Source organism: Henckelia pumila, chromosome 4, assembly GCF_033568475.1.
Source record: "Henckelia pumila isolate YLH828 chromosome 4, ASM3356847v2, whole genome shotgun sequence".
In the NCBI taxonomy this organism is placed as follows: domain Eukaryota; kingdom Viridiplantae; phylum Streptophyta; class Magnoliopsida; order Lamiales; family Gesneriaceae; genus Henckelia; species Henckelia pumila.
Window position 1 is genome coordinate 80013525 of NC_133123.1, and position 72089 is coordinate 80085613.

The 72089-nt window shown below is 35.7% G+C and overlaps 4 protein-coding genes, 1 long non-coding RNA gene and 1 other non-coding gene across 6 annotated transcripts; 3 read left to right on the forward strand and 3 right to left on the reverse strand.

Moving 5' to 3' along the window:
- Window positions 1–19808: 19808 nt before the first annotated feature.
- Window positions 19809–21935, forward strand: LOC140894702 (uncharacterized). The gene is made up of 3 exons (XR_012153909.1): window positions 19809–19947; window positions 20975–21023; window positions 21708–21935. It is a non-coding gene; the product is annotated as an uncharacterized lncRNA (long non-coding RNA).
- A 2376-nt stretch (window positions 21936–24311) lies between these two features.
- Window positions 24312–27092, forward strand: LOC140865265 (mitochondrial carrier protein CoAc1). Its single transcript, XM_073269849.1, has 7 exons — window positions 24312–24733; window positions 24806–24891; window positions 24980–25187; window positions 25588–25720; window positions 25927–26111; window positions 26282–26410; window positions 26711–27092. The coding sequence occupies exons 1-7, from the start codon at window positions 24596–24598 to the stop codon at window positions 26819–26821; spliced, it is 990 nt and encodes a 329-aa protein (XP_073125950.1). The 5' UTR covers window positions 24312–24595; the 3' UTR covers window positions 26822–27092.
- Window positions 27093–28337: 1245 nt separating this feature from the next.
- LOC140866672 (probable ADP,ATP carrier protein At5g56450) lies at window positions 28338–31077 on the reverse strand. The gene is made up of 2 exons (XM_073271710.1): window positions 30620–31077; window positions 28338–29112 (listed from the first exon to the last, which is right to left on the reverse strand). Exons 1-2 carry the CDS (start codon window positions 30920–30922, stop codon window positions 28483–28485), a joined length of 933 nt encoding a protein of 310 aa, XP_073127811.1. The 5' UTR covers window positions 30923–31077; the 3' UTR covers window positions 28338–28482.
- Window positions 31078–32954: 1877 nt separating this feature from the next.
- LOC140861323 (ATP-dependent zinc metalloprotease FTSH 4, mitochondrial-like) lies at window positions 32955–35868 on the forward strand. The gene is made up of 6 exons (XM_073264332.1): window positions 32955–32981; window positions 33173–33254; window positions 33852–34106; window positions 34186–34310; window positions 34430–34906; window positions 35028–35868. The coding sequence occupies exons 1-6, from the start codon at window positions 32955–32957 to the stop codon at window positions 35847–35849; spliced, it is 1788 nt and encodes a 595-aa protein (XP_073120433.1). The 3' UTR covers window positions 35850–35868.
- A 273-nt stretch (window positions 35869–36141) lies between these two features.
- LOC140865067 (UDP-sulfoquinovose synthase, chloroplastic) lies at window positions 36142–38293 on the reverse strand. The gene is made up of 3 exons (XM_073269575.1): window positions 38159–38293; window positions 36911–37927; window positions 36142–36832 (listed from the first exon to the last, which is right to left on the reverse strand). The coding sequence occupies exons 2-3, from the start codon at window positions 37913–37915 to the stop codon at window positions 36431–36433; spliced, it is 1407 nt and encodes a 468-aa protein (XP_073125676.1). The 5' UTR covers window positions 37916–37927; window positions 38159–38293; the 3' UTR covers window positions 36142–36430.
- Window positions 38294–68152: 29859 nt separating this feature from the next.
- On the reverse strand, window positions 68153–68263 carry LOC140870026 (small nucleolar RNA R71). The gene has a single exon (XR_012147011.1). It is a non-coding gene; the product is annotated as a small nucleolar RNA R71 (small nucleolar RNA).
- Window positions 68264–72089: the final 3826 nt, after the last annotated feature.

Here is a 72089-nt window from a genome sequence, read left to right on the forward strand (position 1 = left end):
GGGAACGCAACAAACTTGAATTTCTGCAATCTTTTGATTCTGCACCAAGTTTTCATGATTTTCTGGAAAACCTCTTATTCATAAATTTTCTGGCTATTCTCCACTCAAATTTCTTCAAACTCAGAAGCAGGATCAGAATATGAACTTGAACCGGACATTTGTTCACAGTATATGTGTTTTTAATTTAAGAGTTGTGTGATTCTGATTATATTCCAGCAGCATGCTTTTATATTTGATCTTTCGAGTAGTGGAACCGTCTGGGCATAATTACTTCTAATTGTCTGTAGTGACCCAACTCAGATCATCTACTAATCAGATTGATAAGCATGAATAAAATCAAAATCAGAAATTAATAGCGGAAATCAAATCCCAAATAAAACACAGTTGGTGGAACACAATCGACACTAAAATGGATAAAACTATTTAATACAACCAAATCTAAGGGGTATCAAATCCCTAACAAATAAGGAAAACTCACTGCAACCCTGACCCCTGATCTCCACCATGATGCGATCCTCCGACATAGCCCAGTCTGAGACATGCCTCGTCGAATAGGGTGTCCAAAAAATACAGAAATACCGAACGTGAGCGACAACGCTCCATATGAAAGCATATATATATATATATATATATATATATATATATATATATATATATATATATATATATATACATATATATATACATATACTAGTTTAAAACAGTCTGCTCAGGGTCGCCAATCGAATATGCATTACCGGCTGGAAGCCACTCTGCAGGGTACATCCACATACTTGCCTTGTAGTGACCCTTACCCGAGTCGGTCCACCATAACCCAGATAGCATCACAGTTCCTCGGGGATACCGGCAAATGGGTCACAAAGTCCATTGTGATAAACTCCCATTTCCATTCAGGAATAGGCAGACTGTGAAGTAATCCTCCAGGTCGTCGGTGCTCTGCCTTGACCTGTTGACACACCAAGTCAGCGCATTTCATTGCCTATAGCCGAGAGTACTCTATGGATCGCATGGCACAGATGTACATTCTGGAGATCGTCCGACTTCATGGAGTGCCTGTGAGCATTGTCAGTGATCGGGACCCCAGGTTTACTTCTAGATTCTGGGGGAGTGTTCAGCGTGCGATGGGTACTACTCTCAGTTTGAGTACAGCCTATCACCCGGAGACTGATGGTCAGTCAGAGCGCACTATCCGTACGTTAGAGGATATGCTTAGAGCGTGCGTCATGGATTTTGGTTCAGCCTGGCAGGATCATTTGCCGTTGATCGAGTTTGCTTACAACAACAACTATCACACTAGTATTGGGATGGCACCTTTTGAGGCGTTTTATGGGCGATGTTGTCGTACTCCACTCTTCTGGGAAGAAATGGGGGAGAGACAGGCTGAGGGACCGGAGTTTATCCAGCAGGCGATAGACATTGTTGATCAAATCAAGAAACGGATTAAGACTGCACAGGATCGTCAGGCCAGCTATGCTAATATCAAGCGTAGGCCCTTGCAGTTCGAGGTCGGGGAAAAAGTGTTTCTGAGAGTGTCACCTTTCCGCAAGATTCTCAGATTTGGCCTTAAGGGCAAGTTGTCTCCCAGATTTATCGGTCCGTTTGAGATCTTGGAGAGCATTGGCGATTTGGCTTATCGACTAGCTTTGCCACCGCATCTATCCAGCATTCACGACGTGTTCCACGTATCTCTGTTGCGACGATATGTGGCGGATGAATCTCATATTCTGCAGCGGTCTGAGGTTCAGGTAAACAAGGATTTGACTTATGTTGATAAACCTCTTCGTATCCTGGATTATAAGGATAAGGTTTTACGGAACAAAGTCATTCTTTTGGTTTTAGTTCAGTGGCAGCGCCGAGGCACTGAGGAAGCTACTTGGGAGCTTGAGGACAGGATGCGTAAAGACCATCCTGAGTTGTTTTGATTTCATTCTTTAAAGTTGTATTCAGTTGCAAACTTTGTAACGTTCGATTTGAATAAAGAATGTTTCTGATTTCTGTATTTGCTTTCGGTACTTAAGATTTGATTTCGAGGACGAAATATCTTAAGTGGGGGAGAATGTAGTAGCCCGTACCCTAATTAAGTTAATTGCATGCCTAAGTTCTGTTTAGTAGGTGATCCGGGTAAGGGTCACTACATGCCTTATCACCGTAGCGTCAGTCCCTGCCATCGCGGTGTCTTTCGATGTTAGATGAAACACAATAAATATAGGGTCGATCCTCCCTACCGATATGACTCATCTCTAAGGAGATACAAGTCCAATATGATCATGCATGTACAAAAGACAGTAAAACATGTCACATAAAATAAAACATATAATTGTATATATCATGTCGGCTATCTCAGTCAGTACTTATATATCTCTATTCCAGAATATTTAGTACCGCAAGTCTAGATCCAAGCCTACAAGCCAATATTATCCAAGTCACTAATAGTGCTCTACAAGCCTTAACTAGACTATTAAATACTCCCTAGGTCTACGAGGGATCCAAAGTTATACATGCGTCCGTCATCAGGCATCTGCTGTCGAAAGTCCCAACCCTTGGGCACAGCTGACTTCCAGATCGCTTTTCCAACTCTCGGACTACGCCTATGTGGTTATAAATACCTAAAACTTCTAGAGAAGTGGAGAAGTGGAAATTGGAATGAGCAAGGAATGAGGTGCCTTCGACCTCCTATATCTAGATTGAGATCAGATGGTCTGATCCCCCTCCAATCGCCACGTAGCACACAACTTTGCCATTTGTACAAATAGCACTTTGGACGGTCCGATCTTTCTTTTCGGATCGTCCGATCCCACCTTGACATCATCAATCTGACATCACTTTACTGACGTCTTTTGGACACTTGGCTGGAATGGGTTCGGATCGTCCGAACACCCTGACCTTCCGAATCACTTCAGGGCTTCCGCTCAAACAGATCGGATCCTCCGATCCTAGTTTGGATCGTCCGAACTAGCCCAAGAAATCGAACTTCAGAATTATTATCTTAATCTTAATTAAGCTCTCGATTTGACTAATTAATATTCCTTGATCATCTTTAGCCACTCAATCACGTTAATTAGGATATGGGTTACTACATTCTCCCTTATATAAGAATTTTTTTCCTCGAAATTAAGCCTGAGGAATGAACAACAATACAACAACATAGTTGGTTCAATGCTGGATGTCGATAATGTGTTGGCTTTAAGGCCTAAGTCATTATCCGGTACTGTTAAGAAAGAACCAGGTGTTCCTCCATCTCCTTCTCAGAAAAAACCGAGACTCAATCGCAAAGTTATCATAATTTATGATTTGGAACCAACTCGGTCTAAGGAATCTACTGCTCCACCCCAGCATGCACCACCACTAGCTAAGAAGAAATCCAAAACCACTTTGAAGATTAAACCGGTTCAAAAGACAGTCTCCTTGACTGATTTGGATCACGTTGATTACATTCCTCTGACTCAAATCTTTGGAGACCCTGCCCCATTCTCTGCACCAATAACAGTTGTTGTCACCGCACCCATCTTTACTATGGTCTCAGCTCTATCCTCTACAATATTCAAACCATTACCAGGTATCTCCATTCGGGAACCAAATGTTGTCTCCCACCAGCAGCCCCAATCAATTCTTGATCCACGAGCTAAAGGAAATTCTATCTTGACTACTGTCTCTGATGACAAAGAAGAAGCTGATGACATTGATTTATCCCCTGTTCAGACAACTATAAATATTCAAATGGAACATGTTGATTATTTTGCAGCCCAAGAGTGTGCTTACTTATATAAATGGGCACACATTCTTACTGTTCAACACCTATCTGCATTTCTAAAGCACCAGTCTAAATTGACTCAAGCGGTACATCTTGAAAAACAAGTCTTTGACGCCACCAAGACCACTTCTGTTTTCGAAGCATTGAACAAAAGACACTTTATTGTTCAAAAGCTGCGAATGGCAAAGCTATCAAAGATTCTCACTGTGCTCAGAAGAAATCTCGATCCCAAGAGCCCTACTGCGTTTATGGATGAGTCAGTTGTTCAACACTTGAACAATACTCTTCAAAAATTGGATCTTGAGCTACTTCAATTAGAATCTGGATATGCTAAGGTTCCTGCTACTTAGGGATGGCAACGGGGCGGGTTTGGCTAAACCCGGGACCTGCCCCGCCTCCCTTTGGACCCGCCCCGCTCCGCCCCCTGAATCCGGCGGGTCCGATCCGGGTTAGACCCGTTGGACCCGCCATAAATTAAATAATTTTAAAATTATTAAAATAAAAAAATAAAAAGTTTAAAAATTTACAAAAATCATTAAATTTAATTTCAAATATAAATTTATAATATTTAAGACAAAAAAAAAATTATTCTCACAAGTTTAAATTTATTAACTTGCAATTAATTAATATTTATTAGCTAAAAATATTATAATGATTTATTTTTATACTAAACATATCATAATAAAATAAATTCATTTCAATCCAATAATATTACACATTCAAATTATGGATAAAATATTAATTATTTAGTATAATAATATAATTATATATTATTAATATTACATATATATTTTATATTTATATATATACATGAATATTTTTAAAAAATATATATATAATACTTTGGCGGGGCGGGTCCGGGATGGGTTTGGCCAAACCCGAGATCTGCCCCGAACCCGCTTGTAGACCCGGTTAGGCGGGTTTAGACCCGCCCCATAGCCATCCCAACTGCTACTGCTGCTATATCCAATATCCAATAATTTATACCTAAATAACATTAAGAACCAATATTATGAACAATTAAAAATAAATTATCTATCTCTTCCATATAAATGTACCAAATAAATTAACAAGATCGTTGATAATTTAATTTAATTTTATATGTCAAACTTCTTTGATAGACACCTTTTATTAGTTAGTTATGAACATTATAGTTTGATACATATTAATCTGATCATTAGTTGTCATTATATCTATATCTAAATTGTTGATTTTCTATTTTGTTACTTTATTTTATTGTATGGTTTGTGGATTGATAAATAATTTTTAAAAAAAATATGTTTAAATCCATATTGTTCAATATGTGTTATGCTTATTATATTATCATTTGCTAATAACACAAGTTTTAGAGATTGAATTTTTAACTATATATATATATATATATATATATATATATATATATATATATGTGTGTGTGTGTGTGTGTGTGTGTTTTTTTTTTTAAATTCATATTATATTTAATTGGTGTCAACGTGCATCACACGTACTTTTTGCTAGTTTACTTAAAATTCTTTATAATATTTTTAACATATTCTTCTGTTTTTGAAATACTTATTTGTTCAAAAAATATGTTTTGAAAAATATGGAAAAAATTATATTTTTAGTCCTGTAACTTGCACTTTTTTTCAATTTCAGTCCTGCTATGAACCAATTAACGTTTTTGGTCCTATGACTAACAATATTTTCCAATTTCAGTATTTTTCCCCCAAAATTGAATTTTCCTACCACAAAATTGCCAGCTCACGGCTGAAAAGCTTAGCTGTAAATAATATTGATGATTTGGATTTTTGGTGGCCCATTTGGCTTCCTAAATCTCCAAATAATAAAATAACATAATATAAGGATAATAATTAAATCCAGATCATCATATTTTCCAATATATTTTAAATTAAACAAACGTAAACTATTGGAAAAAGCTATTTGTTTCCGACATCAAATATCAAACCCTAGCCAAAGATTTCTCTCCAAATCGCGATGCATTTTTTAACATCACCAAAATTCTCCCAAGTCTCTGAATCTATTTTTCTCACATAAATTTTGGAATATAGTTGAATCATATCAAAGCCTAGCCATAGATCGAAAAGTCTTTGCATTGAAATGAAGATCCGCCTCTCAGATGGAATGGAACCTCCTCCACCAGGATATGGTACATGTGAGTTCGTGGCCCGTTTCTGTGAAAAATGCATTATTTGTGTTTGAGTTTTGATTTCTTGTGTTGTTTTTAGTGTGCATAATTCCAATTTTGTGGTCAACGTGTATCTTTTTTTAATAATAAAAATCTTTGTGGGTCTGTGCATTTGAAATATTACGTTTTTTTCCAAAGACAATGAAACAAATTTATTGATTTATGTGTTTTATTATATAATTCATGTCTGTGTAGATTCACTTATTGTTTTTAATAATTAATGGTGCAGTACTAACTTTTTGTCTTTATTCACCTAATGCAGCTCGAAGGCATGAAGACTCGGGTGAAGAAAGTGATGATACATTAGAGGATAATATTAGTTTAGGGAATGAAGATGGAAGTGATGAGAGCACAAATGATGATAACGATGAGTACAGTGAATCTTTTATGAGGTTGATGACGAATGTGACGATAATTTGTTCACTTCCAATGTGAATTTTGATAGTGAGCTGTGTGGGGAAAATAATGGCTTAGAAGGTGCCCTAAAAATATATATGGCTGAATAATCTTCTGAGGAGAATTTAATTGACAGGATGAATTTAAAAAAGTGAACATGGGTCAGATATAGAAAATGATGAAAGAAGGTTTCCTTCTTTTAATTGTCTACAACAATATGATCCACATTTTGAGTTGGGAATGATGTGTAGCAACAAGAAGGAATTGAGAGAGGCAATACACTCGTATTCCATAAAAAATAAAAGAATCATTAACATTACCAAAAATGACAAGATCAGAGTTTATGCTAAGTGTGCAGCTGAAGAATATGAATGGAAGCTTCATGCATTTAAGGTTAGTGGGAAGTGCACTTTTAAAATCAGGACGTACGTGCCTGAACACACATGTGTGATGAATTTGTATGTGAAAAATCTGAAATCAACTTGGTTGGCTTCAAAGTATATGAGTAAAATTAGATCTGATCCGAGAAGAAATGTGAAAGGCTTTAGAACTGATTTTATAGAAGACATTGGATGTGTGGTTACAAAGTCTAAAATTTATAGGGCAAAATCAAAAGCAACTCAACTAGTTGATGGACAAGCTTGTGAGCAGTATGCACTTATATGGGATTTTGCAAATGATGTGAAGAGATCGAACCCTGGAAGTACTGTTGTGATTGGAAATAATGATGTGACTGGCGAAAATAGGTTTGACAGGCTTTATATGTGTTTGTATGCATTGAAAGTAGGATTTTTGTCCGGATGAAGGCATTTTATTGGGGTCGATGGGTGTCACTTGAAGGGACCACATGGTGGGGTACTACTATCAACTGTAGGAATTGATCCAAATAATAGTAACTTCTCAATTGTTATTTCCATTATGAATAGTGAGTCATGTGAGACGTGGGGTTGGTTTTTGAGTTTGTTGAAATTAGACTTGAATATTGAAAGGGATTATGAATGGACATTCATGTCTGAAAAGCAAAAAAGATTGATCCAAGCATTCAATGAAGTATTTTCAGGGAGTAATCATAGGTTTTGTCTTAGACACTTGCATGGAATTTTTAAAACGGATGGTTTTAGAGGTGAAACATTTAAAAATGCATTATGAAAATGTGCCACAGCTACAACAGTGAATGATTTTAGCAAAAAGATGGCAGAAATGAGTAATATTGATGCAAACGCTGCAAATTGGTTCAATGACAAGCCATCAATGCATTGGAGTAGATCACACTTCACAACCAACTCTATACGTGATTTTTTATTGAATAATTGTTGTGAATCTTTTAACAGCAATATATTGGATGCGAGGGAGAAGGTCATATTGTCGATGCTTGAATGGCTTGTTGTGTACTTTATGACAAAAAAGCAAGTTAACAGGGATAGGGCTGAAGAAATGTGGGATGGAATGATTTGCCCTCGAATAAAAGAAAATAATCGAGAAGAATTTGACAAAGGCTTGGTATTGCATGCCAATTAAAGCAGATAACTTTCATTACCAAGTTTCATGCTTTGATGGAAGTAAGTATAGTGTAGACCTAAAAGAATGGACATGTGGTTGTAGGAAATGGGATCTGAGTGGAATTCCATGCAACCATGCTTTATCTGCCATTTTAGCTCAACGATTGGATTATTTTGATAATGTGCATAAATGCTACAGTTTAGTCACATACAAACAAGTCTACAGTGATGCCAATAAACGGTAGAAGCGAATGGCAACCAACAGGAGTTATCCATGCTCTTCCACCAAACTTTGGGAGATCTATTGGAAGGCCCAAACAAGCAAGAAGAATGGAAAGAGATGAAACTACTGAAACAATGAAGAAAAAAAGAAAAAGGAAAGCAAATACAGTAAGAAATATTCATGAAATGAGGAGGCAGCAACGAACAGTGACATTTAGCATCTGTGGTATTAAGAGTCACAATAAAAAAGCTTGTACTCAAACTGAACCAGTAAGCTCATTGGAGTCTGAAGAAATCGAACATTCACAAGAACATCATGTAAGTCAGGTGATTGAAGAATACATAAGTCAACCGCCATCCAAGTTACATGTATGTTTTTCAATTATTATTTTTCAATCATAATGTTTCTCACTAATGTTGTTTCAGGTGAGGAGGAATGTGAAGTTTCCTGTCCATATCGACAGAGAAAGTGTGGAAAAAAATCAAATATATATCATGGCAATAGCAGTGTAAGCTCATGTTTTATTTCGTATTTAGTAGTTTAAATATTATATTTCAGATTATAATTTATATTTTATCTAAAAAATCATTTGTCACAGAGCAAAGACAACAAAATGTCTCAACAAACTACAAAAATGCCAACATCGAGGTATGTGGCACTTCCATCCATGTATGAGCAGTTTAAACAATATCAAATTCCCTCAAATATGGCCAATATAAGGGCACCTGCACCATTTATTGGAGGAACCAACATACAAAGTGTCGAACCATGCATCAATCTTTCCCACGTGCTTTCAATGTCAACCGTACATGAAGGAGGACAAAAATTCATGAAACTATCCAGCCTAAATACTTTGGTATCTAAAAATGAATGTGGATTGACAACAAAAAAGAAGAAAGGAAAGGCTTCTCATAAGTGAAGGCGATTGGAGTGTGAACTTTTGGTGACTTGTTACAGCCCCGTGAAGAATTTTAGATGGTTTTTAGAAATTTGCACGTATATTTTGTGTCATATAATTGGGGTATGTTTTTGGTGAGTGAAGTAGTTATTTTTTGGCAAATTTTTTGTTTAATTCATGGATTATGAAATGAGATATTGGCATTGAATGAACAAGTTTCAGATATGGTTACTTTATATGAAAGTTTTCGTTATGGCTCTGATTTTTCTCATTGTACTTTTTATTGTTAATTTAGCCACTTGATATTCCTGCTTCAGCTTTTTACAAAAATTGTTTCTGTAACTGTTTATTATTTGACCACCAATTAGTTTTTGAAAAATATTTTTCATTTATCTCACATTGTAGTTTAGTTTTGTTACTGATTCCCAATTAATGAATTAGTGAGTTCTTAGCAAATCAGTCTGGTGCTTGTTCTGGAAAAACAAGAAATACTAATAATTCCTTGTATTACAGCCACTTTAGGATTATTTCAGTAGGTATATCATCCTTATGTGGCTTGTTCTGTTGTTGTCTATGGAGTAATGAGAAATAGAGAAGCAGATGCAAAATAGTAGCTTTAAATTTCTTTCAGGGTGTTCCCCACGTGAGCAAATAGAAAATATGGGTGCCCTTAGAACATTGGTCCCAACCATTAAATAAGTTTTTAACTAAAATGCATCATATAGATAATCATTTGTTTTCTACACGAAATAAATTCTGATATTTAAGTTAAACAGAGGCACGTTAAGCTTTCCATCAAAGTTTAATTTGTAGTTATAGATAATCCTTATATTAGTAATGCATTGATTTTGTTAGTTGGAATGTTCTCCACATGAGAAAACATAGAAAATATGGGTGCCCTTAGAACATACTTTCTATAGAGGTCCAGATCACTGCCATTAAATAAGTTTTTTGAAACCATCTGTGAATGCTTCCTCTTGCAATTGAGAACCTATGTACTGCCATCAATCTTATTTGTGTTTGTTTTTTAATTGTTAGAACCGATGTCATGACTTTATTTAGGACTCCAGAGTAATGATTATTACAAGATTGAGGAACTTGACATTTCTCTGTTTTTGCTGGTAGTTGGTATACATTAACATGGTGAATTAATGAAGTGTCTATCAGCAGACCTGCATAATCCATTCTTTGCTTACAAAGAGGCAATATTTGTAGAAAATAAATATTATAAGGGCATATAAAAAGTTGATGCAATTTGAAAATATATCTTATTACCCACATATTTTTAAAGTAATGAATATATATGAAAAAATAATCACTTCCCCTGTTCTTCATAAGGGGATACACAAATATTTCATCTTGTTTCTTTCTATTATACAAGTTTGAATTAATTTGACATATAATCAACACCAACAATCACATTATTTCCTTTATAGACAAAACAAAGCTAAGTGTATGAAATATTGTCTAAAAATCTTACTTGAAGCTGTCAAAACACAAAATAAAAGTAAAGAATAACCTGCAGAAACAATATTAAATCACAGCTGATGATCTCTATAAGAATGAGCGTAAAACAATCACAATATTTTCTTTATAGACAAAGCAAAGCCAAGTGTAGGAAATATTTTGTCTAAAACTCTTTCTTGAAGCTGTAAAAACTCAACATAAAAGTAAAGAATCACTGCACAAAAATCTCAAGTCACAATGAGATGATCTCTACAAGAAAAATTCTAAAACAATCACAATATTTTCTTTATAGACAAAGCAAAGCCAAATGCATAATGATAATACGAAAGCCAAAAGCTCCACTCAATATCCATATCCACATTTCCAATTTGAAAAAACAGAACAAGCAAAAGTTGAATGAACTAAATATGTTAACCATAACACCAAGTTCGAAAAGTTCGAGCAAGAAAAAAACTACATCTGAAATACATAGAACGATAATACATTGATTAATACTTCAATACACCAATCACATGTTCACCTTGACAAAAACAAAATATATTATAACACTGCCCTAAAATCCAAAAAATTTGATATTTTGGGGACGGAAGTTAGCAAGTGACAATAGACGACTCGCATAGTCCATAAATATTGTAGAAGCTTCACATCTTCGAAAAAACCGAATCTTCATCTTCATCTTCTTAGTAACCAAAATCACCAATTAAAGTATGAGCAACTTGTAGATAACTCCCTAAATCAAACATAACTTTCAATTTACTCCCTATATTTGTCTTTTCGAAAATGCCCTTGTTGTTATTTTAATCATTATTATTTCTTGAATTATCAAATGTGGAATCGCATTCAAAATCTGATTCACTTGATTCATCAAGATAATAAATATTTTCATCGTCGAATGAAAATTCAATTGTTTCTACGGGATAGAATCCAATAGTATATATTTCTTCAAGAAGTTTAATTTTATTTTTTTTTCGTTTCGTTTTGGACATTCATTCGCATAATGTCCTTCTTCGTTGCACAACCAACATGTGCAATTCTTTCCTTTACCCTTTGGGCAAGGTGATTTTTTGTTATCAAACTTTTTATAAAATTTTCTTTTATAAGGTTTTCTGAAGAAATTCTTTTTAAATTTCTTTTTCTTATAGGGAATAAATTTCTTATTAAAAAATTTATAAGGTTTATTAAATTTATTCTGTTTCTGTCGTTTTAAATATTTGTGTGACATGTTTGTTTTACAACTGTATTCTTTTACTGTGAATTCCATTTTGTCACAACAAAGTTTATTGTTTTGTTTGTAGGATTTAGAGATTCTTTTATTTAGTGTTACTTCATGAAATTTCTTTGTTATTATGTCTTTGATGAATTTAATAGCTCATCCTAAAGTTTTAGCATAAGGACTAGTTAAAAATTCATCTTTACTGTGTATAGGTATATTAGGTATCTTATTAAAGATACTTAGTTTATAATGTTCTTTTTTATCAGCATCTATTAATTGATAATAGTTTGTTTCATAATCACAAATAAATTCTTCTAAGTAACATAAATTGCATAATTTAATAGTATCTAATATAAAGATTGCTCTATTTTGTTCTATATTCTTAGCTACCAAATTAGCATCATTATTAGAAACTCCTAAAAATTCTTGGTACAAGGCATCAACAAATAGTTCGAAATATCGATGTCCTGTCATTCCTTGTGGTAGATTAGTAATTACTAGGTTTTCAGCCCAAGTTCTTACTGCTCCTACCAGTGTCATTTTTATCATCCCATGAGTTAAAACTTGAATATTCTCACTTTTGTCTAATAATGGTGTTAATTGAATTTGTACTGATATTTCATTTTCCCAATGATCTATCTTTGATTTTCTTTCTTTGGCTGTTGAACAACCTAAATCTAAGATATTTTGTTTCACAAATCCTGATGTTTTTGATTCTCTAAGAATATCTCTAACATCTTTATAAGATCCAGAGTATTGGTCTCTGTTATATTTAAATTCTTCATCATCTCTTCCACCACTACCTTCTACTTCATAGATTTAATCGTGGTCTAGAATCATCTTCAGATTCTGATTCTGAAATATCCATATCTCTGTATTGTTCTGAGTCCTGATGTGAATGATATAATTCTTCTGTATTTACTCCTATTTGTTCAAAATCAGATGAGTCGGTTTCACTAAACATCTTCATACTTATGTTTGTCATAACTAAGGGGATTTCTATACCATGATTCAATTTTGAATGGTGGTTCTTTTTCCATTTTTTTTTTCCTTTATCTATTGAAAGAACTTCCTTAAGATAATTTAATATTTCATTACTATGTTTTTCTTGTTTAATTATTAATCTAGTCGTTGCTAAATCAATATATTCTTTGAAATTCTTCTCTAATTCTTGTATTGATAGATTGATCTTATTAATATTATTTTCTAAATCTCCTAGATCTTTTTCTAATTTTATTAAGGAAGTCATTGCGATGAGGTTGACTCATTAACAATAGCTTGTTTAATTTTAAGAATATTTTGATTCATGGTTCCAATCTTATCAAGAATATCTTCATCATTTCTAGCAAATGATAATGATCTTCTTGGTACAGACTGTTTTGTGATTTGGAGGTTATCTGAACTCCATCTTTTATAGGGATTTATTTCTTCAATAAATGCTTTTTGAGGGTGTTCAATTCTTGTAATATTTTCAAACATTCTTTCAACAGAAATAGTTGGTTTTGTTAAAATTATTCCTGTTTGAGAATTATTACTTATTGCTAAACCGACAACATAGTTTATATTGATCGGATGGTTTTCTGTTAACATAAGATTATTTTTATAAAAGTAATAATCTAATGTTAAAACATCATTTATGTTTTTATCAAAAAGAGATGTATTGTATTGTGGATAAATACAAAATTTCATCTTTTTGTAACATAAATTTCCTTCAATTTTTCCAAGGATAGAATCCTCGAAATTACGTATTCTTTTGTCACGAACTGTTATTTCAATTGGTGTATCTATTCCTTCTCGGTAGTGAGCTGATATTATTATTTCAATTCCTCCGATATGAACATATTTCAGTTCAGATCGTTCTTTTTCACTGGCTTTTGCCATGATAGTATTAATATCTTGAGTTGTTAATAACTTCAGAGTATTAGACCTTGATTCGTTATTTATTTTACAAGATCGTTCTTTTGTACGAATCGAATAATAAATTAAATTTTTTCTGGGATTAATAAAATTTGAATCTTACTTAGTATTCCTGGTTGGTCTATTAGATTTGTTTTTGAATTAGAAAACCTTGTTTTCTGTATTTCAGCAAACTTACTTTGATTGAATATAATATTCAAATTATACTCTTGGTTTTCTTCAGATTCTTCAGATTCATCGACCAGGCTGTTTTGATTTGGAATTGTTACTTCTGTCATTTTAACAGATGATAGAACTTCTTAATTTTCTTAAGGCTATTAAAGCCTTTTTGTTGAATCTATCTGTTCTAATAAATTCTGAAAATCTTCGAAACTATCAATTGAAGATTGACAATTTTTAAGATGTTTCAAATTGTTTTCACAATTTTCTATATCAAAATTTATATTTTGAGAATATAAATTAAAGATATTCATTTTTGTATTTTTATACATTTTCCATTTAGTAAAAATTTACTTTTATTATTTTGTTTTTGTTGATTGGATTTCGATAACAAAGTTTGTTCTTATTCATAACATATTGTTATGTCTTCAATTTCATCGTTTTCAAAAATTTGAATTATCATTTTCCAATTGCTTGAAAAATGTTCTTTTTTATGATTTTTGAAATAAAAGGTTTGGAGATCTTTTATTTTATTCCATAATTGATCTATTTGACGTAAATTTTTTAGTAAGATTATTTTATCAAATAAATTTTTAATCTCAATATCTAAAGTTAATCCAGGCATTAATAATCTGCTTTATTTAGGCTCTGATACCAGGTTGCGGAATTCTTCAAATTCTTATGAATTTTCTTATTCATGAATTTACAGATCTGATTCATGGATTTACAGATCTGATTCATTTATAACAGATAAATGTTTTCATATTAGTTTGGTTCAATTCATGGGTTATTAATACAAATTTTAGTTGATAAATTGATTCAAATATGGTTAAATCAGAAGTATTTAAACGATATTCACGAAATGTATCATATTCATGATCATCTTCTATTTCGAACCAGTTTTTTATTATTAATCTTCCATTTCTTATAAAGGATGATGACATGATTAATGTATTTTGACTATTTCTTTGAATTAAGGGCTGCAGGAGGTTTAGGAAGGTTACCTTGTTTGAATGAATCTTGGTTTTGAGCAAAGGTCAAATTCTTGCTTTCCCTTAACGATCACTTGATCAACTGGTACTTGCTCTATGGATCTCCAGGTTTACTCTTAACCATGAATATTCAATGATTGGTTTCCAACCTTATCCTCCTTACGCCCTGCTTGTTTAGTTATTAGCCATAAGGCTTATTTTTTTTCTGATTTTATGTTCCTTAGTTTCTGATAGTTTTCATACGTCTTGTATGAACCAGATTGTAAGAAACTTTAAGAAGAGAGAGATACTCAAACTTCACTTCCTCTTTTACAGCACAAAACATCTCCTTTTATAGGCGTGGAGAAATTCATACATAATTAAAAATAAAAGAAAAGAGGGGGACCACCCGACACTACATAATGGAAACAGCTCATTTTACATCTGAGTGGATGCCTTTAACATGTGGTATGGTCCACGATTTCATTTGTTTTTACATTGTGTCACTCTTTGAATCACTGGTGCATTCGGACCATTTTTTTATTGGTTTGCCTTCTTTGACAGCTGTTTTGTCCTCTTTGACATCTACTTCTTATGTCTGAATGGGTTGGCAATGTCCACATTTGTGAGTGGAAATCATTGTTCTTAGTCTTTGACATAACATTTGTTGGGTTTCTCGGGTCATGTCAACTCTTGCTTCATAGATTGGAGCTTCGAATTGAGCTAACATGGCTTGTTCTTTCTTTTGGATTGTCTCCTTGTGTCCAGTGGTTAATAAAATTTTACTGGTTGCAAAATTTATTTTAACCTTTGAGTTTCCATCAATCTTTCCTGTCTTTGAGATTATATCAATCAATGTCTTTATTTTTATCTCAGGAAGTGTTGAGATATCCATTACTGGTTTCTCTTCATTTGATCCTTCGAATAAAAACTTGTCTTTTTGTTTTCGACATTGAATATATACCATTGGTTGATAGAATTTGTTATCATCCCAATCTGGAAGGGTTGAGTGAATACTCAATGTTAATACTGGACCGTCCTTAAAGACTGCTTTCTTGAACTGGATGATACTATTTCTCAACTGATATGAAAATAGTTCTATTTCTTGATTGTTGGGACTAACTTCCAATCCACTTAATAATCCATTTGAAAATAATCTTGCGACTTCATGCGCTGGAGCACCTTGCAGTGTTCTTGCTTTTGATATGCTCTGTGTGTCATAAGTTTGTAGCCAAGATTCTGCAGATGGTTTGGCTATTCTCAAATAGTTTAGTGTTTCAAAGAATTCAGTCTTGAGTTTTTCTGAAAAATTTGTTTTTTCAAAAATTGGTTTTTGTGGTCGCAGATTGACCATCTTTCTTTCTTTCTTTTCAAGGGCACTTTTAAACGTCTTTTCTTTTTTTTTTTCTCGATGTTGGTTGTGTCCACCGGTTCTTTTTTCTTTTCTTTTTCTTTGTCAGTGTTGGCTGTGACCACTGACTGTTTCTCTTTTATCTCCATTATTTTGTCAAATGGAGTTGCCATTTTGATTGGTGTTCTTGGTGAGGATGATGATGATGAAGTTATCATCTTTTCTTCTGTCCTTTGAATTTTTCTACTCAAATTCCTTTCTTTTAGTTGAAGAATTTGAATTTCTTCCTGCAATTCAATCAATTGTTCATTTAATTGACTTAGTTGCTCCATCTTGATTATACTCTGCACAAGAAAACATATTTATATATATAATGGTTAGTAAAATAACTCTTTTCGTGAGTAATTCGGATAGTTTTATTATGCATATCATTGCATTTATAAATTCTTTTGCAAGAATTGAATCAATCTTAAATTGATTATTTTACTCAAAGAGTAATTTATGTTTCTGAATATAAATCTCATTTCATTAATTTATATTTCCCATGCTTTCTGAGGCATGTTCGGATGACTGAAAGTCATAAAATAATTCATGTTTCTGAATATAAATCTCATTTCATCAATTTATATTCCCCATGCTTTCTGAGGCATGTTCGGATGACTCACAGTCATTTTCTGGATCACTTAGGATCTCTTTTGTTATTCCGTTACTACGGATAGTATAGTTTGGATGAAGTTCTCTGGTTAATGCGTCGGATAATGAATTATCCGTTCCTTTGACATGTTGGATCTCGAACTAATAATGGTTCAATTCCAATTGCCATCTAATTAGCCTTGCTGCATTTCTCCCTGCATTTCTTGATATTTTCCTTGTTTTGAAATATGTTAAATTTATATTATTTGTTCTTACTAAAAACGTTTTAGAAATAAGATAAATTTCATAAGTTCTAATTGTGAATATTAAAGCTAATAATTCTTTTTCATTCGAATGATAATTTAATTGTGCACCTTGAAAAGTTCCTGATGTATAGTTGCATAATTTTTCATTATTTCTAGTAGCTGTTTTAGTAAGTTCTTCTAAATTTCTTTCTCCAGTATAAGCTTTTAAACATGCTCCCCAGTATTCATCTGAAGCGTCTGTTTCAATTATTATTATATCTTTATTTGAAGGAAAATATAATTCAGGAAGATTACTTATTATTTTCTTTTTAATAGTGTCTGTGTAATTAGTATCTTCTTTCGACCATTTCCACTTATAGTCCTGTTTAAGTTTTACCTGAAGAGGTTTTCTGATTTCTGCAAGTTTCTTAATGTAATTTTCAAAATAAGTTAATAATCCTAAAAATCTTCTTAATTGATCTTTATCCTTGATTTCACTAGGAAAATCATGAATTTTCTTAAGTATATGCGGTTGTAAACAATGTTTTCCATCTTCTATTTATAATCCTAAATAATTTATTTTTGTTTTGAATAATTGTGCTTTCTTTTCAGAAAGTATAATTTCATCTTTATGACAAATATCTAAAACTGTCATGAGATCTTTATAATGTTGATCTAGTGTTTTTGAATAAATTAATATGTCATCTATATAAACACAACAAAAATCTATATATGATTTAAAAGATTCATCCATATATCTTTGAAAGATACCTGGTGCTTGTTTAAATCCGAAAGGTAATACAGTCCATTGATACTGTCCTTTTGGACAACTGAATGCTGTAAGTAATTGTGTTTGTGGTTCTAATTGAATTTTCCAGAATCCTGATTTACAATCTAAACTGGAAAAATATTTCATTTCTCCTATATAAGATAATAAATCATTCTTATTTGGGATATAATATCCATCCATAATTGTTGCTTTATTCATCTTTCGATAATCAATTACCATTCTTTTCTTATCAGTATCTTTCTTACTGACATAAAAGGCTGGTGAAGAGTGTGAACTTTTACTAGGGATTATTATCTTAAGTTTTAATAATTCTTGAACTTCTTTTTCAAATATTTTTACATCATCCATGTTACATCTTCTTGGTGCTTCACGGATTGTGATATTAGGGTATTTGAGTTTTATTGAAGCAATGAATTATTTTCTTTTCTTAATTTTGTCCTGAGGATTTTCAGAACATATATCATGAAATTTTCTCATGATTTCTTTTTCAGGATTAATCGTTAAAATATTTTCTATTTTTAGTTCTATTAGATTTGTATTTCGTTTATGAAAATTCTTTGTAAATCCTTCATTTCCTACGAAATGCTGTTCGTATTTTGGGAATGTAAATCATTGATGATCCTTTGTTTAAAGTTATGTGATCTTCAAATTTTTTAAAGCGAAGATATTCTCTTAAAAATTTATTCCTATTATAATGTCCATTCCTGATTCTATTTGATATATAATGGGTATTACAAATTTTGTTTCTTCTATTTCTATTTTTAATTTTTCTGCTACTGTATTAAGCATGATTATTGATCCATCTCCTATTCGAAATTTTAATCCTTTATCATATTTCTTCCAATAATGATTTGGAAGTATATGCTTGCTTCCTAAACACATACTTGCTTCTGTATCAACATAAGCATGTATATGATATGGTTTATGTTCTTTGATTTTAATTTGAATTTTTATATATATACTATTTGGATTAGTTTTGTTTTTATTATCCATTCTCTCATTTTTTTTAATTTTTTTTAAGAGATAAGGGTAAAATTGGTATTTAGAAACAAAAATTTCTCTCTCCAGGGAGTTGAAAGTAAGTTTTATTTATGTAGGGATTTATAAATAAGTTATAAAGTGGTTTAGGGAGTGATTGACAATTAACCCTTAAAGTATCCGCAATACAAACCAAATCAACCACGTCAACACAAGAATCAACTTCAAAGTAGTGTTCTCTCTCGCCATTTTTCGATTTTGTTCTTCGAGCACATTTGTCCAAGAAGTTCGTAAAATTGCCCGTTTCGCACATCTACATTCTGCTAACCAGTTTCAGAGGCTGAAGAAGCCTTTCAATCTTCCTTTTAATTCGGGACTCGACGATCTTCCAAAATTTCTGTGAGAAAAATAGATTCAGAGGCTTGGGAGAATTTTGGTGATGTTCAAAAATGCATCGCGATTTGGAGAAAAATCTTTGCCTAGGGTTTGATATTTGATGTCGGGAAACAAATAGCTTTTTCCCATAGTTTTACGTTTGTTTAAAATATATTGGGAAAGATGATGATGTGGATTTAATTTTTATTTTTATATTATGTTATTTTCTTATTTGGAGGTTTAGAAAGTCAAATGGGCCACCAAAAATCCAAATCACCAATATTATTTACAGCTAAGCTTTCCGGCCGTGAGCTGGCAATTTTATGGAAGGAAAATTCAATTTTGGGAGGAAAAAGATTGAAATTGGAAAATATTGTTAGTTACAGGACCAAAAACGTTAATTGGCTCATAGCAAGACTGAAATTGAAAAAAGTTCAAGTTATAAGACCAAAAATGTAATTTTCTCGAAAAATATGTGTTGTCAAATTTTCGTTGTTTAAATTAAGTTAATGGTTGAAAAACAAGTGAGAATAAGGGGACATATATATATATATATATATATATATATATATATATATATATATATATATATACTATTTTATAAAGAATTAGAGGGTCATAGAAACCGGCTTCGTACGTATTGTATGGGTGGGGAGTTTGGTAGAACCAAAATACACTGAAAAAAAATCATAACCATCACGTCTCTAGAGATCGTGGGTATCATGGAGAAACCCAACCATTACCACCAATTGGTTTTTTCCTCCATTCAACACAACCAGTATTTTCCTTATTGTTTTAATTGGAAGTTCAAAGACCTCTGATTCGAGGGATTTATCTTTGCTCGAGAATTGCAGAGCAGATATCGACATGTAGATAACACAGTCATCAATTCTAAGGTACCCAAAGCATTTATTTGATTGATTTTAGTTACATTTCTCCTGTTCTGTTCGGGTTATACTGCTTTGAGAGAAATCAATATACTTTATTTCATGCTAATTTGCTATTACCATGAAAACAACAACTAACTGTTCGATAAAATGTGTGAAAATAAAGAAAAAAATCAGGCACGGAGCCACCTCAAAGGCTGGGATGGGCTCCAACCCTGGTCATTTTTTTAAAAAATTATTAGAAAATGTGTTTTTTTATTAGGTTTGATGTGTTTTTTATTTTTTATTGGGTTTCAGCCCTAGTTAAAATTTTTTTTGGGTCTTTAGCCCATTGAATTTATGTATCCCATTAAATTTAATTAGCACATTGAATTTTTTTTTATCTCATTAAATTTAATTATCTCATTAAAAATAACATTAATGTTTAATCAATTTCTCAATTTCTCCCTCACTTCAAAATCAGTTAATAGCTATGATAGTCAAATTTAAATATCTCCTTAATGACCAATTTGTTGAAAACAACAACTAACTGTTCGATAAAATGTGTGAAGGAGATGCTTTAAGGAGACCAATTTCTATTAAAAATGGTAAACTCACAATGTCATATTTCACATACTATTTGTTGCATGGTGATCTTTATTTCTGAATTTAGTAGGTCATGTCATAATTATTTTTCATTGCAAACTCAGTAAACATATTTGTTCAATTTCAAATTTTCACTCCCTTGTTTTGTACACATTATTATTTTTTATTTCACAATTATAAAATTTATTATGCTTCACTACTGTTTAAAAGCTCCTTGCTGTACAATATTACATGAGTTTGTTTTTTTTTTTTTTTTATATAGAAAATTCAATCAAACTATACATGAGTTCTTTTTTCTCCCCAGATTTCATTCGATGTGCTTTCAAATGCAACTTAATACAATTTTTTGCAAGAACTTTTATACCAAAATATTAGGAATCAAATTTCAAATGAATGGATGAAACCACTTTGCTGAAAAAATATCCTTCTAAAGCTTCGTCTTGGTTGTTAGACCTTCAAAACGTGGAGAACTCATGAAGTCAGGGATCATCCTTTATAAGGTACACAAACTCATACCATATTCAAGCTTTCTAAAGCAATGCAGGGAATGGCGTGGTGAATATAACAATCAACTTCACTTCGATTATGCATGGATTGTGGTTCAATCAAAGATAAATTCCATCATGCTAAAATTTCTTTGTCAATGTGGTCCGATATAACGACATGTTAAATAAGAGGCAATCTTGAATTCTCATCACTTGAAGAGCACACAATCCATGTTTGAACAATTCACAACCTGAAGCAATATATCAAGTATATATGAAATTATTTTAATTCTTTTACTGTGTCAATTTTGTTATCTTTAGTCTACATTAGTAAACTCATCCACTCAACTTCCTCCACTATTTTCTCAGCTTATCCCACATTTTCTTCAATTCAGATTCATGTTAATTTCTTTTTTTTTTGTTTTGTTTTATTTACGTATTTATTTTAACTAAATGTATTTGAACCAAAAAAAATTTGATGCTCACGATGCAATAATAAAAATTGAAGAAGAAAATGGACGGCTAAAGAAGGGTAAAGACGGAAAAAATAAATTGTGAATAGTAAATTTTTTAAAAGTTCTAATTTTTTTTTTGAATCACAATGTGTTGCAGTGTCTGGAGATTTTGAAGGAGATTAAATGTATTTTCATATTTTAATCTTTAGTTAATTGGTTTTTTCCCCTTTTTTCTTACTGAAAGGGGATACAAAATGGAGTTGCACGAGACAATGAGACCAAGAAGAGGGCACTCAATCACATTAATCCAAAATTTATCTTTGGTGTTTTTTTTTAAAATTTTTTTGGTGTTCAGTTTTTTTTACGTTAATTTGTATCTATTAGTTGGTTTTGATTATCTTTATTAGTAATTCTTTATAGATTCAAAATAAAAGTTGCATGATTATTGTAATTTAAGGCATAAAAGATTGGAGACACCGGGTATATGTACCTTTAATGGAGAGATTATTACTCTTTCTTACATGAATATTTTGTATTGTAGAATTTGTATACAGATTTGGGTAATTTCATGTCAATTATGTTGCTTGACTGGATTTGTTCAGTGTATAATTTGCATAAAATGTGAATATATAATTTTCTATTCATATGTATGTTTTAATGGTCTTCTTTATATGCAAACTAAAATCATATATGTTGTATGAGACAATGTGTAGCATCAGTGTTACGAGTGTATGTGAAATTCAACTTCCAATTCAATTAATGTCAATGTACTTTTTTTAATACTCAACATATTCTTTTGCAAATCATTTAAATTTAGTATTTATTATAATTTTAATTAAATGAACTAAATACTATTTAAGGCATAGAGAATTGTAGTCCACAATTTATTATATCTCAACATAATAAGTAAATGCTTATCCATTGCGTGTTAAGTGTAGTCATAAGTGTAGAATCAATTCTATTTTCTTGCACTCATTTTATTTAAGGCTGTTTTTGTTTGGACAGATAGCATGTCAATAAATCAGTATCACAAGCAATAAGCATCATGAGACATTGTGAAAGACTTACAGTTTCAATGTTTTGAAGAGTATAGATATTAAAATATTTATTAAAAAGAGTTGTAACTTACATTTACAATAAAAATTTTCAGTCTTAGCTCAAATATGTTGCTTCAATAACTTATATGCTTTGATTTTTTTCCCTTAGATGTTGGTTGTGTTTCAAAAAATAATTTCAATTTTATGTACATGTTTATGATATCAAAAACTATGTCATTTCAATTGTGACTCAATATACAATTATTCTTTCAAACCTTAGCACACTTATTATTACACATGTTATGTTTAATATTCATGTACAAACGTCGCACACGCATCGCGTGTTTCTCGACTCTCGATCGCCAGTATATATATATGTATATATATTTTTGAACAAATAACGGGAGAAATTTAAATTTTTATCTTCGTATCATCGTGATCGATTCACACGAGCACCGCACACGTGCACGTCTTGTAGTGTGTATATATATGGGAAAATTAGCATTTTGGTCCTGTATGTTGGCTTTTTTTTGGTTTTGGTTCTGTATGTTGGCTTGTTTTGGAAAAGATCCTGTAACTCGATTTTTTTTGGATATAGTCCTATATGTTGGCTTATTTTGGTTTTGGTCCTGTAAGTTGGTTTGTTTTTTGGTTTTCGTCCTGTATGTTATCATGTTTTGGAATTTAGAAGTTGATCTCTAATTATTTTTGTAATAAATATTTTTTATTCTTTCATGTTTTATCTGCTTATTGGTTTGAGATAATTACAACTAACTAATAAAAAAATATTTTTTTTACGCTTAAACTTTTTTTAATCTAAATAATTTAATTAAATCTAAAATATGTTAATTTAATGTATTAAATATAACATACTTTTGTTTTTTTAAAAATTAACAAACAAACATTCATTTATATCGTTCTCAACTGTAATTTCGATTTTTTTTATTTATTTGGCACTAAGTGTTCACCCACTTAGCACCTATTAATGATCATATAAATAAGTTCCAACCTAAATTAACAAAATAGCTAAAAACTAAAAATATATTTAAAACATACTTTCGTTCTTTTAAAAAGTAACACTCTAATATATTTTTTTTATCGTTCTCAACTATGATTGACTTTTTTTGTTCCGCTTTTCTCGAAAGCAGAGCTTTTTAGGTATATTTTACTTTTATCACGTTTAATCGCCGCTTAAGCGTACTTTTTAGAACACTGCAAATAAGCAAAATTTTGCTGCTCCCTCCAGTTTCGGCGACGGAGGAAAAATACAAAAAAAAATCAAGTTATTGTACCTTTTAGAACATAATTATTATTTTTAAAAATAATTAGAAGGTCAACATCTAAATTTTAAACCTAATTTATTTAATTATAAAATCATAAAAAAATATTTATTATAAAAGCTTAAGCGGTGAATTTGAAAAGTCAACTTCTAAATTCTAAATTTAATTTATTATTTTAAAATAAAAAATATAGGCGCTTATTCTAACTTAACCGAGCTTAATTTGGTCAAAACCGTATCTTTTCTATGACCAAAATAAAAAAAACAAGTCAACTAATAGGACCAAATCCAAAAAAAATCCAAATTCCTGTAATTTTTTTCAAAACATAACTTTGTATAGGACCAAAATCAAAAAAATAAGTCAACTTATTGGACCAAAACCAAAACAACATGTAGGACTAAATTCAAAATAAAAATAAAGTTACAGGATTTTTTCCAAAACAAGCCAATATATTGGACCAAAACCAAAATGAAGCCAATATATATATATATATATATGTATATGTATATATATGCTGTGGCGCCGCGAGATCGAAAAATTGGTGCAAGGCAAGGAGCAGACAAGTGGCTAGCTAGGTTTAAGTTTCAATTCATAAGCTCTCCTTTTTTCCATCTCAAGGCGAAGGAGAGATTATATATTATTCATTCAATTGCAAAGATTTCATTGTTTAATTTGAAAGATTTGATTTGGGTTTCTGATGTCTCCCTCGATATAGTATTTGATGTGTCCTCATTCTATCGAGGAGGATTGTTGGCTTGGGCGTGTTCTCAGGCCATTGCCTTTCCCAAGAGATACATGGGATAAGGAGTTTTACCATGGTTTCCGGATTTGCTGATGCTACATATATCGATGCCGTTCCCGTTTATGTCAAAGAGTTAATTGCAGGAGCTTCTGCAGGTGCTTTTGCAAAGACTGTGGTTGCCCCATTGGAGCGTAGCAAAATACTTTTTCAGGTGAATCAATCAATCAATGTCTTTGCCTTTTAACTCATTTATTGATTTTCTGTTCCTTTTTTTTTTTTCCAGACTAGGACCCAAGGTTTTCATTATCTTGGGGTCTATCAATCTCTTCAAAAGCTACTAAAAAATGAAGGGATTGCTGGGTTTTATAAGTAAGTTCCCAAGCAATAATATATATATATATATATATATATATTGCTCATCTACGGAATATGTATTATAGTACCTTCACTGATACAGGGGGAATGGAGCTAGTGTTTTTCGAATTGTTCCATATGCTGCACTACATTTCATGACTTATGAGCAGTATCGATCTTGGATTTTGGATAACTACTCTGCCTTGGGAACAGGCTCTATTGTGGATCTTTTAGCTGGTTCAGCTGCTGGAGGAACTGCGGTTCTATGTACTTATCCCTTGGATTTGGCTCGTACCAAACTAGCTTACCAGGTTTGAATTTTGTTCTATTTCTCATATCTACACAATATGTTTATTCTCTTATTTGCATATTCTTAAGGCATCTAGTGGTCAAGTCAATTTTTATCACCTTTTTTCCTTAATTGCCACATTTGAATAAAGTATAACTGGTTGAAACACATATCTCGAACAATTTTCATATCTTTAATATTGTTGTAAAATAGAAATCCATCTAGTACCGCGACCCATTTTGGGCATTGTGTGTGATATAAAGAGTTACTTCATTCGCATGTTGGTGAGACTGTGAATATTATATGAGATCTTCACCTACTTTTTCTTATTATTATTATTATCAGCTGGTCAGCATTCAATTATACAGTCATTTGTTGCTGACTCATGTTGGATGTTTATTGCAACTTCTATATGTTTTTAGGTTGTAGACGCAAGAGGAGCTACTCATAGTGGTACAAGACAATTTCATACTCACCCTGCTTATAGTGGAATAAGGAATGTGATGCAGAGGGTGTACAAAGAAGCGGGAGTACGGGGACTATATCGAGGCATAGGTACATTTGTGTGGTGCATACTTTATATGATACGTGTTTTAACATCCTCATGTTGACTCGTATACTCTTTATCATATTTCCCTCCATTTTAAGCTTTATTATATTATGATATGAAGCTTACAGTTAACCTTTGCTGATATGTCGAGAGTTAAACTCTCGTGCAAATATCATGTACTGATCAATCCTCAAAATCACCTTTCGAGTAGGTCCTACGCTCATTGGAATTCTTCCGTATGCTGGCTTGAAGTTTTATGTGTACGAGGAACTAAAGAGGCGTGTTCCCGAGGAGTACCACTCTTCCATTTTATTGCGCTTATCATGTGGAGCTCTAGCCGGTTTATTTGGACAAACTTTCACATATCCATTAGATGTTGTCCGAAGGCAGATGCAGGTACTGCTGCGTGAACGTCGTGTTCTGACTTTTATTGATGAACATCTATATTTAGAAAGTGTGCGGAAACACAATTCATTCTATTTATCCTAGCAATAATAGTTTTAGGTCAAGTCCTTAGATGTTTTCCTTTGGGATGGTATTTATCAAGAATTTAAGAATTGTAACAGGTTGAGCACCTGCAAATTTCAACACAAGGTGGCACCAGATACAAAAGCACCTGGGATGGGCTTGCTACCATTGCTCGTAATCAAGGTTGGAGGCAATTGTTTGCTGGCCTTAGCATTAATTATATCAAGGTACCCACTGTTTGGCCGTAGTCAAACTACGATCTCATTTTCATCAATTAAACTCTTAAAACAGCTTGGTCCCTCCACCTTCCAAAGATATGAGAAGCCATGTCAAAAAACATAAACATGGATGGATACATTTCTTGTTTCTGAACACTAAAGAGTTTTTTTTTTTTTTTTGAGTTGGGGGAGGGGGTGGTTTTCACTATTGGGTATCGAAATCGAGACCTCGTCCCACACTTGGGACTTTGGTGCCAGATGAACTACACGTCATCGACCACTAACAGAGTTGTTGGATGATGCTTGCAGATTGTTCCCTCGGTCGCCATTGGTTTCACGGCATATGACACAGTGAAGACCTGGCTTCATGTTCCTCCTAGACAAAAATCTAAAGCAATATCCACTGGCAAAGCTAGCTGAATCTGCCTCACATTTTTTAGCTTAAAGCATTACTTATTTTGGCAGAGGTCTGCTATTTGAGGTTATGTGAGGTACCATTGAACTCAATGGTAACAATAGTTCAGAAGCATGTCTTGCATGACAAATATGGCATCCCTTTGTTTACCCATCAAGAGACGCATCAAATTAAGAAGTGAAAACAAGAAATTCAATTGCGCACATGCATTTATTTTATAGGACAGGAAGTGTGACACGTAAATAAAAATATACAATGATTTATCAATCAACAATAATATCAAATCAGTAATCTATTATAGCATATTGAAAATACTTAATAATTATTTTGTTATAATTTGTTTTTATGGGATGAGGGTGGTATTATCGTTAGAAAATTATTTCGTTTTGTGAGATAAGAGTAGTAATGTAATTTGGAAATTGGTTGTACCCAGAAACCAAGTGAATTTTTTATATATAATGATGATTATGATATGATAACTAGCAATCGAAACGCGTACGGTGTATGTGTAAATATTAACAATAAACTTGACGGTTAGAGCACTGAAACGATTGTTATTTTATTTTTTTTGGAATGCGAAATTGATCAGAGATTTAGCAGTTTAATACTTTAATTTAGATGAAAAACTGAATAAGAAATGGATGAAAGATTATTTAAATTTGTAATTACTTTTAAAGAGATGCAGGAAATATTTATGAAGTTTTAGAAAAAAACCTTTTGTTTAATCTTTATAAGTTTAAAGAATAAATAGGATATGCAATTCTTTTATGGTGGACTTGGGGAGATATATTTGAAAATTGAAATACATCAATGTCTATTTTTTATGGTTTATCGTGAAACGATTGAACAAAATCTTAAATTTAAGCATTAATTAATTATTTACACAGTAGTAATACAAAATAAAAAGAGTTTCAAATGATATTACTATTAGGTGAACTTGATATTCATTAAAATAACATGAAATACTATATGAACATGTAATAATTAAATTTTAAATTTATGATATTATTTCTTTATAATAAAAATACATTTGGATTCTATGAAATTCTGAAATCGAAAAGTAACTTTGAAGTTCTGAAATTTGTTCTCTCGAAGTTTTTGTTCATGGTTGTGGACTTGTAGAGGTAGGCCAAAGTTGGGATGCTCATGATTACGTTTTCAATTCCTTGAAACATTACATGACATCTTCTTTTTTTTTTTTTTTTTTGACGTGAAAATCCGCAGCTGCTACCTTCGATGCAGCACTGAGTAAACCCCTGAACTAACGCAATAGCCTGCAAACTACGTTAGTTAGATAAACCACACTAGGCAAGCCCTGTATGACAGGCTAGTCCAAAAAGGTGTTGGTAGGGAGAATCGAACTCCTGACCTCTGGCCCTCTACTCCACCAACTTAAACACCACTATAACATCGTTTTTTTATGCTACATGATAGTGGTTTGACTATGGACCAAGTTTCAAACATAAGCAAAGCCTCGAGAGATTGGTAAATCAGCCCATTCATGATCACACTTCAAAGCAACATCAATTTTAATGTTTTCAAAAATCAATGTATGTTTTCATCAAGAATACATTTTGCCAGTGTAGTTTATCACCTTAAGCGTAGTCAATCCAAGTATTCCCAATTCATGTATGTCTATACGAAGCCAAAAAAGAAAACATATCCTCTATAACCCTGTCCAGTTCATTAACTTCTTGATCTCATCGTACAAAACTAGAACAGCAGCAGCACCAGTGCTCCTAAAAATATTTGATAGAGCCCCACGATAAAAAGAGGCAAAACCCTCCCCCTTGTAAATCTTCCTCCAGCAATCCAACGTACTCCTGTACATTGGTTGTCCTACGCCAGATTGCATCATCATTCTTCTCCTAACTGTATCGAGTGGATATGATAACATCCCAGCTGACGTTGTCACAGCTTGAGCAGCAACCCATCTTTTCCATAATGCTATATCTGACTTTGAATCTCTTGACATGGCGTCTTTAATAGTATCAAAACCACCAAAGTACAGGCCTCGATGAACAACCATTCCTTGCAATGAGGCCGAAAGCCCCCTGTAAATCCCTGGAATTCCATCTCTCTCATGTATGGTCCTAAGGAAGTGACCAATACCTTTAAATTGGCGAGTTTCAGCTCGTCCAAGATCGGCAGCTAGGCGTGTGTGGGCAATATCAAGTGGATATATAATTATCAAAGTTGTGCAACCAGCTGCAGAGCCAGCGATGAAATTGGCAGACGGGCCAGATAGTAAATCACCTTGTTGTGAGTTGCTGCGCAATATGTTCTTGTACAGATCCTGTCAAATTATAAATGTTGGTCAATGCTTTCTACACGGGCGATAAAACTTGCCATCAAAAGTCTAAGCCACTATCCTTATCATCACATAATTTCATTTAGATGATACTGGTGAACTTTAAGCAACAAAAGATCATCGAGAATGTTCAGGTACAAATTTCAGTTGGTGGGCACACACACGGTTAGCTCACTTGTCAAGTAAAGGAGTGACATAATCCAATATCATAGATGCTACATACAAAAACAGAAATCCTGACGAGCAATACACACATTGCATATAGGGTTTGTCTAAACTTCTTCATCATGTTCCACTTGTGCATCCAGGCTTAATAAACTCACATGAAATTGAAAAACTGAATCAAACATTGTTAGACGATCTTATTGAGACAAATTAAACAGGAGTTAACCAAGTTTCAATTTCAACCAGGTTCAGTGCTCAAAGCTCGGGGACTTTCTCATTGAGACTTCAAGCTACATATAGTAAAGATCTTTAAAACATCATGCACCCTGTCAGTATAATTATCCATCCAGGAAATTATGAGTATCCCCAACTTCATATCTACACTTTACAGGTCAGTGGTCAAGAATAACAGGCAAACAGTCTCCATCTTCAACAGTGGGTTCTTTTTGCTACTTCAGCTTCAGCCACTCTCATATTTTATAGTGCTTTTATTTCTCTTCGATGGAGGACATGTTATTCTGGAGACACTAGCTATTCAATGGGTTGAAGATAAAAACCATAATGCAACTATACCAATTAGCTATGTACGTGTTGGCCAGTTCTTGAGTAACCAGGACTTCCTAATTCTTTACAAAGATAATTACCAAAATTTCTTAAACAAATTAGCGTGGATAAGCCAGCATCATCATGACGAGCATTTCAAAGCTGAGAGCTTGCATAATATGCAAGCATCTAATAACCCTAAATAAAAAAAAAAAAAAATTACAGCCCTTCAATTGTTGATACAAGCTGATTGCAGTGATTCTCTCAGCACGGTCTGTTTAAAGTCATGTAGAGGTAAATTGTCACTAAAATATTGAGGTGTGAATCTTAGCAAGACCTTAATATCAACTGGCTGGGTATTCATGACAGAAGTTGCCTCAAGTATATTGTCACGAGGCTCAGGGCTTAAAAATATCCTTGAATTTGAGTGTAGCAAGAGTTGCAGTACCTTTAGTGAGATATGGTGCCAGAAAATTCCTTTTGATGTTTAATTACATACTTGACCAAACTTAAAAAACCACCAAAGATAATATTAATTTAGGCACAGTAAGAAAACAAGAAGATGACATTCATAGTCACGAGGTCTGGCCTTGGAGAAACAAAATGTACAATCAAATTCCAAATTAAACTATTCACAAATCCAATTTTTTTTTTTTTAAAAAAAGAAGTGCCATATCAGCGAACCACAACACAAACATGATCACACAATTGATGGATCATTATTCATGAAAGTCCAATCATACATACCTTTAGCAGAGAGGGAGAGAGATAAAGAAAAATTTACCTTAAGTGAAAAATTGAGGGCAACAGAAGGATAATATCTTAAAACACTGCTTCCATTGCCTCTCCACAAAGACAACACACCTTCCTCCTTAACCGTACGGAAAATGCAGTCCAGCATCCCCTTGAATCTCCGGTGGGGCCCACCTTCCAATATGGCCATATTGCTCTCCTGTGTCTGCAGCAGCAACTTTGCTCGCTCTATGGGAGCAACAATGGTGTGCACCACGCCTCCCATCATCGCCCCCGCCGTCAGATCCCTGTGGAAGCTACTCGCCCAATTCGACTTCTCACTTTCCTTCACCATTCTTTATTCTCCGATTAACCCATAAACAACCAAACTTTGTAATTCAATTTTCTCGATTCCTTTGAAGATTATATTCATCAAATCCACAACGCAAAACTAATAAATTGTTGACACCAAATAAGATTAGATTCCATTCTAGAAAATACATACAAACAAACTTATTCTTATTTTGCAGCAAATCAAATCAAATGGAAAGAAATGCTGTCGAGTTTGGGCCTCTTCTCTTCTTAATGGGCTGGGCCCACCTATGCCTAGATAAAATTTTACAAGTCAAATAGTTCGATCTGAATATTGAAAATTAATATATTTTTAATTAATGAACAAGATGTAATCCAAGATCTATATCGTCTGATTAATATTTTTTTAAAAAATTAGATAATAGACACACACAAGTTTTGAAAGTAGGAGCATTACAAGAATCTATTTTCTGACAATTTCGATCACTTTATACATTATCACTTCTAAACTTTATCTTTACTATATTATAATTGATAAATTCATTAGAATAACTAACTTTGGCCAGTTTAATAGATTTTCAAATTTATCCTTATAATTATTTCAAATATATTCAATGATTAAAAGATAAAAATGTAATTTAGAATTAAAAAATTCCCACATCTTATCCCCACTATCCCACTATCTTAATTTTTAATTATTATTTTTATAAAATTATATTATGTGCACATGCAATGCATGTGCTTAATATACTAGTATTAATTAAGCCTATTATGCTAGGCACTTCCGTTTAATACATACCACCCGTAGGGCACTATCCTGCGGATGATGTGTAACCCCATAATGGGTCAAAATTAGTGGGTTCCACGTGGAGCTCATTGATTTTAACCAATAGAAAGCCGCCACGTCACCCTGCGGGTAGCATCTACTCAACCGCTAGGCACATGCACATATATATTTCTTATGGCCATCACATCATAAGGGTGCTTTGTTAGATACATTATTTTAAGCTAAGGGGAACTCGACATGGATCTCGTTGTAAAGATACACACCATCCAGGTCAAGTTCAATAGTTATTTTAGTAGATTCAATTTCATATATTTATATGGGCATTAAATTAATTACTTGATTAGTTAAGTATCTATCTATTATCAGCGACTATGGGTAAAAATCTTTGGGCATATGAAATTGATATTTTAGCGAGAACGATATTAATACATTGAAACAATTGTTAGAGAATACTGATACATACTTTTTACACTGTATAATTTTTACTCCGTCCTAAAAAAATTATTAATATTATTTGTATGAAAATCATATTAAGTGGGCATAATTCAATATTTGAAAATCCATAACTAACTAAATAGTATTTTTTATATCAACAAATTTGTCATTTTACGATAAACATAGACCGTGTCACCTTTAAGTCTCACAAGAAAATTGCTCACAAAATATATGCCTATATGGTTTGTAGCATTCCCATAATAAATTAAAATTTCCCAAAAAAATATCTATTCAACATTTTGAAGTTATATAAGTCATTATTTATTTTAACATCTGTCTAACTGTCTTTTTCATGTTGAAGTCTTGAATCTTTGAACCCATAGGAATACTATATTTTGGCTACTGAAAACAAATTCAATGACTTTTCTGGTCATTTTATGTGAGTCCGAGATTTATAGTATCACGAGTTTGAATAAGATGCTAGTTACTATAACAAGTTTCGATGATTTTTTTCTGGTCATTTCATGTGAATCCAATGACACCGAAATTTCTACTCTACGAGTTTGAATAAAATGTTCGCGCGAACATCTAACGTAAAACAAAAAATATGGATGAACTCCGTGTTACCTTTTGTTTTACGGTGAAACGTTCATGCAAAAATTTTATTAAAAAAATAATAATAACAAAAAATAGAGTATGCACTTTTTGCATTTCGTGAGTGCCAACTTTTTTCCGTTAACAACAAACATTTTTCCAATTTCCGTACTGTACGATCCATGATTCAAATTTTATGTATCTGCAGCTTTGTTCATTCATTTGATTTCATTTCTAAGAGGAAGGAGGATTTGCGGAGATGGCCTTGAGACGCCTTCTCAATCAGGTGAATCAACTTTTGGAACCCATTCAAGATAACAATTTAACTTGTTCCACAAGTTTAGTACTGGTCGGAGCTTTAGGATTTTATGATACCATTTCGATCTTCTTTGATATTGTTTGCATTTGAAGTTGAGGATGGATTAGCTGTACGTGTTTAGTTGAAATTTCAAGATATTAGACGTTTCTTTTTGACAGGAATTGCTTCTGAGGCAGTCAACCAATTTTGTTGCTCGAACTTCACGAATTCCCAGACGACATGGTCATGGTCATGGAGCTGGTCTGCGATGGATTCCTCTTTCCCGTCGATGTTTGGTTATATATATTATTGATTTTATGTTGCCTCATACCCCAACCAAAACACCGAAGAGAATATTTTCATTTTAACATTAATTAACTCAAACAATTTTTGGTTTTTTTAAACATAACTTCTTTGGTGATCACATCCAGTATTACATTGTTATACACAAAATACCAATTTTGTAGTCTAGCTTGTAGTTTGCATGATACAAATGAATGGAGTGGTGCTGCGTGTATTAAAGATCCCTATGATCGAAATGATCCGGAGACGGTCATAATGTTGTTAGAAATGGAGGAGCCTTTGTTACTTTATAACTCATACACTCTCTCTGATTATGTCTAGGCTTAGGTTAAGGTTGATAGACTTGATGCAAGTGTGCTGTTCAAGACATTGCACAGCGCTGAGCATCAAGTTGAAATTTTGCCTAAGCCTCAAAATTTCCACCTCTGCATTCTGAACTGGCCCTTTCGAAAGTATCCAGCTACAGACCTTCTTCTCATCTAAGTTCCAATATAATTACTCTGGATAGTTTCCTTATTTTTGCTTATGATCTCCACAGTATCACGTGTTAACTAGGATTCATTACAGGTGTCTTTGGTGGCGCTCATCCGCAGTTGAAACAGAGTGTTCAAGCTCGTTCTGCTTTTCAAAATGTGGAAAAATCTTCTAAAGACGGAATATTTGGTACTACAAGTGCTCCAATACATGTGGTGAATTCTGAAGGAGGGTATTTTATAAAGCAGTTATGGCGCGCAATACGTGCTCTTGGTGTGACCTTCCTGTTGATTTCTGGTTTTGGGAATATAATTGAGGATAGTGGAATTCGTAAAGGTATAGATGTGTCCCTTAATACTGCAGTTGTAACCAGATGAATATTATTCATTTCTTCATTTTGATTTGCTCTTATCAGGGCTTGGTTCAAAAGAAGAGGTGCAACCAAGTATGGAATTCAGGACAAAATTCAGTGATGTCAAGGGAGTTGATGAGGCGAAATATGAGCTTGAAGAAATTGTCCACTACCTCCGTGATCCCAAGGTAACTGAATAGCTGGTGTGACTTTTTGATTTATTTATTAGGAGAAACGGCTGTGTCGAGGGAGATGCTTAGGCATCCAGAGTATGTGTAATCTTGTCATCTTTTACATGCCATGATAGCGCTTTACCCATCTTGGTGGCAAGCTCCCCAAAGGTGTCCTACTAGTTGGTCCCCCTGGCACAGGAAAGACAATGCTGGCAAGAGCCATAGCTGGAGAAGCTGGTGTGCCTTTTTTCTTTGGCAGCGGTAGTGATTTTGAAGAAATATATGTTGGTTTTGGAGCCCGTAGAATGAGAGATCTCTTTGCTGCTGCAAAAAAAAGGTCACCATGTATTATTTTTATTGACGAGATTGATGCCATAGGAGGAAGGCGCGATCCAGGGGATCCACGATACATGAAGATGACTTTGAATCAATTACTTGTTGAACTGGATGGCTTCCAGCAAAATGAAAGGATTATTGTCATTGCTGCAACTAATTTTCCGGAGTCCTTGGATAAGGCACTGGTGAGGCCTGGGCGGTTTGATCGCCATATAGTGGTCCCAAATCCTGATGTAGAAGGGCGGAGGCAGATTTTGGAATCCCACATGTCAAAGGTATGCTTCTTGCTAAAAATATTTCCGTGGTGCACGACCTAAGTCTGAGATTTGATTTGTCCTCTGATTGGAGTTTTATGTGGAGAAAAATGATTTGATTGAATTTTCATGCATGCCAAAGGTTCTCAAGGCAGATGATGTTGATCTAATGATAATTGCTAGAGGAACTCCTGGGTTCTCAGGTGCTGATCTGGCAAATCTGATCAATGTTGCTACTCTTAAGGCTGCAATGGATGGTGGCAAAGAGGTGAGTATGGTTGATATTGAGCACGCTAAGGACAAAATTATGATGGGAAATGAGCGCAAATCTGCAGTTATATCCGAAGAATCCCGAAAGCTGACAGCTTACCATGAAGGCGGTCATGCTATTGTAGCCACATATACTGATGGAGCATTACCAGTGCATAAAGCAACCATAGTTCCACGAGGCCTGGCTCTTGGAATGGTCACCCAATTGCCAGAGAAAGATGAAACGAGTATATCTCGCAAGCAAATGCTTTCTCGTCTTGATGTGTGCATGGGTGGAAGGGTTGCGGAAGAGCTCATTTATGGAGAAAGTGAAGTGACTTCAGGTGCATCCAACGATCTCCAGCAAGCAACTCATCTGGCAAGAGCGATGGTTACCAAATATGGAATGAGTAAACGGGTTGGAGTTGTTGCTCACAATTATGATGATGACGGTGAGAGCATGAGCACCGAGACTAAGCTTCTGATTGAGCAAGAAGTGAAAGAACTGTTGGAGAGGGCCTATAACAATTCAAAAACCATCCTGAACACGCATAGCAAAGAGCTCCATGCGCTTGCCAATGCTTTGCTTGAGAATGAGACTCTTACTGGAAGTCAGATCAAGGCACTGCTTGCTCAGGTAAACTCTCTACAGTCGCAGCAACAACAACAACCTATTGTTGCTGCGCAAAATAAATCAAAGTCCTGTACTAGATAAATGAGATTTCTTTTGTAGATGTATGGGTTTCTCACGGCACATAGTAATGGCTTAAAGGGTCAATATCTTAAATATCTCCTTAAAGAAAACACTTTACCCTGTAGAATACTCGTCTGGTGCCTAACCTATTCAGGCGCTCTTTCCAATTAACTTCTTGGGTGGATCTGTCTTTAGTCCCTGAACTGAACACGGTTTTGTTGGCAATGAACTTTTAGACGAAGAAAGAGACAGACAAATAAAAGCTTTCTGAATCGTGACTAAAGAATTTGAAGCCGAATAACACAGAAAAAAATATACAAAGCCCCATTCTTTTCGAACGGTACCAGCTATAGGTTTTTTTATTAACTGTATTGTATACATGAAGAGTATGGATTGTAATCTTCTAGCAAACAGAGTCCACAAATTCATATAATTCTTTCAAACCACTTTTTCATTCGTCCTGGGTGTTAGATTCAAGTAAAAGGTGCAGATTGGTAGAAATGCAAAATAGCGAAAGGATTAAATCGGTACAATTTTAAGAATCAAAGCAAATTAAAGTAAAATCTCTGAGAGTACATAAAGCTTTGGCACTTTTAACTTGTTCACGCTGCAACAGTTTTTGTCTTGGACCCAATGTTTTTCCATGAAACGTTGGGCATTATCTGTTTTGAGTCAACACGATCTTTGTATTTAACAGCAAAGTTGAGCAACGAGTCAAGAAGAGAATCTGAAAGAAGGTGAGGTTTGAGGCCCAATTCCACGAGTTTGGTGTGCTTCGCGTTATAGTAATGCTCTTCAGCCTCCACTCTAGGATTAGGGACAGATACAGTTTGCACCTCAAGACCGAGTTTCTGACCAACCCTAGTAACTAGAGCAGCGAGTTCATTAACAGAAAACTGCTCCGTGAATTGGTTAAAAACTCGAAATTCTCCACTCTGTGCAGGATTTGCGATGGCAAGTTCAACACATTGAACTGTATCTCTGATATCCAAATATCCCCTTGTCTGTCGTCACAAATAGAATGGATGCATCAGGCAACTTACCATGAAAATCAATTTGGGATCTAAATAAGATGTTGTTACCTGGCCTCCTTTGCCATATACAGTAAGTGGATGACCAACTGCTGCCTGAACGCAGAACCGGTTCAGGGCAGTTCCAAATACTCCATCATAATCAAGCCTGTTATAGAGTTCTTCATGCATAGCCGTTTCATCTGTTCTCACACCATAGACAACTCCCTGGTTCAGATCAGTGGCTCTGATTCCCCAAGCCTTGCAAGTAAACGCAATGTTGTGTGAATCGTGGACCTTGCTCAAGTGGTAGAAAGAGCTAGCTTGCTTGGGATATGGCAGAGTATCGGTCCTGCCATTGTGTGTAATTGTTATATATCCCTCTTCAATATCTATGTTTGGGGTGCCGTATTCTCCCATTGTCCCGAGTTTCACAAGATGGCAATCTTCTCTGAACTCTTTTATGGCAAACAAGACATTAAGCGTTCCTAATACATTGTTTTGTTGAGTGAATATAGCTCTTGAGCGATCGATCATGGAATAAGGGGCAGACCTCTGTTCTCCAAAGTGGACGACAGCATCAGGCTTAAATGATGTGAAGGTCTCTGCCAAGAACTCAAAATCACAGATATCACCAATGTAAAGTTGGATATCTTTTCCCGTGAGAGTTTTCCAGCGTCGAATACGGTTGTGGATGGATGAAATGGGCGTGAGAGAGTCGAGACCAAGCTGGTGATCAAAAAGACGACGAACAAGGTTGTCAACAACTGCAACTTGGTAGTTTTTGTTTGATAGATGTAGGGAAGTAGCCCAGCCACAATAGCCATCCCCGCCAATGACCATGACTTTTTTACGAGTGGAAGCTTCATCAGAGGTCTGGGGAGGATCGAATTTGGTTTCTTGGCCCAAAGAGACAGCAGCCGCGGAGATGGTATGCAAGCGTTTGTCTCGGAGAGCAAGTTTCTTAAAGGGCTGTGAATTGGGAAATGGTGATAGGGAAGATGAAAGTTGGTGGAGTGATTTGGAGTGTGATAAGCTGAGATTTGGTGGACACGATAACATAAGTAGATGGGCCATCGAACTTAACAACTGTATCAAAGCAAAGCAAAGCAAAGCAACATATATATATATATATTAAAATCCTCATCAAAAGCGGCAAACAAAAATAGAACTCAAGCAAACACCTTGGCAGGACCATGAAATTGATTCAAGAAATTCAATGAGGTTTGCGTTGGGCCTCTTTAAAACTAACAGTTCATAGGTTAGGTTTTCCATAACAAGAAAACAGAAGATAAAAGAGAAGAAAACAAAGATAATTACCCAGATGTGAATTCTGATGTCCCTCAAAGTTTGGTGGATGATTCAGCTTGCAAGGGAGGGAGGAGCATCCAAGAACGTTCGGAATGGGATATTCTGTCTTCTTCAAAGTTACATTTTCAAGCTCCACACCCCCACCCCCAAAGCTTTCCTTTTATTATAAATTGAGACATTATTATTACAATTTAGCCCAATTCAACCTTTTGGTTAAAACGGTATCCCATTTGTAGGGTGTTTTACGAGCTTATAAGCTGTTAGAACTTATTTTAAAAATAAGCCGTTAAAGTGTTTTGATAAACTTGTTTTAAATAACTTAAAGATGTTGATGTATTTGGTATTATAAGATCTTTTTATGGTCGAAATTACCAAAAAGAGTATAATTATATGAAAATAATGTTTCGAGTTATACATATATGAAAATAGTTTTTAGAATAAACATATATTAAAAAATAAAATTGTTATAATTTTTATTTTAGAAAAAATTTATGTGATTTGGAATTTTTTTTAAAAATAATATTTAATATTTAATGGGTGGAAGATATGATGGAGATTTATTAAAATATTTAAGGATATTTTAGAGAGATAGAATGTTAAAATTAGATCTTTTTGAAAAAAAAATACATCTCTACTTACTTTTTTAAAAACAGCTTATAAGCTGTCAAAGAGCTTATTTTGACAGCTTATGAACTATTTCTAAATAAATTTATCAAACAGATTCGGACAGCTTTTAAGCTCTAAAACAACTTAAAAGCTATTTTTAAGAGCTTAAAAGCTCTCCCACATTGAGCTCTCATTTAATGGTAAGAATCGATTCAGCATTGTTAATGACTAATTACCCATCATAGGTTCGAAGCATTTCACTAATTTAAACTTTTTTTTTTTAGAGAAAGTGTTGACATAATATTTTTACATTTTAATAACGATGACCGTTGTAACATTTTTGGATTGACCGACTATTCTATATAAGAATTAATCCTTGTGTTTAATTATGAAATGGTGAGTTGAATTGAGTATTGACAATATTTTCTTGTGTTTAATTTATTATTACTAATTGTTACTCTTGATGTTATTAAGAATTAAGTCCTTGTCTTTAATTATTATTCTTTATTTGTCGAGACTCTCTATGTTGGACACAATGGTTGCACATTGTCAAAACATTATACAACAATATATATCAAATTATATATTTTTTTATGTTTTATTTCTTTTTTTTAAAAAAAAATTAAAGTAGTTGTTTTATGGTTTCAAAATCACTGAGCTTATAATTTTTTCAAAAAATTATAAGAATTATATATAATTTATTGAAAAATTATAAGAATTATATATAATTTATTGGAAGTATAGTGACATAAAAAAAAATAATTAGATTTGTGTTGTGTGATTGTGTCTTGTGTGTAGTAGAGACAGAAAAAACATAAATATGACACATGCCGACAATGATATGTGTAAAAGAATTCTAATAGGTCTGAGTGTCATTTGATATAAAAATTTCCAAGAACGTTTCAGTAAAATTCATAAGAAGAGTTCTGATAACAATATGACTCTAAAATTATCTACTATTCTCACCGTCTCAATTATATAGTCTAGGTTTTTTTTTTTTCGTTTGTCTCAAATATATAGTTATATACCATATTTAATAATATTTTTTATACTCTTTTACTAATATACCCCTATTAACTACACCTTGAAAATTGTGCAATCATTTTTTAATACATTAAATAAGGATAAAATAGGAAGTTTGTATAAAATTTATTTTTTCAATGATTTTTCTTAATCTATGTGAAAAAATAATTAGAACTATATAATCGGAACGGATGGAGTATATATCTATATTTGTATTTTCTATTAATTAATCTATCATAAAGTGTGCATTTTGAACAATGTTTTGCTATGTGAAAATATCAACTTACTCTTGTTCTCTTTTATATCAGGTTTCAAGTGTTGGAGTTAAATAAAATTTATATTTTTATTTGAGGATAAATATACATGGTAAAGAAAGAGGGTATTTCTTTTGTGAGAACAGCCTCACAAATGTATATTAATGAGAGAGAGAGGGGGGGGGGGGGGGGGTTGTTTCGACATGACTCATATCTAGCTACGATAAAAAGTAATACTTTTTGCATAAAAAATAATATTTTTTCATCGACTGAAGAGAATTTGTCTCACAAAATTAACTCATGAGATTATCGCACATAATTTTTTGTGCAAAGAAAATGATTGAGAATTAATTTAATGAGTTATATTGTGCTGTTGATAGATGATACCTCTCAATTTTCCTAGAACTATATTCCTATTTTTAGTATAAATTAACTACCGTTCTAAATCAAATAGCAACTGTAACGGTAAATCAAATCAAATATTTATATTAAAAATTTCGGTTCAGTTCTAAATGTTTGGACACATTTTTGGTTCAGTCCTAAATATTTTTACTTTCCAGATTTCATCCCAAATGTTTCCCAAAAGTTTCTGGTTCAGTCCTAAATATTTTTACGTTCCCGGTTTTATTCCAAATGTTTACCAAAAGTTTCCGGTTCAGTCCTAAAAATTTTTACGTTCTCGGTTTGGTCCCAAATATTTCCCAAAAGTTTTTGGTTTGATCCTTCCGTTTACTCGTGGGTTAAAACTAACAGAATATATCACGTGTCATTCATACGTTGTAAAAGCACCAAAACCCCAGATTAAAATCTTTGACTTTCGTTTCACTTGTTCCATAGTTTTGTTTCTTTCTCAAAGAAGTAAAAAAAATCATTGGTTACAGATGGCATTTGGCCTTCCGTCAAGCGCTATGTTGGTTATTGGTGGTCCCTCGGAGACAACATTCGAGGATTGCGAGATAAAATCCGTTATTTGGAGAGGGAAATACATGATATGGATCAAAGGCTTGAAGAGGCTCGGCTTCGTGCGGAGAGAGCTACGAATGTTGTCGTCGATTGGTCCAAAAAAGAACTCTGAAGCTCGAGGAGACCACGAGGATCTTGCGAGGGTACGATGATCTTAAGGTTTTGAGTATAATCGTGTGGTACTCGGTGGGCAAGAATGCCAAAAATACTGCACAAGGCATTGAAAAACTCTGAAAAGATGGGAATTCCATCGTTTATGCTTGTCCCGCCCCTCCACCATTCATGGTGTCTATCTATGAAAAACCATCTATGGAGTTTGAATCCAGAAGACAGGACGAGGAAGAAATCATGGAGTCTTTAAATGATTTTTGACATGGAGTCTTTGAATGATTACCATGTCCATGTGATAGCCATTTTCAGTGTAGGAGGAGCCAGAAAGTCAACCATGACACATATAATTGTGAACAGAGTGAAGAAAAAAACTATGGAACAAGTGAAACAAAATTCGAGGATTTCAATCTGGGTTTTGGGGCTTTTACAACGTGTTAATGACATGTGATGAATTCTGTTAGTTTTAACCCATGAGTAGATAGAAGGACCAAACCGGAAACATTTGGGAAACAATTGGGATAAAACCGAAAACATAAAAATATTTAGGGCTGAACCAAGAACTTTTGAAAAATATTTGGGACGAAACCTGTAACCCAGAACTCATTTTAAGATAATAATATGTTAAACATGATTAAGGGTTGGTAATTAACCAATTCCAGGATTTAATCGGACTTCAGAAGCAAGAAATGAAATTTCATTGTCTGAGCCAGTTCGGACGATCCGAAGAGGACTTCGGACGGCCCGAACTTGACCATCGGGGGTTCCGAAGGTGAGCTTGTTGACTTCGGAGTTAAGGCTGGTTCGGACGATCCGAACTCATGTTCGGACGACCCGAACTTGTTTGTGCCAAGTAGGCAGGATTACTCAGCAATGAATTTTGACAAGTGTCGGACTTAGAGAACTTCGGACGACCCGAAGTAGAGATCGGACGATCCGAACTCGACGTGTCTCGCATGCAGACAGTGAGTTGGTTCGGACGATCCGAACTCAGGTTCGGAGGGCCCGAACTCGTTCGAAACTTTTCGCATAAATAGGGCTCATTCGATTACATTTTGAAATACGAATTCCCGAGGTTCCTTCTTCAGTTATATAGTGTGAGATATACACTTGAGGGCCATATCGGTTATAATAGAGGTTCTGGAATAACCAAAGAGTGGTTATAGTCATCCGGGACTAGCGACTCCAAAGGGCTATCTACGGAAGAAGGTATGGTCCGGAAATCTATTTAAGTTTTGGGAGTACTTATTAGCTTAGTTAAGGCTTATAGAATTTATGTAGTGATACGGTGAACTTTTGAATATAGGCTTGGAACCTAGGATCCTACTATACTTGAACTAGCCTAGAGGTACGTACACATCGACTGAGATTGCCAGCGAGTATACATGTTTATATGTTGCATTTATTTGGCATTATTATATGGCATGATATATGATTTACCGCTTTCTATATTCATATGTCATGTGCATATACACGTTGAGCCTATACCTTGTTATACCTGACTATAGAGCCGCTCAGCTCTATATTCGATAGTCTGTCACTGAGAGTACCGCGACGGAGGGGGGGGGGGCATTTATGTCTGTCTACTATGGTGTACTTGACGAGTGTGGTTGCACCCAGAGGTTGATCCGTGCGGTGGCAGCACTTATGTGGCGCTGGTACTGAGCATGACTTTTCAGATGACCCTATACCAGTCATCATGTTGCATGCATCATATTTATACGTGTACTCATATTTATGTACTGAGCGTTAGCGCTCACGTCCTAGTTGTTATCTTGGACACCCTATTCCATGGGGCAGGTCGCAGGATGGACGGAGCTGGTAGTTCAAGGCAGGACTAGAGAGCAGGAGCCTTGAGGAGTTTATTATACAGCAGGATTCGATATAGCTGTATAATGTTTACTTTTAAGTTTTCGATATGGTTGTATCACTACAGATTTAAGCCTGTATTATGTTACTAAGCTGATATGTAAATTATGGTTAAGTTTCCGCACGTTTTTACTCTGTTAAGTATTTTGCTGTATTAAGTTTAATGCATGCTATTAGTTGCCGGTTAGTAGGTGATTCCATGCAGGGTCACTACATTTTTGGTATCAGAGCATGCTTAGATTTTGGGATTAGTACTTGGGATTTAGAATTAGTAATTCTTGCGCATTTGGGATTTTAATGTGCAATTATTTTCAGGATATGGCTGACGAGAGTCACGGTAGTGTTGGCCAGGGAGGTGGTCATCATCATCGTCATCACCGCCATCATGATGATCAACATCGTCATCATGAGGGTAGACGTCGCTACTCTATCAATAAATTCATGCAAGTAGGACCGAAACCTTTGGTGGGAGGCGAGAATCCTGAACAAGCAAGAAGTTGGATGTCTAAACTCGAGAGTACTTTTCGTGCTTTTGATTGTACTGAGGATCAGAAATTGGAAGTTTTAGAATTTGTTCTAGAGGATCGAGCACGTTTTTGGTGGGATGCCAAAGCTGCTCAGGCACGTACTGAGAGAGGACTGGTGACTTGGGGAGATTTCTGTCAGCAGTTCCAGAAACTGTATTTTCCTTCAGCTGTTCGCCAAGCACGATCGATGGAGTTGCTTACTCTAAGGCAAAGATCAATGACTATTGATCAATATCAGCAACGATTTCTTGATCTGCTACCTTTCAGTCCTCATATTAATGAGAGTGATGCATCGAAGTATGATCTCTTTCTACAAGGTTTGAACCAAGATATCTACTTACAGGTTGTCATCTGTGATGACCCAGTATCTTATGAGACTTTGGTGAACCGTTGCCGTCTTGTGGAGACCAGCAACAGGCGGGCACAGTTTATGATGCCAGCACAGCCTAGTGGATATTTTGAGCCTAGAGCTCAATCTGTTGTGCAATCTGAACCTACGTCTTCTTCTACTCCTACTACTTCATCTGGATCTCGTGGTTCACGAGGTATGTTCCGTTTTGGGAAGAAGAAGAAGAAGAAGAAGGAGGAGTTTTGTAGTCACTGTGGAGGGAAGCATCCTGCAGCTTCATGTCGGAGAGCTACTGGTGCTTGTTATATTTGCGGTCAGCAGGGACATCTGCGGAGAGATTGTCCTTAGCGCATAGGTTCTGCTAGTGGATCGGGATCACAGGTTGGATCTCAGGCTTCTATTTTTCCATGACAGCAGCCAGCACCACAGAGTTCTTCTGGTTACCATCCCCAGACTCAAGGGCAGGTATTTTCTTTGTCTCAAGAACAGGCTACTGAGGGAAGTGATCGCATGTTGGCAGGTACCTTTCTGTTATGTGGTATTCCTGAACTTGTTTTAATTGATACTGGAGCATCACATTCTTTTATTTCTAGTCGCTTTGTTAAGAGACATAGATTACCTTATGTATCATTAGATATGGATTTAGTTGTATCTACTTCGCTGGAGCAGGAGATAGTAACTAAGCGTCTAGTGATGGGTTACCTTCTAGAGTTTGAGGGTAATGTATTGTCAGCTAATCTGATGATATTAGCGATGGAAGATTTTGATTGTATTTTGGGAATAGATTTACTAACTTTGTATCACGCTACTGTGGATTGTTATCAGCGTCTGGTAAAGTTTCATCCTGCTAAGGGTGATAGCTGTTATTTTTATGGTGAGGGTGCGCGACCTCCGATGCCACTTGTTTCGGCTCTGAAGGCATGTCATGTCTTGGAGTCAGGTGGGGAGGGCTACCTTATCTATACAGTTGATATGTCCATGAGTAGTATGGGTATTGATCAGTTACCGGTAGTCAGTGAGTTTCCTGATGTATTCCCTGATGAGATTCCTGGTTTTCCTCCGATGCGAGAGGTTGAATTTGGTATTGATTTAGTACCAGGAACTACGCCTATATCCCAAGCGCCTTATCGTCTAGCACCGTCAGAGATGAGGGAATTGAAACAACAGTTACAGGATCTGCTTGATAAGGGATATATTCATTCGAGTGTTTCTCCGTGGGGAGCACCTGTTTTGTTCGTCAAGAAAAAAGATGGATCAATGCGATTGTGTATTGATTACAGGCAGTTGAATCGTGTCACCATCAAGAATAAGTATCCTTTGCCGCGGATTGATGATCTATTCGATCAACTACAGGGTACTTCTGTTTACTTCAAGATAGATATGAGATCTGGATACCACCAGATACGGGTACGAGACTCAGATATTTCTACGACTGCTTTTAGGACCAGATACGGGCATTATGAATTTCTGGTTCTGCCATTTGGTTTGACGAATACACCGGCAGTCTTTATGAATCTGATGAATCAGGTATTTCGAGAATATCTGGATAGATTTGTCATCGTCTTCATTGATGATATTCTTGTCTATTCTCATGACAAGGATGAGCATGCACAACATTTGAGGATTGTTTTACAGACGTTACGAGATAAGCAGCTGTATGCGAAATTGAGCAAGTGTGAATTCTGGCTTGATCGGGTAGTGTTTCTCGGTCATGTGATTTCTAATGAAGGGATATCTGTTGATCCTAGTAAGATAGAGGCAGTGCTGAACTGGTCTCGTCCGACGACGGTTGCTAAGATTCGTAGTTTCTTGGGTCTAGCTGGATATTACCGTCGGTTCATCGAAAATTTTTCACAGTTGGCCAGGCCTTTGACTCAGCTTACTCGGAAAGATGTTGCCTTCATATGGTCCTCGGTTGTGAGGAGTCATTTCACGAGCTACGTGGACGTCTTACTAGTGCACCTGTGCTAGCTCTACCTTCTGGATCAGGAGGTTATGTTGTCTATACTGATGCCTCTAGTCAGGAGTTAGGATGTGTTCTGACACAGCATGGACATGTTATTGCCTATGCTTCTCGACAGTTGAAGACGCATGAGAGTAATTATCCAGTACATGATCTCGAGTTAGCCGCCATTGTATTTGCACTCAAGATCTGGAGGCATTATCTTTATGGCGAGAAATTTGAGATATTCACGGATCACAAGAGTTTGAAGTATTTATTCACTCAGGCGGAGTTGAATATGCGACAGAGACGCTGGATGGATCTTCTGAAGGATTATGATTGTGAAATCAAATATCATCCAGGTTCTGTTAATCTTACTGCTAATGCCTTGAGTCGGCAGGTGAGACTTTCTGTACTTCAGACTAGTGAAGTATCTCATATGATTCAAGAGTGTTGTTCATTGAGTTTTACGCTCAAGCACAAGAAAGAGAGAAATGAGATTCGATTGTATACTATTTTGTCTGAGCCAACATTGTATTCCCGGATCAGAGATACTCAGATATCTGATGTTAAGACTCAGCGTTTGACACGTTTAGCCAATTGAGTTAATACATCTGGATTTCATTTTCAGGCAGATTGTTTATTGTGCTTATCTAATCGAGTGGTTGTACCTAATGTTGCGGAGCTCAGGAACGATATTCTATCTCAAGCTCACAGGAGTCGATTATCAGTTCATCCTAGAAGCATGAAAATGTATAAGGACTTGCGAACCAGATTCTGGTGGAAAGGGATGAAGAGGAGTGTGTATCAATTTGTTTCAAGATGTTTGGTTTGTCAACAGGTCAAGGCTGAATATCGACGACCAGGTGGATTACTGCAGAATCTTGAGATTCCCGAATGGAAGTGGGAGCATGTAACTATGGATTTTGTTACCTACTTACCTATGACTTCACGTCAGTGTGATGCTATCTGGGTCGTTGTTGACCGTTTGACGAAAGCAGCACACTTTATTCCTTATAACCGGGAGTATTCTTATGATTGCATGACACGTTTATACATCCAGGAGATAGTGCGATTGCATGAGATTCCAGTGAGCATAGTCAGTGATAGAGACCCGTGATTTACCTCACGTTTTTGGGGTAGTTTTCAGGAGGCGTTGGGTACCACTCTGAGTTTGAGCACTGCATATCATCCGGAGACTGATGGACAGTCAGAGCGGACGATTCGTACATTGGAGGATATTCTACGTTCTTCTGTCATGGACTTTGGCTTATCTTGGCAGGATCAGTTACCTTTGATCGAATTGTTGGAAAACTCGGCTCTCAGATCAATCACGATTGATACCCGGTGCAGCGGAAGTTTAAAATTTTATTATGGAACAATTTCATAGTGTGGGTATCAACCGTTCAACGATTAAATTATAGTGTGTGTAAAATTCAAATAACAATTAATTAAATTTTACCTTCAATCTCGAAGCGAGATTATTGGACACTAACAGAATTAATCTGCTCTTGTTGTCTCTCCCTGGAACCGATGAACTCCTTCAATCAGGTCCACGAATGAGGTTTAAATCCCTCTGACAGATTGCACTAGAAAATCTGTCAGAAGTTTTTCTGCGAAGAGATTAAACGAATCTGATTCGTTATTCCTGACTGCAATTCAAAATCACAGACCGGAATTTTCTCTGACAGAGTGAAGGGGGGGCGGCCGAAATATGTTTGAGAGAGAGGGTAGGGTTTTCGAAAATTGCTCTCAAAATTATGACCTGTTATATGTAATTTCTGTACTGCAATAACTTATTTATAATGCAGGCCACTAACAGCTTAGGGCCCATTAGTCATAAGTTGAGGCCTGACAAGCAAAGCCCACACGTTCAGAAATTAATATAAAATTCATCGTGACTCCGATTGATGAACCGATTTCACCAATGTGCACAGAAACCATTTCTGCACATTTTAAAGTCAAGATAAATTTTCCTGAATCCGAATTCAGTGGTTTCCAAAAATGTCCATCCCTATGTCATTTTAGGAAATCCTACTCCCTTACTCTTATTTAAGAAGTCCAACTTCTTTATTCATTAAATTTAACTCTTTAAATTTAACTATCTCAACGGGGATTAAAACTCCATTACACTGTGTGACCCTCAATGGTTCAGGGATACAGCTAGCCGTGGGCTCACAACTCCTTGTGACTCGGAACAACAATTTCCGACTTGCCCAACGAATCATGGTAAAGCGCCTAGCAACATCGCCCCATGATTCCCTAGGTATCACTGATAGTGCCTACAAGAACCAGTAGATTTTGGTTAGCGTACAGTACGGTCCCTTCATCCAAATATCCCGATCGAATCAACAACCATTGGTATATCGAGAGTCGCTCAAGATTCGATAACTATGCAATACATCTTGAAGATCCAATTAGTGACATCGCATGTGCTACTAAGAAACCATTTCTTAAATCACATCAAGTACTCTGGCCAGAGATTCGTCACACTAATATCTTCTCAGATCGCATAGGATATCCACACTCGCAAGTATGTGGTGAATCCTTGACAACAATGCATCGACTCCTATATGTGTTGTAACTGTACCCAATCCCGACACCTGATGACCCCCATAGAGTCGGTAAACGAGTCAAAGCACAGTACTAGCATATAGAGTCTCCATGATGTTTCAAGTAGTAAGGACTAATGGTGTACAACCAAAACCGCGGACTTTATCCACTCGATAAGTGATAACCACTTGGAAAGTCCGGATAGGGTAGTTCGATTATTCATCCTATGAATCTCCATTCATCCTATGAATATCCATTTGCATGCTTCGAACATCTCCATGTTCCCTACCAATGAAACGTGGTACTCCGCATCGCAAATGCTAGTCTCAAACTCGAGCGATCCTTATCCTTATTATCGGACGGCTCAATCGACTAGGAACAGTTTAGAATATACAGTGACTATAAGATGTATTTCATGATAGACATCCCCATGTTCTACCACATCTTACATACACTATAGTATATTCAAGGTCTTTATCAAAACAACAATAGTATATCATAATATAACAATATGAAGAAAGATAAAGTCATTGCCATTAATAAAAGTGTAAATTATATTAAACAAAAGATTGTTTGTACAAAGAGTCATCAAAGCCCATAGCCACAAGTTGGCTCACTGGGCACCCACTCTTTCAATCTCCCACTCGCCCTATAGCCAACTAGTCATACTACGTAGACCCATTGCTTCGCGATGTTTGTCAAACAATGGTCCTGGCAAGGGCTTAGTAAGCGGATCAGCGATATTGTCTGCAGAGGCCACTCGTTCGACAGTGATGTCTCCTCTTTCCACAATCTCCCGGATGATGTGGTATTTCCTCAGTACGTGTTTGGATCTTTGATGAGACCTTGGTTCCTTTGCTCAAGCAACGGCACCCGTGTTGTCACAGTACACCGGGACTGGACCAACAAATTCAGGAATGACGCCCAACTCTTGGACGAACTTCCTCATCCAAACGGCCTCTTTAGCAGCAGCTGATGCTGCAATGTATTCAGCCTCAGTGGTGGAATCCGCTGTGGTGTCCTGCTTGGAACTCTTCCAAGAGACAGCACCGCCATTGAGCATGAACACAAATCCAGAGGTTGACTTCGAGTCATCCACGTCACTTTGGAAGCTAGAGTCGGTATAGCCTTCTAATTTCAGATCTCGTCCTCCATATACCATGAACATATTCTTAGTCCTTCGTAAGTACTTAAGAATGTCCTTCACGGCTTTCCAATGCATTTGACCAGGATTAGACTGATATCTGCTCGTGACACTCAGAGCAAATGCTACATCCGGTCTGGTAGATATCATCCCATACATGATACTACCTATAGCTGATGCATATGGTACATGTGTCATATTCTCTATCTCTGCATCAGTCTTGGGACACATAGACTTGGATAAAGAAACTCCATGACACATGGGTAGATGTCCTCTCTTGGACCCATCCATTGAAAACCGTTTCAATATGGTGTCGATGTAGGTTGATTGAGTGAGTCCTATCATTCTCTTAGATCTATCTCTATAGATCTGTATCCCAAGAATGTAGGATGCCTCACCCAAATCCTTCATCGAGAATCTACCTGATAACCATATCTTTGTTGACTGCAACATCCCTACATCATTCCCAATGAGTAGGATGTCATCAACATAAAGTACTAAGAATGTCACAGCATCCTTAACTACTTTCTTGTACACGCACGGTTCCTCCGGGTTCTTGATGAAACCAAAATCTTTTATTGTTTCATCAAATTTCTGGTTCCAACTTCTTGATGCTTGTTTTAGACCATAAATTGATCTCTGAAGCTTGCATACCTTATGCTCGCTTCCCATGGATGTGAACCCCTCAGGCTGCTTCATATAGATTTCTTCCTTAATGTCTCCATTAAGAAAGGCAGTCTTCACATCCATTTGCCATATCTCATAGTCATACCATGCAGCTATGGCAATAAGGATTCTTATGGACTTGAACATTGCAACTGGTGAAAAGGTTTCATCATAGTCAACTCCTTGTCTTTGAGTATAACCTTTTGCCACCAATCGTGCCTTGTAGGTCAATACCTTACCATCAGGCCCAAGCTTTCTCTTGTAGATCCATTTACACCCTATTGGAACAATTCCATCAGGAGGATCTACTAAAGACCAAACTTGGTTTGTATGCATCGAATCCAATTCAGACTGCATAGCTTCAAGCCATAAATTTGAATCCGCATCAGAAATTGCTTCCTTGAAGTTTCTTGGATCACATCCAATGTCGGGTTCATCTTGATCCCCTTCAAGAAGAAGACCATATCGAACAGGAGGTCTAGAAGTCCTCTCGGATCTTCTAGGTTCAGGCGTGTCCGGTAATGGTTCCTGAGGCGTAGGATCGTTATTTTGTATTTCGGGTTCTTCTCGAACTTCTTCGAGTTCCATCATCTCGCCTTTCTTATCCAATAAGAACTCCTTCTCCAAGAAGGTGGCATTCCTAGAAACAAACACCTTTGTTTCAGCAGGATAATAGAAATAATATCCGATTGAATTCTTCGGATACCCTACAAAATAACATAAGCTGGATCGACTATCCAACTTATCTCCCACTGTCCGCTTCACGTAAGCAGGACATCCCCAAATCCTCAAGTACGAATACTTAGGAGCTTTGCCATTCCATAACTCGTATGGTGTTTTGTCCACTGCTTTAGTGTGGACGTTGTTCAACAACAATACCGCCGTTTCAAGCGCATAGCCCCAAAACGAAGGTGGAAGTTCAGTGAAGCTCATCATGGATCGAACCATGTCCAACAAAGTTCGATTACGACGCTCCGATACACCATTAAGCTGTGGTGTCATAGGAGGAGTCCACTGAGAGAGAATCCCATTCTCTTTTAGATAGTCCAAAAACTCGGTACTTAAGTATTCTCCACCTCGATCCGATCGAAGTTCTTTAATACTTTTACCTAGCTTGTTTTCTACTTCAGCCTTGAATTCTTTGAACTTTTCAAATGCTTCAGACTTATATTTCATTAAATATAAATACCCATACCTTGAATAATCGTCAGTAAAGGTAATGAAGTAGGTGTGGCCATGTTGAGTCCCTACTCTAAATGGTCCACAAACATCTGTATGGATCAAATCCAACAGATTTTGACTACGCTCAGGTTTCCCCTTAAAAGGAGATTTAGTCATTTTTCCTTTTAGGCAGGATTCACAAGTAGGTAGAGAATTAATATCAGACATATCAAACATGCCCTCTCCCACTAGCTTGTTCATTCTCCTTGAGGAAATATGGCCTAGCCTAGCGTGCCAAAGGTTTGCCGGGTTTTGACTATCGATTTTCCTTTTGTTTGTTGTCGCCGGTTTATCAATATAATTTATTGGAACGTCTTTTAGTTTTAAGTTGTATAGATCGTTTTCAAGTTGTCCATTTCCAATCAAACATTCATTCTTGTAAATATTGCAAATCCCATTCACAAAATTGCAAGAATAACCATCTCTATCAAGCATAGAAATAGAAATAATGTTTTTAATTAAATCTGGAACAAATAAAACATCTCTTAATAATAACTTAAAACCGTTCTGCAATGTTAAACAAACATCTCCAATGGCCGTAGCTTCAACTCTGGAACCATTCCCGAGCCTCAGCTGGGTCTCACCCATTCTAAGCCTGCGACTTCTTTTCATCACCTGCAAATCATTGCAAATGTGAGATCCACATCCGGTATCCAATACCCAAGAAGTTGTATTAAGTGAAATGTTTATTTCAATATAGAACATACCCTTTGCAGTTCCCAACTGCTCTAGATATTCCTTGCAGTTGCGCTTCCAATGACCCGGCTTCTTGCAGTAATGGCAAACATCCTTGGATTTTGCATTGTTTGAAGCCTTTGTCTTGTGCTTCTTCTCGGGCTCGACTTTCTTGGGTGTGGCAGAACGTTTCTTGCCCTTCATACTTGGCCCCTTCTTAGCAGAAGATGAGGAGCCCACCAAGAAAGCTGGCTTATCCTTCTTAAGTGTGGATTCATATGTAACGAGCATATTGACCATCTCTTCAAGGGTGGCCTCTATCTTGTTCATATTAAAATTTATCACAAATCCATCAAACGAAGAAGGAAGAGACAGAAGCAGTAAATCCACGTTGAGTTCATGCTCCAACACCAAATCAAGGGTCGCTAACTTTTGTATGAGCCAAATCACTCGTACCCCATGATCACGGACCGAAGTCCCTTCACGCATGCGACACGTCATTAGCTCCTTAACAGTAGCGAACCTTTCAGCCCTCGATTGAGCCCCAAAAAGTTCCTTGAGTTGAGCGTGAATGTCAGCAGCATTCACGGTGTCCTCAAATCGCCTCTGGAGTTCATCAGACATCGAGGCTTGCATATAGCATTTGGTCTTGATGTCATGGTCCCACCATGCATCAAGTTTGGCCAATTCCTCCGGACTTACATCAGCTGGTGCTTCCTTCGGAGGTGCTTTCTCTAACACGTAGAGCATTTTCTCCGAAGTCAAGACAATCTTCAACTTCCGGAACCATTCCGTATAGTTGGCGCCAATCAACTTGTTTTGTTCGAGGATCGAAAATAATGGATTTCGCGAATTCATTGTATGAAATACTGAAAAGAAAAACAGACATATATCAATGATTGTTTAAGCAATTTACTAAGACATAAAATAGGCGAATTTAATTTTATGAATCTCACTCCCACTATTTTAACGATTTCACTACCCTCTAGTGAAAACGGGAAACTTTTTCCTTAGTGAGAACATGGAGTCCAATTGACAAACTTATGGTCCCGAATAATATCAGCCAACCATAATTCTCAAAAGGTAGAGCCCAATTGCTTCCAAAGCAACCCCCATGTGTTTACCTCATGTCCAATAAGGGCCCAATAATATGACGCCGTTTAAAGTGACATGTCAAGATGACCCATCAATATTAAGTTGTGATGGACGGTCGCCATGTGGATCCCCCAATAATATGAGCCGATCCCATGGGAGTTCCACCCAACTTACAACATTTGTCGATCCAATGTACAGCTTTCCGACGGACGGGCCCCCCCAATAATATGAGCCGGACCGTATCCGCGGGTAGCATCACATACATTGACCGTTGATGGAAGGTGGGAACATTTAAACAAATTTAAATTTCCTTTATTTATCTTGATATAAATTTTAAATCATATTTAAAATGAGGGATTTTTAATTATAAAAATATTTGTCTCATCATATTTATTTTATTGCATGCTTGCCGGATTCACGCAATTTATGTCTAAACATGCATACAATCATAATATCAAATATTATATATAGGATGATCGATTCCATTTCTAATTGACTCGTGGTTGCCAATCACGAGTCTTAGTCCAATCCTAGGTAATATGCAGTATGCAATGCAATCCTATTACATTAGCTTCCAATTTACATTTCTTCTGTCTTTATTGTCTGCTGGGCCCACCATCTTCAAATCTTGATCTCCCACTAAATCTAATGTATTTACAATAAATAACAATGACAAGTAGGGGATACATTTTAGGGGTGGGAACGGGCCATAAACCAAGCCCACTTTTATTACATATGACATTCATACTGGGCCATAAACCAGGCCCATTAATAAAACCAACAACAATAAAAACAAATGTAAATTCCTAACATACACCTACAAAATTGGTCACGGCAATCGATCATCCTTATCCAATAACATTTAATTCAAAATTAATTTATTGGATAACATGCAGTGGCAATTCAAATTTAAACAAGATAAAATCATATTTTATATATAAAATCTCATTTCACATATAAAATCATATTTTATCTCTATATCAAATAAAATCATATTTTATCTATAAAATCCAATTTTACAAATAAAATCATATTTTACTCAATATATCATAAGATCATATCTTATCATCAATTGTACCAAAATAATTGATTTCAAAATTCAATTTACGGATAAAACATTAAAATTTTCCAAAAATTCAAATTTATCCAAAATCAATTTTAAAATTTACGGACTCGAACAATTCGATCCGAAATCTCGTGAACCAATCAAAAACAATTTTTGACCGGACCAAAATAAAATTTTATCACATTAAAATTAATTTTAAATAAAAATTTAATTTTTCCCGCGGGCCGCCCGGGACACTCCCGGGCCGGCCCGCACCCGGGGCACGGGCCGGGGGCAGCCCGGCTGCCCCCTTAGGGCAGCGACTCTCGCTGCCCTGGCGGCGCCTGGTGCCGCCCCTGGGCGGCGCTGTGCGCCGCCCTGCGCAGCGCCCAGCGCTGCGCTGGGCAGCGCACAGCGCTGCCCTGGGCGGCGCCGTGCGCCCCCTTTGGGCGGCGCCGTGCGCCTCCCCTGGGGGCAGCGACCATCGCCGCCCCCTCCGGGCAGCGATCCAATCGCTGCCCGGGTTTTGCCCCGAAAAATAAAAAAATTTTATTTAAAAATATTTATTTTGTTTCAAAAACCGAGACTCAAAAATTTTGTACAATTGATTAATTCAATCGTTTGATCTGAGCAACCTGGCTCTGATACCACTGTTGGAAAACTCGGCTCTCAGATCAATCACGATTGATACCCGGTGCAGCGGAAGTTTAAAATTTAATTATGGAACAATTCCATAGTGTGGGTATCAACCGTTCAACGATTAAATTATAGTGTGTGTAAAATTCAAATAACAATTAATTAAATTTTACCTTCAATCTCGAAGCGAGATTATTGGACACCAACAGAATTAATCTGCTCTTGTTGTCTCTCCCTGGAACCGATGAACTCCTTCAATCAGGTCCACGAATGAGGTTTAAATCCCTCTGACAGATTGCACTAGAAAATCTGTCAGAATTTTTTCTGCGAAGAGATTAAACGAATCTGATTCGTTATTCCTGACTGCAATTCAAAATCACAGACCGGAATTTTCTCTGACAGAGTGAAGGGGGGGCGGCCGAAATATGTTTGAGAGAGAGGGTAGGGTTTTCGAAAATTGCTCTCAAAATTATGACCTGTTATATGTAATTTCTGTACTGCAATAACTTATTTATAATGCAGGCCACTAACAGCTTAGGGCCCATTAGTCATAAGTTGAGGCCTGACAAGCAAAGCCCACACGTTCAGAAATTAATATAAAATTCATCGTGACTCCGATTGATGAACCGATTTCACCAATGTGCACAGAAACCATTTCTGCACATTTTAAAGTCAAGATAAATTTTCCTGAATCCGAATTCAGTGGTTTCCAAAAATGTCCATCCCTATGTCATTTTAGGAAATCCTACTCCCTTACTCTTATTTAAGAAGTCCAACTTCTTTATTCATTAAATTTAACTCTTTAAATTTAACTATCTCAACGGGGATTAAAACTCCATTACACTGTGTGACCCTCAATGGTTCAGGGATACAGCTAGCCGTGGGCTCACAACTCCTTGTGACTCGGAACAACAATTTCCGACTTGCCCAACGAATCATGGTAAAGCGCCTAGCAACATCGCCCCATGATTCCCTAGGTATCACTGATAGTGCCTACAAGAACCAGTAGATTTTGGTTAGCGTACAGTACGGTCCCTTCATCCAAATATCCCGATCGAATCAACAACCATTGGTATATCGAGAGTCGCTCAAGATTCGATAACTATGCAATACATCTTGAAGATCCAATTAGTGACATCGCATGTGCTACTAAGAAACCATTTCTTAAATCACATCAAGTACTCTGGCCAGAGATTCGTCACACTAATATCTTCTCAGATCGCATAGGATATCCACACTCGCAAGTATGTGGTGAATCCTTGACAACAATGCATCGACTCCTATATGTGTTGTAACTGTACCCAATCCCGACACCTGATGACCCCCATAGAGTCGGTAAACGAGTCAAAGCACAGTACTAGCATATAGAGTCTCCATGATGTTTCAAGTAGTAAGGACTAATGGTGTACAACCAAAACCGCGGACTTTATCCACTCGATAAGTGATAACCACTTGGAAAGTCCGGATAGGGTAGTTCGATTATTCATCCTATGAATCTCCATTCATCCTATGAATATCCATTTGCATGCTTCGAACATCTCCATGTTCCCTACCAATGAAACGTGGTACTCCGCATCGCAAATGCTAGTCTCAAACTCGAGCGATCCTTATCCTTATTATCGGACGGCTCAATCGACTAGGAACAGTTTAGAATATACAGTGACTATAAGATGTATTTCATGATAGACATCCCCATGTTCTACCACATCTTACATACACTATAGTATATTCAAGGTCTTTATCAAAACAACAATAGTATATCATAATATAACAATATGAAGAAAGATAAAGTCATTGCCATTAATAAAAGTGTAAATTATATTAAACAAAAGATTGTTTGTACAAAGAGTCATCAAAGCCCATAGCCACAAGTTGGCTCACTGGGCACCCACTCTTTCACGAATTTGCCTACAATAACAGTTATCATCGTAGTATTGATATGGCACCTTTCGAGGCATTGTACGGTTGACGGTGTCATACTCCGTTATTCTGGGATGAAGTCGGGGAACGACAAGTCGAGGGTCCTGAATTGGTACAACAGATTGTAGACAAGGTAGATTTGATCAAGCATAGGATCAAAGTTGCTCAAGATAGACAAGCCAGCTATGCTAATATTCATCGCAGGCTACTTCAGTTTGAGCCTGGTGAATATGTGTTTCTACGAGTATCACCTTTCAGGAAGGTGATGAGATTCGGCATGAAAGGCAAGTTGTCTCCTCGTTTTATTGGACCTTTCCAGATACTGGAGAAGATCGGAGATGTTGCATATCGTTTGGCTTTACCACCAAATCTTTCCAGTATACATAATGTTTTTCATGTGTCGTTACTTCGACAGTATATAACTGATGAATCTCATGTGATTCAGTCTACTGATATTCAGCTAGAGCCAGATCTGTCTTTTGTTGAACGACCAATCCGTATCTTAGACAGAAAGGAGAAAGTTCTTCGAAACAAGACTATACCACTTGTGATGGTACAGTGGCAGCGCCGAGGCATTGAAGAAGCAACTTGGGAAACTGAGAATCGTATGCAAGCAGAATATCCTGAGTTGTTTGCTTTGTATTTTTTATTACCATGTAGTTGTAATTACAGTTTTTGTAATAAAACATGGTTTGATATTTCATATTGTTATCTTGATTTGTCTTTAGATATTATTTCACGGACGAAATATCTAAAGGTGGGGAGAATGTAGTAACCCAGAACTCATTTTAAGATAATAATATGTTAAACATGATTAAGGGTTGGTAATTAACCAATTCTGGGATTTAATCGGACTTCAGAAGCAAGAAATGAAATTTCATTGTCTGAGCCAGTTCGGACGATCCAAAGAGGACTTCGGACGGCCCGAACTTGACCATCGGGGGCTTCGAAGGTGAGCTTGTTGACTTTGGAGTTAAGGCTGGTTCGAACAATCCAAACTCAAGTTCGGACGGCCCGAACTTGTTTGTGCCAAGTAGGCAGGATTACTCAGCAATGAATTTTGACAAGTGTCGGACTTAGAGCACTTCGGACGACCCGAAGTAGAGATCGGATGATCCGAACTTGACGTGTCTCGCATGCAGACAGTGAGTTGGTTCGGACGATCCGAAATCAGGTTCGGAGGGCCCGAACTCGTCCGAAACTTTTCCTATAAATAGGGCTCATTCGATTACATTTTGAAATAAGAATTCCCGAGGTTCCTTCTTCAGTTATATAGTGTGAGATATACACTTGAGGGTCCTATCGGTTATAATAGAGGTTTTGAAATAACCAAGGAGTGGTTATAGTCATCCGGGACTAGCAACTCCAAAGGGCTATCTACGGACGAAGGTATGGTCCGGGAATCTATTTAAGTTTTGGAAGTACTTATTAGCTTAGTTAAGGCTTATAGAATTTATGTAGTGATACGGTGAACATTTGAATATAGGCTTGGAACCTAGGATCCTACTATACTTGAACTAGCCTAGAGGTACGCACACATTGACTGAGATTGCCAGCGAGTATACATGTTTATATGTTGCATTTATTTGGCATTATTATATGACATGATATATGATTTACCGCTTTCTATATTCATATGTCATGTGCATATACACATTGAGCCTATACCTTGTTATACCTGACTATAGAGCTACTCAGCTCTATATTCGATAGTCTGTCATTGAGAGTATCGTGACGGCGGGGGCATTTATGTCTTTCTACTCTGGTGTACTTGACGAGTGTGGTTGCACCCAGAGGTTGATCCGTGCGGTGGCAGCACTCATGTGGCGCCGGTACTGAGCATGAATTTTCAGATGACCCTGTACCAGTCATCATGTTGCATGCATCATATTTATATGTGTACTCATGTTTATGTACTGGGCGTTAGCGCTCATGTCTTAGTTGTTATCTTGGACACCCTATTCCATGGGGCAGGTCGCAGGATGGACGGAGCTGGTAGTTCAAGGCAGGACTAGAGAGCAGGAGCCTTGAGGAGTTTATTATACAGCAGGATTCGATATAGCTGTACAATGTTTACTTTTAAGTTTTCGATATGGTTGTATCACTACAGATTTAAGCCTGGATTATGTTACTAAGCTGATATGTAAATTATGGTTAAGTTTCCGCACGTTTTTACTCTGTTAAGTATTTTGCTGTATTAAGTTTATTGCATGCTATTAGTTGCTAGTTAGTAGGTGATTCCATGCAGGGTCACTACAAAACCGAGAACTTAAAAATATTTAGGACTAAACCGGGAACTTTTTGAAAACATTTTGATTGAGTTTTTGGAAATATAATTTCATATTGGTTGTGGATATATTTTAAAATGATAAGATATGTCATTAGCAATTATAAATATTAAAAATCACTAATTTATTTTTTTATTTTTTTATATATACTAATTTATTTATTAATCACATAATAATTTTTAATTAAAGTTGTTTTTAATACCACATAAGTACATAAATATCTTAATAATAATAACTATTTAAAAATATAATTAATCTCTGTCTTGTGTAGACAAAAAAACATAAATATGACATATGCCGACTGTAGTAGCCCGGTTCCATTTTACAAGATAAGTGATTTTAAACTTGTTAGAAAATGACATATAATTTTAAAAGTGTCAAAAAATGTTTAAGGAGTCCTTATTTGGTGAAAATGAGTGGAAAATCAGATCCGAAACGTCCAAAAATGGTGGGTAGGTCCCGGGGGTCCAAAAATGACTTCGGAAGGACCAAAACAGTTCAGAACACACGGACCAGTTCAGGCCCTCCGAACTCAGCACAGTCCATGTGTCAAAAGTGGCTCGGAAAAATGGCAGTTCGGACCCTCCGAACCCAATTCGGACCATCCGAACTTCCGCAAAATTGAGGTGCCAAAAATGCACTCTACACGTGGGAATCATGCCCGGTTCGGAGCCTCCAAACCCAGTTCGGACCGTCCAAACCCAGGCCTATAAAAAGGGGTCCGAGGCTCTCATTTTGAATGCCAAAATTCCTCTCCTCTCCCGGTAATGGCTCTATTTTAAGGGCTTTGGGACTCTTTCTTTAAGAGTTAGAGTAGGAAATAGTATTTTTATAGCGGACAGTGTCCGCACTAGCAGCCAGGCGGCGGAGCTCTGGCGAGGCATCTAGGGGTCGTAGCTAGGCTATGCCCAAGCTTTGGGGCATGCGACATTAGTGGGCTGACGACGAACGAAAGTATGGCTTTGGTTCCCTATATTAAATAGGGAGTATGCTATAGTTTAATTAAGTCTTTTAGAGCCTAGTAGGTGATGTTTGGCATGCTAGGTAATGCATGATTATTTATGTTGTAGTGTTGCATGGTAGGCTTGGACCTAGATGGGAGCTTCTAGGATCTGCCTTAGTAAGGTACGGAAGTATTATTCGAGATATCCATATTGAGTATGCATGTATTATGTGTTTGCATGAATTATGTGATTGCATGTGTTATATGCCTTTATATACAGCATGCCATGACTGTATGTTGCATACATGAGCATATTGAGCCTTTACCTTAGAGGTATCCTGTAGTAGGGCGCTCACCCTACGAGTTTGTGGATGGTTGGATACGTAAGTCTTGTGTCAGGTCACTTTATGGTTGGACACATGTACTAGTATCAGGTCACCATTATCCACTGGGTATATGAGCCACCTCCTGATGCGACGGCGCAACATGCTATATACCCTGGGCCCGGTCTTTGAGTATGTTTCTTGACCTGAGAGTCTTGGTATCCAGTTCACTTGCATACATGCACACATAACACCATATACTCATACTCTCGTACTGAGCATGTTAGGCTCACTTCCGGTTATTTTCTGTTGGCTGGATGTCCTATTCCATGGGGCAGTTGCAGGTAGTTCTCCCGGAGACAGGGAGGTTAGGTGGTGACCAAGGCTGGATAGCAAGGTTGACCACTAGGTTTTGCTTACCTAGTATTTGACTTATTTTAATTCCGCAGTTACTCTGATTAAGATTATTTTATTGACTAATTGCATGCTTAAGTTCTGATTAGTAGGTGATCACAACCTGGGTCACTACATTTATGGTATCAGAGCATGCAATAAGATTCTTTGGGACATAGTATTAATTTTGGGTTATCCTTTGTAGAAATACAATTTGGATTCGATGGCGATAGCAGTATCAGGAATTGGAGTAGCATGATGTCTAGGCTTTTCCAAGATCGTCATTGCCAAGGTTGGCAGCAGAGGATCGTATTATGTGGATCCCAGAAAGACGTAGCTGGAAGAGAAGATCCAGTTTTCAATGCTAGGAGCTTCGTAGGGTTGAACGGAATGTGTGACATGTAGTCATCCATTCCGCATCGACCAAGGAAGCCACCTCGATAGATCCTACCAAGAGGATGTCTCAAGAAGCTTTGGACATCTCTAGTAGGATGTATTTTTATTTATCTTTGAGATCTTGTGTAGTGACCCTGCATGGAATCACCTACTAACTGGCAACTAATAGCATGCATTAAACTTAATACAGCAAAATACTTAACAGAGTAAAAACGTGCGGAAACTTAACCATAATTTACATATCAGCTTAGTAATATAATTCAGGCTTAATACTGTAATGATACAACCAAATCGAAATCTTAAACAGTAAACATTATACAGCTATATCGAATCTTGCTGTATAATAAAATCCTCAAGGCTCCTGCTCCCTAGTCCTACCTTGAACTACCAGCTCCGTCCATCCTGCGACCTGCCCCATGGAATAGGGTGTCCAAGATAACAACTAGGACGTGAGCGCTACGCCCAGTACATAGACATGAGTAAACATATGTATATAATGCATGCAACATGATGACTGGTAAAAGATCATCTGAAAAGTCATGCTCAGAACCGGCGCCATATGAGTGCTGCCACCGCACGGATCAACCTTTGGGTGCAACCACACTCGTCCAGTACACCAGAGTAGACAGACATAAATGCCCCCGCCGTTGCGGTACTCTCAGTGACAGACTATCGAATATAGAGCTGAGCGGCTCTATAGTTAGGTATAACAAAGTATAGGCTCAACGTGTATATGCACATGACATATGAATATAGAAAACGGTAAATCATATCTCATGCCATATAATAATGCCAAATAAATGCAACATATAAACATGTATACTCGCTGGCAATCTCAGTCAATGTGTATGTACCTCTAGGCTAGTTCAAGTATAATAGGATCCTAGGTTCCAAGCCTATATTCAAAAGTTCACCGTATCACTACATAAATTTTATAAGCCTTAACTAAGCTAATAAGTACTCCCAAAACTTAAATAGATTCCCGGACCATACCTTCGTCCATAGTTAGCCCTTTGGAGTCGCTAGTCCCGGATGACTATAACCACCCCTTGGTTATTCCAGAACCTCTATTATAACCGATAGGGCCCTCAAGTGTATAACTCACACTATATAACTGAAGAAGGAAACTCGGGAATTCGTAATTGAAAATGAACTCTGAACGGCCCTATTTATAGCCAAATTTCTCGGCCAGGATTGGAACTTCCGATTTCGGGATCGGAGCTTCCGATCCAGCTCATTGCGTGCATGTCTGCCACGCCAGGATCGGAACTTCCGATCTACGATCGGAGCTTCCGATCTGCTCTATGACCGACACTTGTCAAAACTTGCGACTGAGTCATCGATCATTTCTGACAGCTGGGGATCGAAACTTCCGTTCCAGGATCGGAGCTTCCGTTCCGATCGGAGCTTACTATCCGGGATCGGAACTTACTATCCGGCCCAAAATGAAAAAGCCCAAATTTTACTTCTGAAGTCCAATAACACTCCGAAATTGGTTAAATACCAACCCTTAATCATGTTTAACATATTATTATCTTAAAATGGTATCTGGGTTACTACATTCTCCCCACCTTTAGATATTTCGTCCGCGAAATAACATCTAAAGATAAATCAAGATAACAATATGAAACATTAAACCATGTCTTATTACAACAACGGTAATTACATCTTATATGGTAATAAAAAATACAAAGCAAACAACTCAGGATATTCTGCTCGCATACGACTCTCAGTTTCCCAAGTTGCTTCTTCAACGCCTCGGCGCTGCCACTGTACCATCACAAGTGGTATAGTCTTGTTCCGAAGAACTTTCTCCTTCCTGTCTAGGATACAGATTGGTCGTTCAACAAAAGACAGATCTGGCTCTAGCTGAATATCAGTAGACTGAATCACATGAGATTCATCAGCTATGTACTGTCGAAGCAATGACACATGAAAAACATTGTGTATACTGGAAAGAGATGGCGGTAAAGCCAAACGATAAGCAACATCTCCGATCTTCTCCAGTATCTGGAAAGGCCCAATGTAACGAGGAGACAACTTGCCTTTCACACCGAATCTCATCACCTTCCTGAAAGGTGATACTCGCAGAAAAACATATTCAGCAGGCTCAAACTGAAGTGGCCTGCGGCGAATATTTGCATAACTGGCTTGTCTATCTTGAGCAACTTTGATCTTATGCTTGATCAAATCTACCTTGTCTACAATCTGCTGTACCAATTCAGGACCCTCGACTTGCCGTTCCCCGACTTCATCCCAGAATAACGGAGTACGACACCGTCGACCATACAATGCCTCGAATGGTGACATATCAATACTACGATGATAACTGTTATTGTAGGCAAATTCAATCAAAGGTAACTGATCCTGCCAAGATAAGCCAAAATCCATGACAGAAGAACGTAGCATATCCTCCAGCGTACGAATAGTGCGCTCTGACTGCCCGTCAGTCTCCAGATGATACGTCGTGCTCAAACTCAGAGTGGTACCCAATGCTTGCTGAAAACTACCCCAAAAACGTGAAGTAAATCGCGGATCTCTATCACTGACAATACTCACTGGAATCCCATGTAATCGCACAATCTCCTGGATATATAAGCGTGCCATGCGATCATAAGAATACTCCCGGTTATAAGGAATGAAATGTGCTGATTTTGTCAAATGGTCAACGACAACCCAGATAGCATCACACTGACGTGAAGTCATAGGCAAGTGGGTAACAAAATCCATAGTCACGTGCTCCCACTTCCATTCGGGAATCTCAAGATTCTGCAGTAATCCACCTGGTCGTCGATGTTCAGCCTTGACCTGTTGACAAACCAAACATCTAGAAACAAATTGATACACACTTCGCTTCATCCCCTTCCACCAAAATCTAGTTCGAAAGTCCTTATACATTTTCATACTTCCAGGATGAACTGATAATCGACTCCTGTGAGCTTGAGATAGAATATCATTCCTGAGCTCCGCAACATTAGGTACAACCACTCTATTGGATAGGCACAATAAACCATCTGCCTGAAAATGAAATCCAGATGTATTAACTCCATTGGCTAGACGTGCCAATCGCTGAGTCTTAACATCAGATATCTGAGCATCTCTGATCCGAGAATACAATGCTGGCTCAGATAGAATAGTATACAAACGAATCCCATTCCTCCCTTTCTTGTGCTTGAGCGTAAAACTCAATGAACAGCACTCTTGAATCATATGAGATATTTCATTAGTCTGAAGTGCAGACAGTCTCACCTGCCGACTCAAGGCATCAGCAGTAAGATTAGCAGAACCTGGATGATATTTGATTTCACAATCATAATCCTTCAGGAGATCCATCCAGCGTCTCTGTCGCATATTCAAATCTACCTGAGTGAATAAATACTTCAAACTCTTGTGATCCGTAAATATCTCAAATTTCTCGCCATAAAGATAATGTCTCCAAATCTTGAGCGCAAATACAATGGCGGCTAACTCGAGATCATTCACTGGATAATTACTCTCATGTGACTTCAACTGTCGAGAAGCATATGCAATAACATGTCCATGCTGTGTCAAAACACATCCTAACCCCTGACCAGAGGCATCAGTATAGACAACATAACCTCCTGATCCAGAAGGTAGAGCTAACACAGGTGCAGTAGTAAGACGTCTACGCAGCTCGTGAAATGACTCCTCACAATCCGAGGACCAAATGAAGGCAACATCTTTCCGTGTAAGCTGAGTCAAAGGCCTTGCCAACTGTGCAAAATTCTCGATGAACCGACGGTAATATCCAGCTAGACCCAAGAAACTACGAATCTCAGCAACCGTCGTCGGTCGAGACCAGTTCAGCACTGCCTCTATCTTACTAGGATCAACAGATATCCCTTCATTAGAAATCACATGACCGAGAAATACTACCCGATCAAGCCAGAATTCACACTTGCTCAATTTCGCATATAGCTGATTATCTCGTAACGTCTGTAGAACAATCCTCAAATGCTGTGCATGCTCATCCTTGTCATGAGAATAGACAAGAATATCATCTATGAAGACGATGACAAATCTATCCAGATAATCTCGAAATACCTGATTCATCAGATTCATAAAGACTGATGGTGCATTCGTCAAACCGAATGGCATCACCAAAAACTCATAATGCCCGTATCTGGTCCTGAAAGCAGTTGTAGATATATCTAAGTCTCGTACCCGCATCTGATGGTATCCAGATCTCAGATCTATCTTAGAATAAACAGAAGTACCCTGTAGTTGATCGAACAGATCATCAATCCGCGACAAAGGATACTTATTCTTGATGGTGACACGATTCAACTGCCTGTAATCAATACATAATCACATCGATCCATCCTTCTTCTTGACAAACAAAACAGGTGCTCCCCATGGAGAAACACTCGGACGAATATATCCCTTATCAAGAAGATCTTGCAACTGCTGTTTCAATTCCCTCATCTCTGACGGTGCTAGACGATAAGGTGCTCGGGATATAGGCGTAGTTCCTGGTACTAGATCAATACCAAATTCAACCTCTCGAACCGGAGGAAAACCAGGAATCTCATCAGGGAATATGTCAGGAAACTCGCTGACAACCGGTAGCTGATCAATACCCGTACTACTCATGGACATATCAATTGCATAGATTAGGTAGCCCTCCCCACCTGACTCCAAGACATGACATGCCTTCAAAGCCGAAACAAGTGGCATCGGAGGTCGCGCATGATGAAACTTAAAATTTGTAATTATTTATATGTTAAAAAATGTGTTTTAAAATTTAAGTTTAATTAAAATTATGAAGTTGTATTATTTTAGTGTTATGTGTTTATATTTAAATGTTTTACTAAAATGTTGTATTTTACGGTTTGCGCAGGTTTGGTAAAAATAAAATTACTCAAGCTAAAGTGGTCATAATGGAGTAATCTCAAAACCTGTAGAATCACAAAAGAGGCATCTTCAACTTTGTAGAAGACAAGAAATTCCAAAAACTTCATTAAGATGATCAAAATAATAAAACATCAAAATGGAGATAGATTTACTTTTACTATGACCAGCTTGGAGTAAAAATATCATAAGTATTTCATATTTTATCCAAAAGGGGTGAATGAGTTGTCCAAACACATCTACACAAAATATCCTACGTGTTCTATGTTGAAAAGAAAGGCTGAATCGGTGGTCTAAGGCATCAAACATGCCAATTAAAGTTGGGTCATGGTATTGACATTCAAGGAGACAAGCACCCACCAACTTTACTATTTCACATTTAATGAGCCTTGGACTCTTCCTCTCATTTGGCCTATAAATAGATGTGTTGTATAAGCTTTGTAGTGTGCAAGAGTGTAGAGAATTCTTCATTTGTAAAATAAATATTGTGTGTGTGAGAATAAAAGTTTGAGTGTGTAAGTTTCTCAAGTTCAAGTATGAAATTTCTTTTATCTTTATTCTTGAGTTTCATGTTCATGGAAAGCTAAATCTTTTTATGTCAAGGTGAAAAGGTTTCATTGTTGGTCAAGTAAGATTGTCTATATTTTGTATATTCTTTTCTTTTCTATTTTTATTTTTACTAATTGATCTTTATTTGTAGGTATAATTTTGGATGATTTGTTGTTATCTATTTACATCAAATGCTTGGTACCTTGAATGTGGTTACCTTGATTTGTTGTCAAATATGATACAATAATTACTACAATAATTATATACTATAAATATATGTATCTATTTATAATAAAGTCATATATATTATTTAGACGATAGCGTGACACTGTCGGTTGTTCTAAATAATATATTGTGATTTGAACTAACATTTACTTTATTGCATCTAACTTTTACTTTATCGCAACTAACATTTACTTTTCCGCAACTAACATTTACTTTCTCGCATCTAACTTTTACTTTTCCGCAACTAACATTTACTTTATCGCATCTAACATAAAGTCATATATTTTATTTAGACGATAGCGTGGCTCTGCCGGTTGTTCTAAATAAAATATTGTGATTTGATCTAACATTTACTTTTATGTCAATTTATATTTATGCATTTATATATATATTATGGGTACCATGTATTAAATATCGGTGGATATTAATATAGTGGGAACTATATTATATGATATACTTGTTTAAATATTTAATTGTTCTGTTTATGTTTATATTTATTCATCTATATATATTATGGGTACCATGTATTAAATATCGGTTAATCTGATATTAATATAGTGGGAACTATATTATATGATATACTTGTTTAAATATTTCATTGTTCTTTTATGTTTATTTTTATTTTAGTTTCTTTTATTTATTTTTATTTAGCAATCTTAATTAAACCAACAATGAACCTTTGAAACCTTGACAATTTTATAATTTGTGTATTTGAAGTTTTATAATAATATTTTCATCTATAATATATTATTGCTAAAATTAAACTTACAACATCCTCTCCGTGGATCGATCTCGTACTCACGAGTATATTACTTGCAGAAAACCTACACTTGGGTGAATTACAATTTAAGTTGTAGCAAGTTTTTGGCGCCGTTGCCGGGGAGGTATAAATTAAGTTTAATTTTGTTATTATGTAAATAGTATGTTGTTTTTAATTGTATGATTGTTTGGAGTCGTAAACAAAGTGGTAGACTTGTTCGAGTAACTGAAAATATTTTAAACATGGACGATAATTCTAATAATCAAGATGATAATAATAATAATCATCATCAAGAACATGAACAACCAAGAACACTTAGGCACCATATGAATCCAATAAGAACTAGTACACCATCTTGTTTAGTTTTTCCTCCTGATGCATCTAATTTCAATTTTAAGCCACAAGTCATTCAACTTTTACCAAATTTTCATGGCTTAGATTCTGAAAATCCATATTTGCATTTAAGAGAATTTGAGGAGGTTTGCAACACTTATAATGATCAAAATTGTAGCATGGATACTGTTCGATTAAAGCTCTTCCCTTTTTCCTTAAAAGATAAAGCTAAAACATGGTTGCAAAATTTGAGATCAAGTTCAATAAGATCATGGGAAGAAATGCAACAACAATTTCTAAAAAAGTTTTTTCCTTCCCATAGAACAAACTCTTTTAAAAGACAAATTACAACTTTTTCTCAAAAACAAGGGGAAACATTTTATCAATGTTGGGATAGATATAAAGAGTTACTTAATACATGCCCACATCATGGTTTTGAAATATGGAGAATAATTTCTCACTTTTATGAAGGTTTAATACCTAAAGATAGGCAAATGATAGAATTCATGTGTAATGGAACTTTTGAAGATAAAAACCCAAATGAAGCTATGGAATATTTGGAGTCATTAGCAGAAAATGCTCAAAATTGGGATAATATAGGCTCAATTGAACCACCAAGTAAAACCAATAATTCAACAAATGGGGGTGGTATTTATCATCTTAAAGATGATGTAGATGTTCAAGCTAAACTTGCATCTTTAGCAAGAAAAATCGAGTCATTAGAAATGAAAAAGAGTGATCAATTAAAAAGTGTTCAAGAAATTGTTTGTCATATATGTGACACACATGATCATCTTACAAAAAATTGTCCTACTTTGCCTTCATTTAAAGAATGTCTCCATGAACAAGCCAATTATGTTAACAATTTTAAAAAACCAACATTAGATCCTTTTTCACAAACATACAATCCTGGTTGGAGAAATCATCCCAATTTTAGTTGGAGGAACGATAATAATGCACAACCTTCACAACAACCTTTTCAAAATAACCAAAATCATCAAGGTTATGCTCCTTATATCCCACCTCCAAGAAAAAATTTTGAAGATGAAATTCATGCATACATTCAAAAGCAAGAGTCTATCAATATTCAAAACATTCAATCTATGAATGATTTGAAAGAAACTCTTGCAAAATTTGCATCTGCACTTAATATTCATGAAAAAGGAAAATTTCCATCTCAACCACAACCTAATCCTAAAAATCAAAATCGAGAAAAATTTGATCAAGTAAAATCTGTTATTACTCTTAGAAGTGGTAAAATAGTTAATGATCCATATAGTGATGAAAACAAAGATCAATTAAACTCAAAGAGTAAGGATTCAAATCCTGATACTTTTGAGAAAGATGATGCTTTGAGTCCTAAAAATAAGAAAATTGATGATAAAATAAATAAACATGTTCCTTTTCCTCATGCATTAGTAAATAATAAAAAACAAAAAAATGATTCTGATATTTATGAAGTTTTTAAACAAGTAAAAATAAATATTCCATTATTAGATGCTATTAAACAAGTTCCTTCTTATGCAAAGTTTTTAAAAGATTTATGTACTGTGAAAAGACAATTGCATGTAAAGAAGAAAGCATTCTTAACGGAGCAAGTAAGCTCTATTATTCAAAATAATTCTACCTTGAAATATAAAGATCCCGGTTGTCCAACAATTTCATGTATTATTGGAAAAAATAAAATTAAAAAAGCTTTGTTAGATTTGGGAGCAAGTGTGAATTTAATTCCTTATTCAGTTTATGAAAAGCTTAAGTTGGGAGATTTAAAACCTACATCTGTCACTCTTTTACTAGCCGATAGGTCAATCAAAATACCTAGAGGTATCGTAGAAGATGTGTTAGTTCAAGTCGATAAATTCATATATCCTGTGGATTTTATTGTCTTGGATACACAACCAATAGAAGTACATAACGAAATTCCAGTAATATTGGGACGTCCATTTCTAGCAACTTCAAATGCTTTAATTAATTGTCGAAATGGAATAATGAAATTGTCTTTTGGAAATATGACTTTAGAACTTAATGTGTTCAATTTATGTAAACAACCAAGTATTAATGAAGATGAAGATGATAATGCAATAGAAACAATTGTGGAAGAAAATATACACCAAGAAAACTTAAATCAACAATCTGAAGTTTGTTTAGTGGAAAGTTTTGATTCAAAAAATGTTTTTAAATCAAAGTTATTTGAAGAAATTAATGAACTTGAAGAAGTAAAAGAAAATGATCATCCAAAACTTGAATTAAAACCCTTGCCAATAGAACTAAAATATGCTTTTCTTGGTGAAAATCAAACATATCCTATTGTAATATCTTCTACCCTCTTACCAAAACAAGAAGAAGATTTAATAACACTACTTAAAAAACACAAAAATGCAATTGGATGGACTTTGCAAGATATAAAAGGTATAAATCCTTTAATCTGCACACATAGAATTCATTTGGAAGAAAATGCTAAAACATATCAACAACCACAAAGAAGATTAAATCCACACATGAAAGAAGTTGTTAAAAATGAAGTTTTAAAACTATTAGATGCCGGAATTATTTATCCAATCTCGGATAGTAAATGGGTAAGTCCAACACAAGTAGTACCAAAAAAATCAGGCATCACTGTTATAAAAAATGAAAAGGGAGAATTATTACAAGCTAGGATTCCATCTAGTTGGCGTATGTGCATTGATTATAGAAAATTAAATGATGCAACTAGAAAAGATCACTTTCCGTTACCATTTTTAGATCAAATTTTAGAGAAAGTGGCAGGTAATCCTTATTATTGTTTTCTTGATGGGTATTCGGGGTATTATCAAATACCAATATCATTAGAAGATCAAGAAAAAACTACTTTCACTTGTCCGTTCGGAACTTTTGCTTTTAAAAGAATGCCATTTGGTTTATGTAATGCCCCGGCTACTTTTCAAAGATGCATGCTAAGTATTTTTAGTGACATGATTGAAGAATTTGTGGAAGTTTTTATGGATGATATAACTGTTTTTGGAAACTCATTTGAAAACTGTCTTAAAAATTTGGAAGAAGTTTTAAAAGATGTGAAGAAAAAAATCTTGTTTTAAATTGGGAAAAATGTCACTACATGGTTAAATCCGGAATTGTGTTAGGGCATGTCATATCTGAAAAAGGAATTGAAGTTGATAAAGCTAAGGTTGATGTTATTGCTAATCTACCATCACCAAACACGATCAAAGAAATTCGATCATTTTTGGGTCATGCGGGATTTTATAGAAGATTTATAAAAAATTTTAGCATAATATCGAAACCAATTTCAAATCTTTTAACAAAAGATGCACAATTTGAATGGACTCAAGAATGTGAAACTTCTTTTAAAAAAATAATTAATCTTTTAACTACATCACCTATTTTACAACCTCCTGATTGGTCTTTACCATTTGAATTAATGTGTGATGCAAGTGATTATGCTGTAGGAGCCGTGTTAGGACAAAGAAAAGAAGGTAAACCTTATGTGATCTATTATGCAAGTAGAACATTAAATAGTGCTCAAATCAATTATTCAACAACTGAAAAAGAATTACTTTCAGTAGTGTTTGCATTAGATAAATTTCGATCCTATTTAATTGGTTCTACTACTATTGTTTACACTGATCATTCTGCCATAAAATATTTATCAAATAAACAAGATGCTAAGCCAAGATTAATAAGATGGATTTTGTTGTTACAAGAATTTGATCTTGTAATAAAAGATAAAAAAGGAAAAGAAAATGTAGTAGCCGATCATTTATCAAGAATAATTTCTGAATCATCTCAAAATGAAATACCAATAAATGAAAATTTTCCGGATGATCAACTATTTTATGCTACTACTATGCCTTGGTTTGCTAATATTGTAAATTTTCTTGTGACAAATAAAATGCCTTCTCATTGGAGTTCACAAGATAAAAATAAATTTTTGAAAGAGGTCAAAAAATTTTATTGGGATGATCCTTATTTGTTTAAGTATTGTCCTGATCAAATTTTTCGACGATGCATACCCGACAATGAGGTAAGTAGTGTCATTAAATTTTGTCATTCTGAGGCATGTGGAGGTCATTTTTCGTCAAAGAAAACAGCTGCAAAAATCTTTCAATGTGGATTTTATTGGCCTTCTTTATTCAAAGATACACATTCATTTTGCAAATCTTGTGAAAATTGTCAGAAAATGGGTTCAATTTCAAAACGAAACATGATGCCTTTAAATCCAATCATGATTATTGAAATATTTGACAGTTGGGGAATAGATTTTATGG

Bases quoted from the DNA above. Each gene is read 5' to 3' on its own strand.
- LOC140865067 (XM_073269575.1), bottom strand. From the start codon at position 37,915: ATGGCCCATCTACTTATGTTATCGTGTCCACCAAATCTCAGCTTATCA. The intron at 36,833-36,910 runs GTAACAACATCT...TTGTGACGACAG, and splicing joins TATATGGCAAAGGAGGCCAG to ACAAGGGGATATTTGGATAT.
- LOC140865265 (XM_073269849.1), top strand. From the start codon at position 24,596: ATGGTTTCCGGATTTGCTGATGCTACATATATCGATGCCGTTCCCGTT. The intron at 24,734-24,805 runs GTGAATCAATCA...TTTTTTTTCCAG, and splicing joins GTAGCAAAATACTTTTTCAG to ACTAGGACCCAAGGTTTTCA. The intron at 26,112-26,281 runs GTACTGCTGCGT...GAATTGTAACAG, and splicing joins TTGTCCGAAGGCAGATGCAG to GTTGAGCACCTGCAAATTTC.
- LOC140861323 (XM_073264332.1), top strand. From the start codon at position 32,955: ATGGCCTTGAGACGCCTTCTCAATCAG. The intron at 32,982-33,172 runs GTGAATCAACTT...TCTTTTTGACAG, and splicing joins TGAGACGCCTTCTCAATCAG to GAATTGCTTCTGAGGCAGTC. The intron at 34,107-34,185 runs GTATAGATGTGT...TGCTCTTATCAG, and splicing joins GGATAGTGGAATTCGTAAAG to GGCTTGGTTCAAAAGAAGAG.
- LOC140866672 (XM_073271710.1), bottom strand. From the start codon at position 30,922: ATGGTGAAGGAAAGTGAGAAGTCGAATTGGGCGAGTAGCTTCCACAGG. The intron at 29,113-30,619 runs GTAAATTTTTCT...ATAATTTGACAG, and splicing joins CCCTCAATTTTTCACTTAAG to GATCTGTACAAGAACATATT.